At 35.9% G+C, this 72,089-nt stretch overlaps 4 gene segments (V, D, J or C); all 4 read right to left on the minus strand.

Annotated features, from left to right (window-relative positions):
• Positions 1–20,018: 20,018 nt before the first annotated feature.
• Positions 20,019–20,485, minus strand: LOC137004528 (immunoglobulin heavy variable 3-74-like). The segment is given in 2 exon segments: positions 20,019–20,350; positions 20,443–20,485. Coding segments are annotated over 2 exon segments (375 nt in total).
• Positions 20,486–24,346: 3,861 nt separating this feature from the next.
• LOC137004538 (immunoglobulin heavy variable 1-46-like) lies at positions 24,347–24,866 on the minus strand. The segment is given in 2 exon segments: positions 24,347–24,678; positions 24,761–24,866. Coding segments are annotated over 2 exon segments (387 nt in total).
• Positions 24,867–29,382: 4,516 nt separating this feature from the next.
• Positions 29,383–31,465, minus strand: LOC137004546 (immunoglobulin heavy variable 3-74-like). The segment is given in 3 exon segments: positions 29,383–29,656; positions 31,249–31,339; positions 31,423–31,465. Coding segments are annotated over 3 exon segments (408 nt in total).
• A 28,943-nt stretch (positions 31,466–60,408) lies between these two features.
• Positions 60,409–60,957, minus strand: LOC137004551 (immunoglobulin heavy variable 3-74-like). The segment is given in 2 exon segments: positions 60,409–60,740; positions 60,823–60,957. Coding segments are annotated over 2 exon segments (387 nt in total).
• Between the last annotated feature and the right edge of the window lie 11,132 nt (positions 60,958–72,089).

Below are 72,089 nucleotides of genomic sequence, written 5' to 3' on the forward strand. Positions count from 1 at the left end.
AGTACAGGTCAGTTTATGTTCGTTCCCAGGTTTGAGGACGACTGACTCAGACTCAGTCAGTGTCTGACTTTTGCACACTGTTAAAATAAAAGAAATGATAATTTATGAGACACTTGAGTTTTAGCAATGAAGTCAAAAATAGACATGACTTGACAGCAAAGAGATTAAAATTAATAAAATATAAATGCACTGAAGTACTTAAAGGGATAGTTTACCCAAAAATGAAAATTTGATGTTTATCTGCTTACCCCCAGCGCATCCAAGATGTAGGTGACTTTGTTTCTTCAGTAGAACACAAATGATGATTTTTAACTCCAACCGCTGCCGTCTGTCAGTCAAATAATGCGAGTGAATGGGAACTTCTACTATAAGAGTAAATAAATAAAAATAAATAAATAAATCTTCCATAGACAAATCCAAATTAAACCCTGCGGCTCGTGACGACACATTGATGTCCTGAGACACGAAACAATCGGTTTGTGCGAGAAACCGAACAGTATTTATATCATTTTTTAACTCTAATACACCACTATGTCCAACTGCATTCAGCACTCGTTAGTAAGGTCTGATCGCGCTCTGACAGCGGCAGTGATGTCTTGAATTTTCATTTTTGGGTCAACTATCCCTTTAAAATAAATCTTACTTACTGTCCATAGAGATGAGTATGCTTATGAAACAAGTAATTCTGAGGACCATTTTTGCAGCAGTTTTTGTTAAAAATCTCAATGTCAAAACACTGAAAAGGAGACAAATATGAAGAGTTTATAAGGCAGAAAGTACATTTTAATTTGCATAGCCCATCCTCCAGCAGATTTTATATCAATAAAAGGAAGATCAGACCAAAGGAAAAATCAACCCTATATCTGAATTCATCTCTGGATTCATCATCTGGATTTGTTCTTTGTTCATTGTAGATGATATTTGCCACTACAGTGTACTAATTGACTTAGAGATATATTCACTTGAAAGATATAAAGATTAGTGTTTATCTTACTGTGGAAATGTATAGTTGGCCAACATTTTAAAATAGATTTGGCATGATTGAATATTGTTGAGTCTGAGTCAAACAACAGCCTATTATTTTCAGATTCATTTAGCAGATGCTTATGTACAGTACACTCACTTCAGGTTATGAATCTCACTCAATGATCATTCCTCCAAACTTTGAATCTATTATCTTTTTGACCTTCATTATTACCAGCCCAGACCTTTATACTCTCATTTGGGATGTTGTTTATACAGAAGTATTCAAATGTTTTCTAAACAAGTAATGTGTTGAATTGTGGGGAAATTTGTAGTAATTGCTTCAGTGATTTCATGCATGGATATAGTTTTTGTTCAGCCCTGCAGTCTTTTGTGTAACTGTGACTCTCTTGCACAGTAATAAACAGCTGTGTCTTCAGTCTTCAGGCTTTTCACCTCTAAATACAGCATGTTTTTGCTGGTGTCTTTTGTGATTGAGAACTGGCCTTGTAGAGACTGAGCATAATATATAATTGAGCCATATATACGCCCAATCCACTCCAGTCCTCTCCCTGGTTTCTGATGGATCCAGTGCATCCAGTAGCTGCTCACTGAGAATCCAGACACACTGCAGGACAGAGTTACTGATTCTCCTGGTCTTTTCACCACAGAATCTGAGGAGGTCAAAGACTGACCACTAACAGCTGAAAAAGAAAAAATATGTTAGATTTAGAAAAATGAAATGTCAACAATAATCTGGAGTGAAATAATTCTCACATGAAATAATCATCAGGAGAACTCCATAAAGTAGCATTTCCATTATCACCATAAAACTGTCAAATGAAGAGAATAAGAAGATATTTATCTACACTGCAGCAGAACATAAACACTGACTGAGGATTCAGTTTATAACACAGTCCTGTGAGTGTCTGAGTGACTCTGATCCTCCCTACTGAATCATTTGCATATATAGAGGTTCGCAGGTGTAAGGATTTTTAATCTAGTTGTGTTTTAATTTGAATATTTGTTTAGTAGGCCTGGGGCACGTTCAAGCTCACACCGGTGCGCAACGTTTTGCTACGTTTTCCTGGTTGAACGACACGTTTCCTGGAAACGGTGTGCAACTGGTTTGAGATGCGTTTTCTCTTGTTTGGTGGGCGTGTCAGAAATGTCATCCCAATCAGCGGCAACCTGTATATAAACCACGCGGTATTAAAGAGACAGCTCGCACACTGGGTATTAATGTAACATAAAAATACTTTACTTATATATTTTGCTGTTGTATTGTGAAGTTACACTTTAATAAACTTTTCTATACTCCTCTGATTATATAATGGTAAATATTACAATATCAAAGCACAACAACAGTGATCAGCAATAATGATAAGCCTATTAAACAATAAAATAATATAGATCATAACAGTCTTGGAGGTAAGAAGTGGATTATCCTTCACCTGAAATGTTTGTCTTTTCATCCTGAAATGCAAGGCAAGTGCTGTATCAAAATAATTAGAAGATTCCACAAATCCCTTCACTCGATTGGGATGTTCTCTTTTATTCTGGACGGCAAGGACAGTGGCTGTAACATCGAGGGTACTTTGCAATATTAAACATGTATTTATCGACTTAATCAGGCTCTGAAAATTCTTCAAAAAGAACACAAAGATTGGCCTTCTCAGTTGCCATAGTTGCAACGCTTGCGTCATCACAACAGGGTGTTCAACGCGCCACCGTTTCCGTTTAAAAAACGTTTTGCAACGTTTTGTCGGGGCTGAACGCAGCCCTGTTCACTTACAGTTGTGGCAGGAGTCACGTCATCTTATTGGTTGGTTGGAGTGTCGTTGGTAAACCAATTGAGTGATAATAGCTGCACTATTTAAGGGTAGGTATGTTTTCTGACTTGGGGTGCTTCTCTCTTTCTCTCCCTGGCATTTCCGTTTCCGTTCCATTTTCCATTCAGGTATGTAGAGTTTTTGTTGGTGGTGTAGTGATGCGCATTGCGAGGCTAATCTGCGCTATTTATAGTTTAATTTAGAGCGGAGCTGGTGGCATTTGGCACTGCGGCAAGTTGTGGCAGAGTTCACTTGCAGGTATGATTTGATACAACTTAAATGGTCGCAAGTTAAGTATTATTTATTGCGAGTTGCTTTTAGTAATAGCAGCAAGGGCAGGTGCGTGTGTGTGCGTGAAGGCTGATCGCTGGACTGAGCTGCGGCACCGGTAGTGAGTAACCATACAGCTGTGCGTCCAGTATTCAACCTCAATTGGAAAGGGGAACATTGAGTCCAGTTCTCGGCTAGTGATTTCATGTGACGCAGCTGCTGTTTTGCTTACGGATATATTTTGGTTTCGATCGTGTCATTGACTGTCATCTGGACTGTATATTGCTTTGCTGCCTTGCACGTCGCTGGGGCTGTTTAAAGCGAGCTTCGGATGTGCGTCTGCAAGGCTGCCTATCAGTTAAGCTTTTGGATTTAATTTCTTGTGTAATTTGATTCTTGATTTTATTTTCTTTTTTTTCTTTTTTTTTTTTTTTTTTTTGATGCCTTGCTCCAGTGCCATTCTGATGTTGGCTATTCGTTTATAGGCCTATGTGGTCTCTGGAGGCCTGAGCATTAGAACTGTTGCAGTAATTTTATTTTGTGTTTGGTTTATTTTTCATTTTAATTGTTATTTGTCTTAGTAGTTGGTGGTTTTTCTTTAATGCTCTTTTCTTTCTCTCCAGGGCCAGTTAAGTTGTCTGTGTGGAACTGGGGAGGCTAGCTGCTCCATTCTGTGGTGTTTCAGTGTGCTGTGTGCTGATACAATTTCTCTTTGGTTGGTGTGTGTGGTGTTTGCCTGGCGTGAATTGTGGTGGGTTTTGGATGACCTCTTGAGTTGCAGCCGGCCTGCCTGGTTCCCACAAATCCTGGCCCTGGATATTTCTGTTAATGTGTGTGTTTGCGAGAGTTTTAATTAATGTGATTTTATAATCTTTATTTTGTATTGTTACTCACGTCTCCCTTAATTCCTTGCCTTCAGTTGGTGAAACTTACCTGTGTGTTTTGAATTGGGAGTTATTTCCTTGGCCTCCCACCAGGGTGGCATAGTCGGAAAAAATCTAAACCGTGACTAACCTCTTTCTCCATTCGGTATTGTCACACAGTCATTCATTATTGAGCTGATGTCACACAGATTCTCAAAACAGCAGGTCAGATCTCTCGAACACAAAATCACCAGTCTGATCATAGTCAGAGGATGCAGGGGGAACTAATGCCTTTGGCTGCAACCGCTTGCTCACAACAAAGTCACATTCATACAACCTGCTAAGTCATTGATAGACAGAAATCAAAAGGTCTCAGATGAAGTGTCTGCTGCTCCTTTTATTTATGAGCCTTCAGTTTGACTTATTCTGCACATTAATGTGCTGTAAAACCAGATTCAACTTAATCAACTGAAATAACAATTTCAGAAACACAGTATAAATCAAATATAACATTTTATTTGCCAGGAACTGTAAGAATGCATCATGCTAATTCCATAAACAAGAAGCCAATAATGATAAATGACATCAATTGCCCAGGTGAAAAGGAAATGGAGCACAGCGTTAGTTCAATCAGGCCACGTAGGCGTAGTGCTGCGAACCGCTGATGCTGTCAAATCGCTCCAATCCCTACCATTCTCCTATTAGACATGGGACATATACATATTTACTGCTTGGTAAGTATGCTCAAACTGCTCGCAACCCTCCCTCCCTCCCTCCCCATTATAAGCATGAGCATATTACTGTGCACCTTCTGGTTGTCGTCTTTTGTTTCAGATCACTAAGGCTTTCAAGTCCTGGCTGGCATGGACCTCTCTGCTGAGAGACACTCATCCTCATAACCAAGCTACAGTATAGACATCCCACTGCCACATCTACACAATTACCAGTGTTTGCTTTTAAAGACATTACGAAGTGTCTTAATTGTCTATGTATTTCCAAGCTGATGGTTCCGGGGGTTAATGTTAAAGCTTTTGTATGTTCAATTAATTTTAGAGCATGAACCCCCATAAGGAACCATACCACCAAAGATAAATTGTTTTAATAAACTCAAGTAATTTGCCAAAGTGATCTTCTCTGAAATATATTTAAATTGTGCTTTTTTGGACACACTTAAAGGTGGGGTATCCATTTTTTCAACTACACTGTTTGGAAAGTTAGTTGGGCTGATACCAACAAACCAATCAGCATTACGGTGTGTATGACGGTCATGGAGACAGAATGAGCAAGAGGGAGATTTGGAAATGAAAAGAAAAAAAAAATGCAGAAAGAGAGATGAAGAGACACAATACAAAAGAGCTCAAAAGAATATCACTGGAATGAAGGTTTATGATTGTACTTTTATATTTTTTTAAATACCTGCATGTAATTAGATCTGTAATTTAATTTCTATTATTACATTTATAATTACACTGTTGACCCATCCCTTAAACTTTACCCCTACCCTACAACTACCCATACAACCAAAGCTTTTCCTAACCTTACCCGTATCCCACTTCAATAGCAGAAAAAGAGTTTTGCAACTCAATACGAACATTGTACATTGTACTTATGTTTTGATGTAAGTACATAGTAGTTAAGGCCACCTAATATAAAGTGGGACCAAGACGACTATAAATTTGTTTTTATAAGTTGGTCATTTATAAACTTGATAGTCTTTAAAGTTTGTTAACATGCAAGGTATACAACACTCTTGTATAAACTTAAAATAAATAAAAATAAATAAATAAAAGCCTCGTGTTATTCATTGCTGCACACGAATGCGGTAAGCTTTGTGTTTTACATCATCTGACGCGTGCACATGTTTACAACACAGCAAACTCTGCAACAAAAGCCAGCAAACTTGGGTTTGATTTGGGTATATGCTAAATCCTACCTATTGTGCAATAACTAAAATAATGTTTATGTATCATATTTTCTGGCCAGTTTACTTTAGTTTTTTTTTTTTTTTTTTTTTTTTTTTTTTATAATACACCATACTTTAACCCAAACTGAATAATTAACCCTTTGATGCACAAGCTATGAAAACCCCTTCTAATGCGCAACATGGGTCAAAAATGACCCATTCATTTCCTATGTAATTTCAATCATGGTTGAGTGTTTCTTTGCTGAATCTTTGAAATAAATGTATTTTATCATTCATTTATTCCAGGTATTCTTTAAATATCATGTTTTTGATTGTCAAAAATCATTACGTTCATTTTTTCTTTCTAACTTTATAAACAAACACAGTTTTTGTATGTCTACATCAATTTTACACACATGGGTCAAAAATGACCCATATTAGAAACCTTTGCAAATTTTCGCAAGTAGGAACATATTTACTGCAGACAACTATTCATCCGCCACACATTTCACGTCTCAACATGGCTGTTTTTGTATATTTGATGGATGGAAGTCATATTATATTTCATAGGCTATATATTATATTTCATAATCTTTATTTTTTTTTCTCATAAACCAATGCTACTGGTCACCTTTTACATCTATCAGTGTTCCTAAAAAGTAACAGTTTTGAACAAGGTTTCTGTCCAACAGTGAAAATATATAATAAGTGTATTTGAATTTGAATATTTGAATATTCTTGTGCTTTTGATTTTCTTTATCTAGAGTGTTAGCGGATGGTCCTCAACAGAACTGAGGTGGATGATGATATTGCTGTAAAAAAAGCTGAAAGTTTACTTTGCGAACAGTCGAACACAATTTAAATGTGTATGTGCAGGTTGCACATACACAGTTACAGAAATCTGGTGGAAATTATAAAAAGTTACAAAAATCTGTATGCTGACCCTCACGTACGCATAAAAAGTGAAGTATACTTTGGCCTTTAGAATGGTAATGACACAAAAAAAAATTCATTCAAAAAGAAAGGAAAAATTTAAATAAGGATTTGTTTAATGAGTAATACCTGGAATAATGAATGATGAAATTAATTTATTGTCAGGGGCGGACTTTACCATCAGGCAAAGGTCGGCAATTGCCTTGGGCCCCGAGCTAACTAGGGGCCACCAAAATGCCCCATTAACTTGCATAAAGATTTTTTTTTTTTTTTTTTACTTCGTGCAAAATATATATTTCTAAAACTCCATTTGCGAAAAATGGCATCAAATCATTAGTGTCACAGACAGGAGCCCCCACCCCCACCCCCCCACCCCCCCTCACTACATTGGACTATTCCATTATTTCACTTACTGCGCATCTGCGAAAGTGAAAAGGCTGTAATGCGCCAAAAAACTGACGAAGAAGTGATTGACAGTGATAGACAGAGTGTACAGAGAGAGTATTGACAGTAAAAATGAAGCGAAGCTACCCAAGCGGTGCTGAAAAAAGGAAGAAACAGGAGGAAAGCAAAAAGTTTTTAGCAAAATTGCCGAAGTTAACAAACTTTTTTGTGATGCCCGGCCCCGCTGACAATGACAACAACGCTAACACCATCACGACTGTCAGCATTGCTGCTAGCGTGGAGGAGCTACCCGTTGCCGCCGGCGCCGACAGTGCTAGCCCAGGCTGCTCAAGCGATATTGCTGCTAACATTACATGCACGGCAATTTTACAGGATGAGGAGGATCCTTCAACTGCAGCTGCTGGTAACAAAACTTCCGCGTTCACTTTCAGTGACAGTGATAATAATGATGACTAACGTTACGTCTATGACGAAAAAGACGACAATTCCATTTCCAATGAACAACTAATGAGTACTAGCAGTCATTCTGACCAATGTGTTACACTTAAACTTGAAGATGACCCAGCACTCTGGCCAAAACATCTCACTGACAAAGAGCGCTGCTCAATAGTGCAGAGAGGCCCAGTTCAGAGCAAGGATAGAATTTATCCTAAAAATCAAGAGGGCAGAAGATTTACAAACAGCAATTATTACCTGCAAATGAAGAATGGAGAAAAAATAAAGAGGTCCTGGCTCGTGTACAGTGAAAAAATGACTGTGTTTTGTGCTTTTGTTGCCGCTTGTTTGGTAACCGAGAGAAGGCCACTCAGCTAAGAGCAGATGGGTTTAATTACTGGAAAAATCTTTCTGCACACTTGTAAAATGTAAAAAAAATTAAACATTTTAAAAGGTAAGTTATTTTTACTAAAATGATGATTTAAATATAATTCATAATTGATCACTTATTGTCTTGTGTTTCTTCTCACTTTAGTAACACAAGACAGAAGTCCAAAAACAACATGTAGATCATCCATATAGAAGATACTATCAGAACAACCAAGGTAAATGACAACCAATGACAGCTCTTCCCTGTGTAAATAGACAATACATATTACTGTACAGAGAAAATTTTATGTAAATACAATTTTACAGAGGATACATCTGTTAAACAGAATGTTGTTCTGTGTTTTTTATTTTTCTTCTTTTTTTCTTACAGATACAACTCCAGATGTCTATACATCATTGCTGTGTGAAGACTGCTGAAGAGAAGTAACAAGTAGGGCTTTTTTTTTTTTTTTTTTTTTAAATAAGGATTGACAAAAGGAGGGAAACAAGAGATGTAGAGGGCCCCATGTCTGTGTTTGCCTTGGGCCCCAAAATGTCTAAATCCGCCCCTGTTTATTGTAATATATCGATATAGAAAATAATTCATTCGGGTCACTTTAGACCCATGTTGTATATGTCCAAAACTGTTACTTTTCAGGAACACTGACAGATTTAAAGGGTGACCAATTGCATTGATTTATGACCAAAAAAAAAAAAAAATATGAAATATATAGCCTAATATATTAAATATAATAAGACTTGCATCCATCAAATATACAAAAGTAGCCTAAGATGTGAAATGTGTGGCAGACGAACAGTTGTCTGCAGTAAATATGTTCCTACTTGCAAAAATGTGCAAATCTTAAAGATTTCTATATGGGTCATTTTTGACCCATGTGTGTAAAATTGATGTAGAAACTGTGTTTGTTTATAAAGTAAGAAAGAAAAAATGAACATAATGATTTTTGACAATCAAAAACAAGATATTTAAGGAATACCTGGAATAAATGAATGATAAAATACATTTTTTTTTATAGATTTAGCAAAGAAACACTCAACCATGATTGAAATTACATAGGAAATGAATACGGGTCATTTTTGACCCATGTTGCGCATTAGAAGGGTAGTGATACAAAAATGATTTTTATTCAAAAAGTAAGAAAAAAAAATTAAAATGAGGATTTGTGATGATCAAAAAGAAGTTAATTGAGGAATACCTGGAATACTGAATGATGAAATTAATTTCTTGCAAAGATATATAAAATAAAAACTCAGCCGGGTCATTTTTGACCCATGTTATGCATCAAAGGGTTTTAAAAACAATTTTAAATGAGTAAATCTTCTATAAATATTTTTTAATATTAATTATCTTTCCTGACATACTCCAATTCTTGTTAAAACACAGACATGCTTATTCTGTGCATTTTGAGCACTTTTTGTGTGAAATAATATTTATTTTGTCCATTAAAGGTGTACTTTCACTTTAATTGAGCGTTAGCAGCACAGCAAAAATAGACCCAGCACCGAAACGATCGCGGCTCTATATATATGAAAATCTATGGTCACTCCTTTTAAATGGTCATGAGTAAGTTGAGTTGATTCCATATACAAACTAGGAGGTATTAGAAAAGTTATGGGAAAAATATGATCGTGATGGTCCTATGACCATGAGTATAATACTTCATAATCATGATAACGAGAGCAATATGATTCATAGTCCAATGGCTGGTCTTTTCTCAGTTATTGTCAAGCTGCTTCAACAGATGGAGTCACTGTGTCTGTCGAGCACAGTAATAAACAGCAGTGTCCTCTTCTCTCAGACTCTTGGCTTCAAGATACTGTGTACTTTGAGACACGTCCTCACTCAGTGTGAAGTGATTTTCCATTGTATCTGCGTAATCAACACTACCAGAGTTAACTCTCCCAATCCACTCCAGAGCTTTCCCTGGCTTCTGCCTGATCCAGTGCATGTAGTAGCTCGTCATTGTAAAACCAGATATTTTACAGGAGATCTTCACTGTTTCTCCAGGTCTCTTTATCACAGCAGGAGACTGATCTAATCTGATTTCATCACCACTGATACCTGTGGAAAAAAAGACATAAATCAATGAAGAGCTTGTATTAATTAAAGTTCTGTTTGACAGAAAAAAATGTCAAAATTACCTTGAGATACAATCACCATACAGATGAAATGCCAAATATTCATGTTCATGTTATGAAAGGAGGAACCTGATGCAACAGTCAAAACCGATGTATGGAGATAAACAGATTGGAACTTTTTTTTAAAGGGAACTAGGAGAAGTAGGTTTGCATAGACTGCCCTCTAAAGATACATTTACATTTTCTGTGCCCTTATTAACCTCTGTAACCATGTCTGTCTCTTTGACTTTCAGGCTATTGTTTTCTACTTCTCATTTTCTTGCTCAGATGGACTAGTTACCAATTAAGTTTATATATTTTTAGGTAATCCAAATTTTTATTCAAATCCAGATCCTGCAAAATATACACATGTGCAGATACACCTGTATTTTACTGTTGTCTCTGGAGATGGTGAATCATCCTTCAACAGTTTTAGAGTAATATTTGTCACTGCCACTTAAAGCAGAAACATATGAGATCCACTCGAGCCCTTTCCCTTCAGCCTGTAGTATTCATAGTATTCATCACACAGACTGTATTAATATTCAGGCATGAAAACGGGTCAGGGGTGAAAAAGGTGAGAAGGATATTACCCCTAGGGTGGTCTGGGGGCATGCTCCCCCAGAAGAAAAAATTAAATATTCCATATTTTAAAGCATCAATCTGATTCATTTTGAAATGCTTTTTTTTTTTGCCAACCTGGGCAGAGCTGGAGAAACACAACTTCAGCCTTGAGTCAAAAATTATTATGGCCTCCTTACTAAGTATTATAAAGGGGGAATCGAGCGGGAATCTTTATTGGTGTCGATTTTCAGTCTCTTTTTAATGATAGGCTTTACGCATCTGTCAATCATCCCCTATTTGGGGGAAGAACCTAGCCCTATGATTGGTCGAACTCTTCTTCTTTTGCTGTTGCTTGATTTGAGGACTGCGCGTGTACAGAGGCGTCACCAGGTTTTTGCGTAGTTTAGAGTGACAATCTCGCGCTCCCTTCTGGCACGTGCACCTGTTCGCAGTTCACTGAATATGAATGTTTATGTGCGGAGCACATGATAGTCGGACCTACTAATGTAGTTTTCACCTTGTGGAAAAGCTAAAAGACGTTTATATATTTTGTATTATGTTTCATACTGTTTATTTTTGTAACTGTTTATGAATTTTGTAAGAGTATACGTTACTGTATTCATGTTTTATTCGCTGATGGTGAAAAGAATGAGAAATGTTGAGAGATTTTTTATTTTTTTTGTGTATGGTTATAAGTTAATATATTTGCAACAGAAAGGACATTATATATATTATTGTGACCAACCTGTTTGTGAATATGAGTTATGTGTGCTTAAGATGAAAATTATACGAGTAAACGCCATCACTGAGAAAACATCACTCATCATCTCTTGTGATTATTCTCCGTTTATTCTCAGGCGTAACATCTTATCCATGAAATTTCTGCATTACCAACTTAAATCTCAGAGAAAGAGTACAGGTCAGTTTGTCAGACTAAAAAAAATAAAATGTAATGTAATATAAGTTTTCCTGTAAAGTAGAAATTTATCATAAATAAATATTGATTTCTCTTTCTTATGTAAATCTCATTTGTTTAAAAGACTTCCGGAAAACACGCGGATCTCAACCGACTGTTACGTAACAGTCGGGGTGTACGCCCCCAATATTTGCATAATGCCAGCCCATGTTTGACGCATTAGACAAGGAAAGGCAGAATTAACGTCTGGATCTGTGCACAGACTAGGTAAGCAAGCAAGAACAATAGTGAAAAATGGCAGATGGAGCGATAATAACTGACATGATCCATGATATCATGATATTTTTAGTGATATTTGTGAATTGTCTATCTAAATGTTTCGTTAGCATGTTGCTAATGTACTGTTAAATGAGGTTGAAGTTACCATCGTTTCTTACTGTATTCACGGAGACAAGAGCCGTCGCTATTTTCATTTTTAAACACTTGCAGTCTGTATAATTCATAAACACAACTTCATTCTTTATAAGTCAAGTCACCTTTATTTATATAGTGCTTTTTACAATGCAGATTGTGTCAAAGCGCTATAAATCTCTCCAACAGTGTAGCATTAGCCGTTAGCCACGGAGCACAGCCTCAAACTCATTCAGAATCAAATGTAAACATTAAAATAAATACTCACATGATTCAATGTATGCATACAGCATGCATGATGAACATCTTGTAAAGATCCATTTGAGGGTTATATTAGCTGTGTGAACTTTGTAAATGTGCTGTAATATAATCGAGAGCTCGTGTGGCAGGAAGCACGCGAATTAAAGGGGCGGCGCGCTGAAAAAATCAGTGCATAGTTAATGATGCCCCAAAATAGGCAGTTAAAAAAATTAATTTAAAAAAATCTATGGAGTATTTTGAGCTGAAACTTCACAGACACATTCAGGTGACACCTTAGACTTATATTACATCTTGTGAAAAAACATTCTTGGGCACCTTTAATAAAACACATTTATTAAGGACTAGGACTATTAAGGACTTACTTTAGGACTATAGCTGCAAACTCTTCAGTTGAATTCAATAAATTCATTTATTTCTACATTTCAGTCAGGACCACTTAAGTCAAAAATTACAAGAGACAAAATTTATTCAATTTTTTATTGGCATATTTTGCTAAGTTACAATTTGGCGGTATGGCTCTGTTCTAAATTCCCCGTCCTTTCATGAGCTCCATGAAAGCCAAGACCGGGAACAGCAGCAGCTTCTGGGGACAACCTCCCATTTTTTAACTGGGAGAGCAGCAGAAAATCCCCCTATTGGGAACAGAGCATGCATCAATGACAACAGAATGACACTGATTAAGTAATACACAAGTTTAAGGAGGAGCTGGGGAGGAGGTGGGTTGCAAGCAGCGTGCAGTGGAAGCAGCCAAGCAGGCAGAGAGACGGAAGCTGCGTTTAAGTAATTTAATTTTAAAGTTGGAATTTGAGAATCAGCTGATAGCGGAGCTTGACTATGAGGCCTGCCTGAACTAACGCTGATGCTTAATTTATTTAATGGACAATTATCCCGTTCATGGCCACCTTTATACACATTGATTTTTGAAGCTGTGTATGAGGAAATGTTGCAGGAAATGTAACCATTAAACAATGAATATTTTGAATCTTGAAGATGTTTGCAGTACAGTTGCTTCAGTGATTTCATGCATGAATAGTTTTTGTTCAGCCCTGCAGTCTTTTGTGTAACTGTGACTCTCTTGCACAGTAATAAACAGCTGTGTCTTCAGTCTTCAGGCTTTTCACCTCTAAATACAGCATGTTTTTGCTGGTGTCTTTTGTGATTGAGAACTGGCCTTGTAGAGACTGAGCATAATATGTAGTTGTGCCAGTATCTATACTCCCAATCCACTCCAGTCCTCTCCCTGGTTTCTGACGGATCCAGGCCATCCACGAGCTGCTCATTGAGATTCCAGACACACTGCAGGACAGAGTTACTGATTCTCCTGGTCTTTTCACCACAGAATCTGAGGAGGTCAAAGACTGACCACTAACAGCTGAAAAACAGAGAAAATTAACGTTAGTTTAGTTAGAACAGTGCACCTTTAACTGAGAAGAATTTGAGAGTTTCTCACATGAAATAATCAACAGCAGAACTCCATACAGTAGCATTTCCATTATCACCCCAAAACTGTAAAATTATATTAATAATATTCAGTTGCACTGCAGCTGCAGGACACAAACACTGACTGAGAATTTGGTTTTATAGCAAGTACTTTTAGAGTTTGTTACACTGACCCTCCCTAAATCATGTCATTTGCATACAGAGACAAAACTGTGGTAAAACTGAACTGAGAAAATAGATTCAAATATTCTTGACTGAATTCTGATTGATTTGATACAATATTTTTATTTAATTTTCTTTGAATCTGATTCATTTTTAGGAAGCTTGCTGACATACGGGTCAAAGATGAGACGTCACCATTTTGGTGTCCACATCTAATTAAATTTACAAAAGTCATTTTATGTACATAAAAAATATATTTTATATTTCAAATAACTTTTGAGAAAATAAAATGTCAACATATGGGGGAAATAATGTTCCAAAGTGTAAATTTGTCATTCAGCTGTATGTCCAGACTTTGATTTTACCATTACATCTTTAAATAAATATATAAAATACCAATTTAAAAATATATGTCTGTGTTCTCTGCATTTTCAAATAAGTGTTGTCTGTCACATATTAAAATGACTGTCTTATTGTTTTTTTTTTTTTTTAAGTATTTAAATAACCAGGGGATTTAGTTTGTCACAGGTCATTCAGTGTAACAGGATCAAGAAGCCATTCTGAAATCAAATAAAAAACAGATCGTCATTCAACAGTCTGTGACATCATTAAGACCATGTGGTGCTGCAGAAAAGTGAGTTTATTCCTCTTAAATATTTGATAATTCCACCTTTTCATGGTGTGGGAGCCTAAGGTACAAAAACACATTCAAAACTCATTCAGTGAAACGGCAAAAGACACTTATATTGTTAGATTTAAAAAAATAAATAAATAAATAAATAAAAGGTTTTGTGAATAACTGTGATTAACTTTACTGGTCAAGCTCACTGTTTGATATGGGTGGCCAGTTGATGGCCTGCAATATAATCTGAAGTAGAAGTTTCGTCATTCACGGTAATGTTTTCGTCATTCAGTGTAACACAAAGTCTCTGTTGCAACACAGTATCATCCATTACACTAAATGACAGTATCACTGTATAAATATAACAATTTTAGCATCTTATTTTACAGATAAATGAGGAATGTTTAGCACTGACAAAATTACGTAAAACTGAATAAATATTAATATTTTAGAGCATTTTTGTATTGTTTCGTTCATCAGCTGGAAAAAAATGCTCAGATTCTAACAATATTGTTTCTCTGTGCCGTTATCGTTAGTTGTGGTGTATCATTATAGTTATCATACTTGGTTTGAACAGGCCTTTAGCAAAGAAAAGAGAAAGATATTGCGGTTGTTAGAATAATATCTTATCAATATTTCTGAACAGAGAGTTCCCCTTCACTACGGTATGTCACCAGTTCAACAGAGACCTGATTATTCACCCAAAATACTCATCCTGATAACATCATTATGTTGGCACACAAAGTATTCATAAACATAGCTGCATGCTGCAATTTTTGGGGCGAAACCAAATGACAAGCTAAGCATGGCAGGAGCATCAGAATAGTTGAATAAAATGCTTTTTATTTCTCAACGTCTGATTCTGCTGCGATTTAATATTAAATTATTAAAAATTAAAGGAATATTATTAAAACTAATTTAATGATACAGACTTAATACTAAAAAACATTGCAATTATGGGAACAATATTATCTCATGTTAAATTTTATTTTAAATGATTTTCACTTCCTTACAAAAACTTTGTTGACAAATGTGTACAACTTAGTGGTTTAAAGGATAGTGGCAAAGTATAATGATTTAAAATTTACAATTAAGTATTTGATTGCTGCACTGTGAAGCTTAAATATAGTCTTTTAATATGTCATCACATCATTATTGTTTAAAAATGCCTAACATGATTTTTTTGATGTATAAATATTGTTGCTTTGACCCATACATTTATCATATGTCTATAATAAAACATTTCAAATTGCATTAAATCTTCAAATCAAACCAACACCAGACAGAACAATCTACTCTTTTATTTTTCAGCAATGTTTTATATTTAATTTAATTATTACTAATTCTGGCCAAAGTGACTAAATCAGGCTGTTATATTGGTGTGGGTGTAGTAAAAGTTTTTTTATTATGGGTGTTTTAAGCTTAGCTGTTCATAGGTCTGTTAGGGCCTTTTTTCCCATTCAAAGAAAGTCAATGCATACAATGTTGTTTTGGTTAATCACATCTGCTGTTCCAGAAACTAGGATAGCATCACAATTATTTAGAAATAAAATGAATGAAAGCAATTTATTGAATGAGTTATCTTGAACTCTAAAGTCTAATTGTTAACAGAAGGCAAAAAATTACAAATTTTAATTGCAATCAAGATTGAACTCACTTACATTGATATACCATATGTGAATTTTAGATGAAAACTATAATGTATAATTTCTATGTGGATCTTAGATGAAAACTAATATTTCAATCTATATCTATGGAATAAAAATAAATAAATTATGTCAATGTAGAGCAGTCTATCGAATGGTAAAAGCATTCAATTTTGCTTTAAAATAGCAAAATGTCAAAATTATTATGTAACATGGTGTAGCCTATATAAACTTCAAGACAAGGAAGAATCCTTGAAAGTAGACTTCAATCACAATAACCAGGAGAACAGGAGAAAACCACATTAACACAAACAAGAACCGACAGAGACTGATGGAGAACTGAACTGAACACTGTAAACTGAACAAAGGAGGACATGACAAATGAAAAAAACAAGAGTCCAAAATAAACAGACATGTGACAAAAATTACTACATTAATGAACTGTTTATTGAATTACTAAGTTATTGGACGTTTGATTATTGTTGAGCTGAATTTGTGTTTATATACAGTTGAATTGGAGATTGAATTTGAAGAGTAAACATGAAGAGTATTTGGTAGAAATGTGAAGAGGTGTTACTGATATGATGCTGCAGAAGAGTTTCTATATTGTGCAATGCTCTACCATTTGAGCCACACGAAACCCGAAATATGACACAGATAAATGGGTACAATGCATTAAATTGAAAGTGTTCTGTTGTCGAGAGGGGCGCAACTTTAGTAAAAAAAGTTGCGCCATTAAACACTTTCCCATTAGATCTATGCAAATCCCATAGGTGACTTATTTTGATCTCAAAAAGGTGAGTTGTCACTGAAAGGTAAGGAGTTTGCATCTATGATTCATACACACAGAAATGTAAAATATTGACATATTTATAGCACTAAAACATAAAAATACTTGCGTATTAACAGCAATAAAACGTAAATCATTTACGTATCCAAGTGTGAATTGCCATGTATTAATATTAAAATCATGACATTAATGTTTTAAATATGTTGTATTCAATTGTCATATCAAAACGTTTTAGTCGCATTTATTAAATGTAGTTTCAGCACCTTTCTAAACGCACAAAATATGTGCGTTTTGTGTCTTTGAAAGTTACATATTAATACCTACATATAAACAATGAGACTAGACATATTATACGCTGCAGCTACATTGGAGAAGCGGTTTGGAAAATGGATGTATGAATGATTCCGCATGTCTGTGATCACATGAAGAAACAGATGAAACTGAGACAAACTAAATCCAGGAGAACTGTGACCGTGTCTCTAAGATGCTTGAAGAAACCATGCTGGAACTAAGACAAAATGTCTACATAATTAAAACAGCATTGGTTTTAAATATTCATATTTAGAAAGTTTCTTGCAGATTTAAACTTACATGAAACCAGTGCAAATAGAATAATATAACATAGTAACTACTATTAACTAACAAGAAACTCTGATTAATGAATTAGTAATAGTGCTCAGTTGAAGGTGGTATTTCACTATTAGCTAATCAGTAACTACTGTTTTTTATCATACCTCCCAAAGAACTATGCATAGTTATAACATAGTTCATGAACTACTATAAATTGGTTCATAATTCAAATGTATGATGCATAATGTATAATTAATTCTGAAGTGAAGATCATGGTAACCCACTAGTAATGACTGAAGTATTACCAAATCCTTCAGAAGGAATTGCTACTTATTTGGATCATTCTAAAGTGAGAAACATGATATAAAGAAACAGAAATAAAGAATCATTTTAATAGCAGCATGTTTTTTTTTTTTTTTTTTAATTTTTTTATTGTATTTAAATGTATTTACATTCAAACATTTAAGATCTTATCACTTATATCACTTTATATCATCTTCCCCTTTATCAGCTCAACCATGTCCACCTCATGATGAGTTTTTGAACAGCTGTCTGTATTAGTGTTTCCACAGTGTCTCTCTTGCACAGTAATACACTGCAGTGTCTTCAGTCTTCAGCTGATTCATGTGCAGATAGAAATTAGAGCTGTCCTTAGATGCTGTGAACCTGCCCTGCACTGACTGAGCTGAGCTCTTAGCAGAATCTGAATAATAATAAATAATCCATTCAAGTCCTTTTCCAGGAGCCTGACGGATCCAATACATGTTAGTGCTTCTAAGAGTGAATCCACTGCAGGCACAGGTCAGTTTGTGGGAACCACCTGGAGTCACAACTACTGACTGTTCAGACTGTGTGAGCACAACCTGAGAGTCAATACCTGTGGATAAACATGAAATGTACAAATAATCAGGATCATGTATTTACAGTAAGAAAATTTTTATTTTGTCCTAATATACTTACCAGACACTGCAGCCAGCAACAGCAAGAGATATGAAGTGAACATGATTTATGTCAAGGCTGAACTGGTGATGAGTCCTCCACTCAACAGTGTAGTTGTTTAAATATGGAACGGACATCAGATCATTTGCATTAAAATCCTGAATTAGCAAAACTAGATCTTGAGGCCATTGAGGTTCATTTAAAGGACAATAGTTCCACATCTTAATACGGATATAATATTGTCCTTCTGCGACACAAATAAATGTGAGTATTTTTCAAAGTACAACCTCCTCTGAGTTCCATTAAAAACAGATGTGACGTTGTGTTGATGTGAAAGTGAATAAAGAACTGTAGCAAAGTTGTAGAGCTTCAGTGTGCTGTAGTTGAATGCATACAGGTAAACACAGATCAGCCCTTTTCCACCACTGGGTCATTGTTCTCACATTTAGTGGCACAAATAGTGGATCAGACTCCTGATTCTGTTGCTTTTATATGAAAATAAATATGATGAACCAGACACTTGTATAGCCTACTGACTCAGACTCAGTCAGTGACAGCAACAGACTGAAAAATGAACAGTTCAGCATTAACATTTACAACTGTAAGGCAAGGCGAGGCAAGGCAAGTTTATTTAAATAGCACATTTCATACACAATGGTAATTCATAGTGATTTACATGAAAAGGAAATAAATACATAAGAATAAAAATGGAATGAAGTGGAAACAAATATATGAACCCTAACTGCCTGAATCACTAAGTTTGGGGTTTCTCTATCTGATGTGGAAGAGACAGAGTCAAGTCAGGTTCACGGTGTCATTGAATCTGACCTTATCCAGTATTTTACACTCCCTGTAGGGGTATCTCTAGACCGATACGCCACTATCGTGTCCCTGTATTGGAGTGTGTTCGATGCGCTGCCTGCCGTTAGCGGCTTCTTATCAAAACCATATGATTATAAATATCATAAAACTAGGATAATTAATGTACCTCCCTGGCCTCCTGCCAATTACACGGTACTCTTCACTCAAGTCTGAGTGAAGCTCTGCCGCTCTCCTTTCCCTATTTCTTTCAATCAGTCAGCCCTAACAAAATAAAACGACTTAATAAAATGGAATTTATAGGAAATAATAAAAAACAGGATGCATAAAGGATTGAATGCATTAAAAGCAGTTAAAAATTAAAAAGAATTAAAAGAGTACATATAAAATAAAGTGCCTTCAGTTTTGTGTCTGTAGATGAATAGTGTGTGGGGCTTTTAAAAGAGACAAGAAGTTGTGCATGAATTCAACATTTTGTTCTCAAAGCATATATCCTTACATTTTTGTGAAAAGAAAACATATGAGAGATTTCCAGATTGTTTTATTTAGTTTACACCAGTTACTAAAACAAGAAAAACAAGATCACTTTGTCTGCATGAATTTAATATGCTTCTAATGTTTGTTGTTCATTAAGAAAGACCTCCATTAAGAAGTATGTTACGGATTTAAAACAATATTTTAATAAAGTAAAAATCATTGAAGTAGTTTGTTGAATTTTAGGGAAAATTGCTCTTGGACCATCAGAGATCACATGAATAGTTTTTGTTCAGCCCTGCAGTATTTTGTGTAACTGTGAGTCTCTTGCACAGTAATAAACAGCTGTGTCTTCAGTCTTCAGGCTTTTCACCTCTAAATACAGCATGTTTTTGCTGGTGTCTTTGGTGATGGAGAACTGGCCCTGTAGAGACTGAGCAAAAATAGTGCCAGTGCCAGTGTCAATACGGCCGATCCACTCCAGTCCTCTCCCTGGTTTCTGACGGATCCAGTGCATATAGTAGCTGCTCATTGAGAATCCAGACACACTGCAGGACAGAGTCACTGATTCTCCTGGTCTTTTCACCACAGAATCTGAGGAGGTCAAAGACTGACCACTAACACCTGAAATATAGAGAAAAAATAATGTCAGATGGATTACAGTAATAGAACAGTGAGATCACAGTAATAATTCAGAACAAATGGAAGTTTCTTACGTAAAATAATCATCAGCAGAACAACATACTGTAGCATTTCCATTGTCTCAACTGCCAGTAAACAACAAGTTACACAGAAAAAAAGTGTACACAGCAGCTGATTTAGATGGTTAGTCATTGGACGGTTTATAAAACAATCCTCTGGGAGTGAGGGTGATCCGCCCTCCAGAATAGTTTGCATATTAAGATATTTTTTTGAGGTTTTAGAGTAGTCAGAGCCATACGTGGACAGAGCTTCGAAATACAGCGTAACAGCACTGAGGGTGATAAAAAATACAACATAAAAAAATTGTTTAGAACTGTAAAATTATGTTGTGCCCTTTAATCATAAATTGTTGTTATATTACAAGAAACAAAGTTGAAATACAGATCAACAGATAACAACCACTTTGCAGAGTGCTTATGTGTTCACGCTTGAGCTTGAAGTAAGAGTATTTTTTTTTAAATCACACATATGAAATATCTTCATATTAGATATTAACAATTTAACTGAGTTGTCTTGAGCAAACAATATCAAATGATGTTGCTGATTTTTTTAGGGTTTATGATTTCCCAGCATGCTTAATGGCATTTTGCTTTGGTGACTTTATTCATTTTTATAGCTGTTTTTGACTGCAGTGTCTTCGAATTTCAGACTGCACATCTGAAGATACAACTGCTTCTTGCTATTATCTCTTGAGGTCTTAAATTTGTGCAGAATGGGAGAAGAGGAGGTATTTTTTTGTGGGCTGTGAGAAAATAATTACATGCCACCGGTTCAAATATAAAGAGAAAGACGGACCCTCTGTACTACTGCACATAGATCACTGGAATATTCTAATAATATTTTGGGACTGTAAAGTCCTGTTTCATTTTTATACTTGCATTACTTGAAATATACTTCATCAACATGCTCCTTCATCATCTCATCAGATTATGCATTATATTTGGATGTTCTTCTAGTTTGCATATTTTTAAGAAGATGTTTCCTATTGTAACAAAACTTACAAAATATAGGAAAGTGGCCAATGAAGCTGAAGATAATCTACAAAGAGAGCAACTCTTTAATTCCCAGGGATGTAAATGTTCTTGTCATGTCTGTCAGCACTTCTGTTTTTGTTCAGCCCTGCAGTCTTTTGTGTAACTGTGACTCTTTTGCACAGTAATAAACAGATGTGTCTTCAGTCTTCAGGCTCTTTATCTCCAAGTACACCATGTTTTTGCTGGTGTCTTTTGTGATGGAGAACTGGCCTTGTAGAGACTGAGCAAAAATAGTTCCAGTGCCACCGTCAATACGGCCGATCCACTCCAGTCCTCTCCCTGGTTTCTGACGGATCCAGTGCAGCCAGCTAAGGGAGAGTCCAGAAACCACACAAGATAGTGTGACTGATTCTCCTGGTTTCTTTACTTCAGAGCCAGAAGAGGTCAGTGATTGACCATGTGCATCTGGAACTAAGACAAAATGTTCACAGAATTAAAACAGCATTGGTTTTAAATATTCATATTTAGAAAGTTGCTTAATGAGATCGGTAAGCAGATTTAAACTTACATGAAACCAGTACAAATAGAATAATATAACTCAGATTCATCTTCCTCTAAGACCAATGCAGTTCCATGCAAAAACTGTGTTTCTGGTGTGTGAAGAAGCTTTTAAAACTGAAGCATTTATTGAACAGAGAACAGACGATGTTTCAGACTTCATTTGATTAAGGGAGGGTCTTAAAAACTAAACAAAATCTGCTGCACTGCCCTCACTGTTAATCAGTGATGACCCTGTTTTACAGATGAAGATGGGAAAAACTTTATGTGTGTATATATATATATATATATATATATATATATACCCTTTCTTTTTTTTATTTTTCTGATCCATATGTGGTTATGATTGGTTTGGAGTAACAAAGAACAATAAGATGGGTATATAAGACAGCCACACTGGGTGAAGGTGTTCTTCTCTAGAACTCTGTATCTGCATTGAACAACCTTCTTGCAAGAATAAAATCAATGAAGACATTTTCTGAGTGTTTGTTTCATTACATTCCCACCACTAAAGGAATAAAGAATTTTTCTACGACAATACATAAAAGACATTTTGGTAACACTATTTTCAGGATATACTGTTTTTAACCACTTGTAGCACCAACATGGCTGATACCCTCCATGTTTTGTCCTGAGGTCGATGGCTTTTAAACCTTGTGCTACTATTATATTATATTTTTGCAATGAGCGTCTTTAACAGTTAATAAACCTCACAGGATGAAGCTGCCTGTATCAACAGTACAAACAAATGTACAAAACATGATTACTCACGAGGTTGAGATGAAACATTGAACACCACATGAAATGCAGACATGAAGTCTGTTATGTCGTAAGAGGGAGGGGAAGTTTAATTTGCATGTTGAATATGGCATGAAATGTGTAAAAAGTAAAAAGTGTAAAAAATGTAAGACTCAGTCTCAATGATTTAGTGACTAGAAATAATAGCTTAAATTGTAGTAGATTTATTTTTTATTCTGTCACTATAGTTTATTTTCATATGACATGAGAGTTTTCAACCTTTTCTCTTCGCTGAGTTTGGGATTTATGCCAGTATTTTTGGAAAGGTTTGAATTTTTTTTTTTTTTTTTTTTTTTTTTTTTTTTTAACCTTGCATACCTTTTAAACTTATATTAGATTTTAGCACTTATAGCTGCCAACTGAGATACCAGACACACTGCAGGAGAGAATAACGGATTCTCCAGGGTTTTTCACTACAGAATTCAAGACTGACCAATAACAGCTGAAATACATGGAAAATTAATGTGATAATAATGAAACATAATTGATGAAATAGAACAATGAGATGACTGTTTATAATTCAGAAGAATTAAAAGTTTCTCTATGGAGCAACATTTCCATTAAGAAGCTATTTAGCTGCACAGCATCTGAACACAAGTACTGACTCAATTCAATGTATAGCACAGTCCCTTGGGTATTTGAATTACATATAAATTATCCTCCCTACAAAATTATTTGGTTTGTTAACATTACAAAATAACCATTTTGTCTGATTATAGTAATGTATTATTGTAAATGTTAGAACATAGACTAATTTGTAACGTTTCTGGTTATTGTTCTGGGAATCATAAAAGCAACAGCGGTATCATTCAGCACCATGGGCAGATGAGCAAGTGAAGTACAGATGATGGTTTGGGTCAGTGGCGTGCAGTGGGGTTCTGAAATGAAAAGACAAAGTCTTCACTGTTTTTGATTTTAATGTTATTTATTTTAATGTAAATTGCAGTTACACTTAATGTTGAAACATTTTTCAGGTAAAGAAACATTACTTACAATATCATGGAAAAAAAATGTGTTTATAATTCTCTTTATTAAAAGAAAGTATATTTCTCATCAAGTTAGTGTATTTAAGCATTGTAGTATACTTACCAAAATAACTAAAAGAATGCAGTAATAAATTTCATATGTCATGACTGGTGTTCAGCTATTTCTTTTTAGTAGTCAACTTATTGTCAGATCAGCAGTCATCAAAGCTCAGTAAACACTGCAGGTGTCATGATGGCCACAATGGTTATTTTTGAGCATCGCAACAGCAATTAAAGCAAGAGTACTATATATTACAGTAAGCTGGATGAAAGAAAAATAATTAAAGTTAGAAACAAATAAATACAAATCTGAGTGAAGATCAAAAATTGCAATATCTATCACCAGTAAACTCTGTCCTTTCAATGGTCATGCAAATGGTGAGTGGATTTCAGATACAAACAAGAAAGTATCTGAATTTAAGAACCAGAAAGAATTAAAATCATGATGATCTTATTATAACAATGACTACTAATATTTAAAAATAATAATGACTAAATAATTACTAGTCATAACCTAATAACTTCTTTCTGTGGTTATTGTAGGGCCTCTTCAACAGATGGAGTCACTGTGTCTGTCGAGCACAGTAATAAACAGCAGTGTCCTCTTCTCTCAGACTCTTGGCTTCAAGATACTGTGTACTTTGAGACACGTCCTCACTCATGGTGAAGTGATTTTTCACAGAGTCTGCGTAGATAAGATAATCAGAGCTAGAACTTTCACCAGTGTTTACTCTCCCAATCCACTCCAGAGCTTTCCCTGGCTTCTGCCTGATCCAGTGCATGTAGGAGCTTGTCATCGTAAAACCAGATATTTTACAGGAGATCTTCACTGTTTCTCCAGGTCTCTTTATCACAGCAGGAGACTGATCTAATCGGATTTCATCACCACTGATACCTGTGGAATAAAAGACATAAATCATATTAACAGTGAGCTTCTATAGTGCTGTTTTCTAGAATAACACAAATGTCAAATTTACCTTGCTGAGAAACAATCACCACAAATATGAAATACCAGATGCTCATTGACACCATTGTTAAAACGTTTGCTAAATATAAATTCTGTTTCTATTCCTTCACTGCACAGTGAACAGTGATCTGGATTTGTGTGTTATATAGAGGTAAATCATCACATTTGCATAGTCTGCTTTCTCAGGCCTTGTACATGATTATTATTAATGAGAGGAGGAGGAGTTACTAAGTGCAGAATTGTTTATTGTGACTCCAATTTAGCTGTTTTCTTCATGGAATTTAAATAATGTCAGTATGCTAATTGTTTAGCATAATTTATAATTACTGTTCTGTCTTCAGAAACGGGTCCTGTTTAATTTAAGTAAGTGACTCCCTCTTGTGGAGCTCTGCTGCTATAGTAGACTATATTATATCATATATTAGCATTGTGATACATTTCTACAATACACTTTTATACACATTTTTTTTTTTGTATTCATATAAATTACATTAATATGTAAATTATATTAATTGTTTAACCAAAAAAATAACAACAAATATTATTTGTGTTCACAAAATAATAATCTAAGATGATAAAATGTTCAGGCCACTTTACTTTATCTTTGTGTTGATGTCTGATCCTTATGTAATCTGGATTACGTAACCAGATTACAAAAAAATAATACTTGTAATAAGATTCTATTACATTCTATTACATATTACAAGTCTACTGCTTATATATGTTCAGAAGGTCTTCCAGGTTTGTGGAATTGCACAGACAGTCCTGCCACTAGTCATGTGAATATCACTGAAAACTGAGACCCACACAGCATTTTATCACTAGATTTACAGAAATCATTTCACTTTTAAAAAGTGTTTTGTCAACATTGCAGCATTACTGATGAACACATTATAAGGATAGTTAACCCAAAAATGAAAAAAAACAAAAACAAAACATGATTTGCTCTTAAAATTACAATACTTAAAAATTATCATTTTAGACTTATAATCCATAACCGGTGATTTGTTTTGCTCTATCCTCTGCACCTCCGCGTCCATCATTAAGTTGTACTTCAGGTCAAAGGAAACTCTTCTGCCGCATTCTGCATATGGTCATCTGCTGGAAGCTAGTTATTTGAAGTTTTCAATATGGATATTTTTCTTACATCGATTCGCTTCAGAAGGCCTTTATTAACCCCCTGGAGTCATATGGATTACTGTTTTTATGGATGGATGCATTATTTTTGGCTTACAAACATTGTCAACCTTAGAGGATTAAGGATATATATATATATATATATATATATATATATATATATATATATATGTATATATATATATATATATGTATATATTTTTTAAATATATTTCTGATTGACACCTAGGGGCTTGATGGTGAGTAAATCATGGGATGACAAATTAAGATATTTTTAGTGAAATCCATTTCTTTCTTTTTTTTATCCCTACAATACACAGTACACAATACAGCACAACAACGCTCACTATACAGAGGATCGCTTTCAGAAAACCATGGTTACAGTCGCAACTCGAAACTATTTTTTAGCCTAAAATCTCATAAATGAGTATAAATGTTCTTGTTGGCATTAGTTAAGACATACATGAATCAATGGAATTATTTTTCTACCGTATTGTTTTGAACTAACACAATTATACTAAAATTGCTCCGATAATATTTGTGATTTGTAAGAAAAGTAATTAATGTACAAAAATGTAAATTGTTACACTGTAAAGCTTTGGTGGATTAAATAAGACAAATGTCTGTTTGTTGCATTCAGATTTTGTGCAGTACTGTAGTTGTATTTGTCACTGTGGTTTTCTTGCACAATAATATACAGCAGTGTCTTCATTCTTCATATTATTCATCTGCAGATACATCTGTTTCTTGCTGTTGTCTCTGGAGATGGTGAACCGTCCCTGAACAGACTGAGAGTAGGATATAGTACTGCTAGATGAGATGTATGCCAGCCACTCCAGACCTCCTCCTGCTTGCCTGTCTGATCCAAGACAAGTATGGGTCACTGCTAAATCCAGAGGCTGTACAGGTAAGTCTGTGAGATCCTCCAGGTTTAATGACCGCTGACTCAGACTCAGACAGTGTCTGACACCAACAGACTGAAAAATGAACAGTTCAACATTAACATTTACAACAGTACACATGAATAAGTCTGATTGTCAACAGGTTTTCAAAAGCCCTTCTTACATTCTGTGAGAGCAAACATGAAGATAAAACCCAGTTTAGACACAATATCCATTGCCATGTTATAAAAAGAGGAACCTGATGCAGGAAAGTCAAGTTTTGTGTCTGTAGATGAATAGAGTGGGGGCTTTTAAAAGAGACAAGAAGTAGGTTTGCATAGACTGCCCTCTAAAGGTACATTTACATTTTCTGTGTCCTTATTAAAGGTGGGGTATCCATTTTTTCACACTGTTTGGAAGTTAGTCGGGCTGATATCAACAACAAACATCTATCCAATTAGCATTAGGGGTGTATGACGGTTGAGGAGAGAGAACAAGCAAGCTCAAAAGAATGTCACTGGAATGAAGGTTTATGACTGGGCAAGCGCTTTAGGACCCGCATTAATATTAGAAAAGCTTTCTAGCGCTGGAGAGAGCTAAGTGGGAAGGCCTGAAATCAGGCTGCTTTGAACCTGCTTTTCATTAGTTTGTTCATCAACTGCACTTTATTTTTCGTGAAGCATTTTGTTGCACGTCAGTTGTGATATACAGACATCCACTCTCGCATTGTGTGTGTAACAGTGGCCAGATAGTGAGACTTTTGCAGTTAAACTACAGCACACTGACGACTGTTAGAGAATGAGGTGTTTGACATCATTGTCAGTGCACTCACATCGCATGCCACCAATGATCAGACTGGGGTTCAAGATCTACTCGGAGCAGGGTGGTTAGCATTGGAATGTGATTTTGGAGGTGGAGCAATGAAGAGAGGGGTGGGTTTGTTTAGGTTTATTTAGTGTTTAACAACGTAGTTGAATAAATGGATTCCCCACACTCAAAAAAAAAAAAAAAAAAAAAAAGATTCTTGATGCTGTTCACTTTATTTAAACAATTTATTTTGATTCAACACCATTGTATCAGGTTTCTGGTTTAAATGTGATTGATTCATGTTAAATGGACTTGAAACGATTACTCTTTGACTTAACTTGATTTTTTTTCATATTAAAATAACATGTTTCAATCAGAATCATGAAAACTTTACACATTTCAGAAAAACGTACAATAATAAAGGAAAAAATAGATTTTTTTATTTAATCATAATTAAGTGTATTTGGTGTGAACACTGATCTTAGAGTGAATAGAGTGATGAGTGAATACATGAGTTTTACACATGTTTTAAAGTTGACATTTATTAAGGAGGGATGGATTGTTGTTGTTTTTTTCAGTTACCTATGTGAATTATTTTTGAATCACTTGTGGCACAAACAGTTTCTCTAAAGCACATAAGTTTATGTACAGCTCAGCAGCCTCTTGTGTTACTGTGTTTTTCGGGCACAGTAATAAACAGCAGTGTCCTCAGCCTGTAGATTTGTCATGTGCAGATACACCTGCATTTTACTGTTGTCTCTGGAGATGGTGAATCGTCCTTCAACAGTTTTAGAGTAATATTTGCCACTGCCACTTGGAGCAGAAATATGTGAAATCCACTCGAGCCCTTTCCCTTCAGCCTGTCTGATCCATGATATATCTGCATTATCAACTTCAATCCCAGAGAAAGTACAGGTCAGTTTATGTTCGTTCCCAGGTTTAAGGACGACTGACTCAGACTCAGTCAGTGTCTGACTTTTGCACACTGTTAAAATAAAAGATATATATAAATAAATAGACATGACTTGACAGCAAAGAGATCAAAATTAATAAAAAAATCAAAAACAATATATATATATATATATATATATATATATATATATATATACACACACACACACACACACACACACACACTGAAGTACTTAAAATAAATCTTACTTACTGTCCATAGAGACGAGTATGCTTATGAAACAAGTAATTCTGAGGACCATTTTTGCAGCAGTTTTTGTTAAAAATCTCAATTACAAAACACTGAAAATATGAAGAGTTTATAAGGCAGAAAGTACATTTTAATTTGCATAGCCCATCCTCCAGCAGATTTTATAGAAAAGAAAAAAGAAAAAAAAAAAAGAAAAAAAAAAAGAAGAAAAAAATCAACCCTATATCTGGATTCATCTTGCTCATTTGCTCATTGTAGATGATTTTTGCCAATGCAGTGTATTAATTTACTTGAAAGATATAAAGATTAGTGTTTATTTTACTGTGGAAATGTATAGTAGGCCAACATTTTAAAATAGATTTGGCATGATTGAATATTGTTGAGTCTGAGTCAAACAACAGCCTATTATTTTCAGATTCATTTAGCAGATGCTTATGTACAGTACACTCACTTCAGGTTATGAATCTCACTCAATGATCATTCCTCCAAACTCTGAATCTATTATCTTTTTGACCTTCATTATTACCAGACCAGACCTTCATACTCTCATTTGGGAAGTTGTTTATACAGAAGTATTAAAATGTTTTAAACAAAATTTCTAAACATCCGATGTGTTGAATTGTGGGGAAATTTGAAGTATTTTCTTCAGTGATCTTGTGCATGGATAGTTTTTGTTCGGCCCTCCAGTCTTTTGTGTAACTGTGACTCTCTTGCACAGTAATAAACAGCTGTGTCTTCAGTCTTCAGGCTTTTCACCTCTAAATACAGCATGTTTTTGCTGGTGTCTTTTGTGATTGAGAACTGGCCTTGTAGAGACTGAGCAAAACCAGTGCCAGTGCCATCGTCAATATGACCGATCCACTCCAGTCCTCTTCCTGGTTTCTGACGGATCCAGTGCATCCAGTAGCTGCTGTAGCAACTGTGGACGAACCAGACAAATGAATCATTCAGATGATTCTTTCAAAACATAATTCTAATTCAGAATTGAGGTTCCGGCTCCGGTCCGTCTGCAGATAAAGCCAGGCTGATTACTTTTACGACACATGCTTCCTGATAGCAGAAGAAGCGACATACCAAAGGGTCTCCAAAGAAGACAAAGTTGTTTTGATCATCAGAGGAAAGAAACAGAGAGACAATGCAGACCCTTTTGTTTCCTTACTTCACATGAAAGCCAAAGAGACTGTTGAACAAATAAAACTGCATCAAAATTGTCCCAACAATTTTAATGGACTTATCAAACATCTTTTAACTACATACATTTTGCATTATGTGTCCACAAGTACTACCTGTAAACAGTTAGGCTTTAGAACACTCAAAATTCATGTAAATGTGTTAACTCTTGACTGAATGACTGAAAGTATGCCTTATTTGGACTTAATTTGATTCTTTCCCCCTTTCCTATATCCTGACTTGAATGAAATCTGTTTAAAATGTATTGTATTCCATTTAATAGCAATTATGTTAAAAAGGCACTCTGCTAAAGCAGAGACAGACCGGGATGTAACACTTATATTTTATTGGGGGCAGAGGAAGGCCCTCTTGAAACAGGACAATGTCTGATTGGCCAAGACTCCTCAGAGGTGTGACAAACAACTAAGTTTAAACGATCATATCGCAAGATAGTGAACTAGGAGTTGGTTAGTTCTGGTAAGAGAAGTCAAGACAAATACCAAGAACAATGGAGTAACAAGAAGAACAGACCAGCCGCTCATTCAAGCCATCCAACCTTCACTCACTTTTCTTTTCTTTACTTAATTTTCCTTTACCGCTGAAAGTCTCGTGTTCTAAGTTTCGCCGCAAAGTTCAACCAATGAATTTTGCTGCTTCAACCTCAGCGACAAAGAGACTTCCCTTTAATCTTTCAGCAAGCTCAAACGTGATTGGGTTCTACCGAACACAACACGGACCTTGAATACCCTGCGACAACTCATCGACTTGGAAAACTCTTCTCTACACGCCAACGAGGGATATTCACATTCAAAGTCAACGCAAGCAAGTACCTCCAGATTAAAACTGAACTGGTGCATTTAATGATTCATGGTTCGTTCAGGTCAGATCTTCTGAAAAGCATAACTTTGCTAGGAATTCATCATATCACACTCTCTCTCTCTCTCTCTCTCTCTCTCTCTTTCAAGACTCTTTCTCTCTCATTTCCTTCTTACTGCTACGCGTATGAATGAATGTATGTATGTATGTATGTATGTATGTGTTCGTGGTAGATTAGCTTGTGTTAGAATAAATAAAATCCCTTTTGGATTTTAAAAGAAAGTGTCTTGTATTATGTGCTTTATTATTTAATGTCTTAAACTGTGATCAAGCTACCTGCTTTAATCAGGGTTTTCACGAGTGTTGGATATTTATATCCGTTACAAGAGCTTATTACGGCTTGAGCAAATGAACGCTGGACGAATCAGTTGCTCGGTCGTAATCTAAACACCTCTTTATAATTCCCTATAAATATTCCATTTGAGCTAATTTTATTTCCTAGGGTGTTTTCCCTACACTGCTCACTGAGATCCAGACACACTGCAAGACAGAGTGACTGATTCTCCTGGTCTTTTCACCACAGAATCTGAGGAGGTCAAAGATTGACTGCTAATAGCTGAAAAACAGAGAAAATTAATGTTAGATGAATTAGCAAAAATAAATAACAATAATAATCCACTATGGATCAGATTTTCTCACATGCACTAATCATCAGTAGGAGTCCACACAGCAGCATCTCCATTACAACAACAACAGCTCAAACTAAAAGGCAGTAAAACAGTTATAGGTTACACTGCAGCTGTTTTAGTCACTGGACACATGCACTGACTGAAAGTTCAGCTTATAACACAATCTTTCAGGAGTCTGGAAGACTGACATCTTTGCAGGTTTGTAGACTTACATTGTAGTTTAATGCAGTAATTTGAACTTTATTACAGTAGTAGTACAGTAGAACTTTGTTCTGTAATTTATTCATGGTGTGTTATTTGGTATTGTGTCAATGTTTCTGGCCTTAACTACTATGTACTTACATTTAAATTAATGATACAATGCACTTATTGTGTACATACAGGTTTTTTTGTTTTTGTTTTTTGTTTTTACATTGTACTTATATTTGGAAAGCACCTGCATGCAATTACATCTGTAATTAATTTCTTTTATTACATTTATATTTACACTGTTGACCCATCCCTTACCCCTACCCTTAAAACTACCCATACTACCAATGCTTTTCCTAACCTTACCCATATCCCACCTCAATAGCAGCAAAAGTGTTTTGCCACTCAATATGAACCAAATAAGTACATTGTACTTATTTTTGATGTAAGTACATAGTAATTAAGGCCACTTAATATAAAGTGGGACCTAAACTTTTGAGGTTTAATATTTAAATTATTTCAAAAACCATATCTTAAGTTTTGTTTTTGTTTTTTTGTTTTTAACATATAAAAAATAAATAAATGGCCCGAGGGCCGGCAGTTTGAGACCACTGGTTTAAAAGGTCCACACACTGCATTTAAATTAACTATCATTTTGATTGGTAACGACAGTCATACATCATTTCATGACTACAGACGTAACACAACACTGTCATTATTTTTAGGCCAGCTAGAGGGTGCATGACTTTAACCCTTTGATGCATAACATGGGTCAAAAATGACCCGGCTGAGTTTTTATTTTCTATATCTTTGCAAGAAATTAATTTCATCATTCAGTATTCCAGGTATTCCTCAATTCACTTCTTTTTGATCATCACAAATCCTCATTTTAATTTTTTTTCTTACTTTTTGAATAAAAATCATTTTTGTATCACTACCCTTCTAATGCGCAACATGGGTCAAAAATAATCCGTATTCATTTCCTATGTAATTTCAATCATGGTTGAGTGTTTCTTTGCTGAATCTTTGAAAGAAATGTATTTTATCATTCATTTATTCCAGGTATTCCTTAAATATCTTGTTTTTGATTGTCAAAAATCATTATGTTCATTTTTTCTTTCTTACTTTATAAACAAACACAGTTTTTGTCTGTCTTCATCAATTTTACACACATGGGTAAAAAATGACCAGTATTCATTTCCTATGTAATTTCAGTCATGACTGAGTGTTTCTTCGCTGAATCTTTGAAAGAAATGTATTTTGTCATTTATTTATTCCAGGTATTCATTAAATATCTTGTTTTTGATTTTCTACAAATAATTGTTTATTTTTTCTTTCTTACTTTATAAACAAACACAGTTTCTACATCAATTTTACACACATGGGTCAAAAATGACCCATATAGAAATCTTTAATATTTGCAAATTTTTGCAAGTAGAAACATATATACTGCAGACAACTATTCATCTGCCACACATTTCACATCTTAACGAGGCTACTTTTGTAAATTTGATGGATGCAAGTCTTATTATATTTAATATATTAGGCTATATATTTCATTATTTTTTTATTTTTTGTCATAAATCAATGCAATTGGTCACCCTTTAAATCTGTCAGTGTTCCTGAAAAGTAACAGTTTTGAACATATACAACATGGGTCTAAAGTGACCTGAATGAGTTATTTTCTATATTGCATATATTACAATAAATTAATTTCATCATTCATTATTCCAGGTATTACACAATAAACAAATCCTTATTTAAATTTTTCCTTTCTTTTTGAATGAAATTTTTTTTGTGTCATTATCTTTCTAAAGGCCAAAGTATACTTCATGTTTTATGCGTACGTGAGGGTCAGCATACAGATTTTTGTAACTTTTTATAATTTCCACCAGATTTCTGTAACTGTGTATGTGCAACCTGCACATACACATTTAAATTGCGTTTGTGCGCAAAGTAAACTTTCAGCTTTTTTTTTACAGCGATATCATCGTCCACCTCAGTTCTGTTGAGGACCAGCCGCTAACACTCTAGATAAAGAAAATCAAAAGCACAAGAATATTTTCAAATACACTTATTATATATTTTCACTGTTGGACAGAAACCTTGTTCAAAACTGTTACTTTTCAGGAACACTGATAGATGTAAAAGGTGACCAGTAGCATTGGTTTATGACAAAAAATAAAGATTATGAAATATAATATATAGCCTATGAAATATAATATGTCTTTCATCCATCAAATATACAAAAGCAGCCATGTTGAGACGTGAAATGTGTGGCGGATGAATAGTTGTCTGCAATAAATATGTTCCTACTTGCGAAAATTTGTTTCTAATGTGGGTCATTTTTGACCCATGTGTGTAAAATTGATGTAGAAATACAAAAGCTATGATTTGTGAAAATCAAAAACAAGATATTTAAGGAATACCTGGAATAAATAAATGACAAATTACATTTCTTTCAAAGATTCAGCGAAGAAACACTCAGTCATGATTGAAATAACACAGGAAATGAATACGGGTCATTTTTGACCCATGTGTGTAAAATTGATGTAGACATACAAAAACTGTGTTTGTTTATAAAGTAAGAAAGAAAAAATGAACATAATGATTTTTGACAATCAAAAACAAGATATTTAAGAAATTTTGCATAGACTGCCCTCTAAAGGTACATTTAAATTTTATGTGTCCTTACCAAAGTTTACCAATTAATTAACCTGGCTCATTTGTAAGTGTGAACTCGTGAAATGAGTGATAATATAATGGTGGATATGTAATCACGAATAAGACAGAGAATGTTTCAGTCTAAAATTCTCATAAATGTGTGTAAATGTTCTTTTAATTTGTGGTTTAACAGTAGAGCCATACAAATATGAAAATATTTCTACAGTATATTTATTCATTGTCACAATCATGTATTATCTTCAAAAGTGTATATCTGCATGTTACAGCCATGATTATAGCGATCTCTGGAAGCCTCTGTTAGTTCCTGGAATGTCATATGGTATGCCTGTTCTTCACTGAGTCATTTGTGGACTAAATGTGCACAGAGCGCCCTCCGGCTGCAAGTATGAATTGAAAACACAGTATCCAGCGCTCATAGTGATGACAATAAAATTGAATAAATATTACTCCTCTGTATAGAAAATTGTCATAAACATATGAGAATCCATCAATATTTCTCCAAATGTGCATGTTTTTAAGCTAAAAGGTAACAACTTTTTCATATTCATAACTCCTGACACATAGGCTATTAACAAATTACGGTCACTATAAGAGTAAAACAGAGGTCAAAATGTGAAGCTTGGGTCTTAGATCTTTTTAATGATGTATGGTTTGTCAACTCCACATTAACATTTAGGCTATATAATATAACAAATATAACAGCCAATATATAATATGCCATAGAGGTAACATGAATGTTCAGATGCTTTGCATCACAGAAATACATTATATTTTAAAGTATATTAAAATAGAAAACGTCTCGGGTTACATCTGTAACCCAGGTTTCCCTGAATAGGGAACAAAACGCTGCGTCAAGACATGGTGGGAAAGCCCCTGCATGATTGCGTTGTGAAACACATGTGTAAACTATCCACTAGCGTGACGGAACATCATAAATAATAAAGCACACTCAGAACAAAGAACGCTAGCTTCTGATTGGATGAAGCAAGGCGCTCTCAGGCATGCTGGGAGTATGGCAGGGCAACGCAGCGTCTCGTTCCCTATTCAGGGAACTAGGGTTACAGACGTAAGCTGAAACGTTCCCTTTCATGGGAACTCACACTGCGTCAGAACACAGTGGGAACACCATATCCACGTAGAAGGTGACATTCTCGTGACCTTGCGCAACGTTCCCTAAAAGTTTTCTAAATGTTACGAAAATTCAGAACCTTTACACAACATTCGGGACATTCCTAAAACATCCTCTTTTGGAAATGAAAGTGCTGCAGTTTAAGGGTCCTTATATAGCTTTAGGATGACGTTCCATTTTGGTTATTTTATGGTAAAAAAAAAGAAACTTACAAAGAGGACATATGGGACATTAACAGAACGTTCCCACGCGGTCCACTGTTGTTCATTTAATAACGTACCCGATATGAGTTTAGGGGGGACATTTGGGAAGTTATCAGAATGTCCTATAGTAATAGTCCCCTAAACATTCCCAGAACATCCTGAATGTTCCCTGAAGGTCCACAAAATAACGTTCCCCAACCCTTAAAAGAACTCCACATCATGACCGTCTCTGAACGTTCTGGGAATGTCAAAGGTGACAGGTTATTCCGCTAGAAATTTTACTTTCCCAGAACATTCTCAGAACGTCCCCACTGTGTTAAGGATGTTGTCCTGTTCCCTGTACGTTCAGAGACGGTCACAATGTGGAGTTCTTTTAAGGTTTGGGGGATGTTATTTGGTGGGCCTTCAGGGAACATTCAGGACATTCTGGGAATGTTTAGGGGACTATTACTATAGGATGTTCTGTTAACTTCCCAAATGTCCTCTTTGTAACGTTCTCCCGCAACCATAAAATAACCAAAATAGAATGTCCCCCCTAAACTAATTTCGGAAACGTTATTTGTAACATTCATATGTGACCATTGTAGCAAATTAACTCAAAGGGGAACTATTAATAATTATTCATAACTCATTATGATTATTAATTCTGAACATGTAAATCCGTTAATCGGATTAACCGGATGTAGCTACATTAAGATTATTATTACAATTAACTAACCTGTTCGTCCAGTGATAACTCAGTGTTGATTGTTTATTAATTCTAAGAAGTGTTAATTCCCAGGTTATGGAAAAATAACATTTTTATTGTACCGTACTACTCGGAGCAGGCAGTCGGGATCTAAATCACTTAAGAGGCAATTTATTAGCAGACGGAGTCAGAAACAAACATATATTGTGCACAATCTTTATTAACTAACTCACAAACACATAACTAAACTAACAAACACATAACATACAACAAAGGTCACACACACATACTTACTGTAGGTAAGAATGAGTAATGATAGGGTTGAACCGGAAGAGGTACTGTTACTAGAGCTATAGGAAAAAGTCAAAGTCAATCTGGAAAGGAATCATCAGTTTCTTCAGCAATAGCAAAGGTAAGTCTTACAAATTAATACTAAATCGCTGTTTAGTGTTAAAATGTACGATACTTGCAAGATGCCTGTAGGCTGAGGAGCGTCAGATCGCCAGGTTGAGGAGAGATCTTGAGGATTTCGTCTGAAGTTGTTGCCAGTCTTTTCTATGTTGGATGTTGAGTACATGGCTAGTTTGTAGGCCGAGGCCTACAGGCCTTGCAGGCCTGGCCTAGAGAGGCCGGCCGCAAGGAGATCCATTCAGTCGTCAAGAAGCAAGGAAAAGAGGGGGAGCGGCATTGTTCTCTAGCTTTTAAACTCTGGTCAAAGTACAACCTCTTAAGGTTGATGTAGCCAATGAAGGTGTTGTATTTCCGGGTGACAACACACCCCCTTGTCTGGGCTTTTATGACTGTTACGAAATTTTAAAGTTCTAGGGTTAGAACGTAACATTTAGATATTATATTGCTATAATGGAGTGGGCAGCAGAAAAGACCAGACACAAAAAAGCAGGTGCAGCTAATTATTTTATTGGTATGTCAAGCTGAAGCCACTAATCAGTATTGAGTGCGCTATGATACAATGTATTTGTAGAGAAATATGAATAAATAAAATTACAATTAACTAATGGGGAAAAGGAACTAGGGTGGTGCCAAATCAAAAAAAAAGAATATAACAGAATAATTCATAAACTAAGTTCCCAAAATCCTCTAAACTGGCTAACCAAAGAAAAATGTGAAAAGAAAAAATGAGATCTTCGGCGCATCAGACGCCATAACTATACCTACCCTAAAATAAAAACAAAAATACAGGAAGGGCACTCACCGCTTACCTGAAGTATCTAACACTTGATAACTGCGGGCAATATGTATGTCGCGTGACCTGCTTACCTGTTTACTGTTTCCCCAAAAGGTAATCAGTTACTCTTAACTCTCAACATTTTAACATAAGACAAAGTCAAGTGTTAGATTCACACGCCGAGACATACAAAGTATGACAGGCTCTAACTAAAACACCCGACACACACACAAACTGCACTGCTGAACAGGACACGCCGGGAGACTTTTAACCTCCGGGACGGCACTTGATTGGCTGCAGAGATGACACCGTAATGAAGATTGACAGTCACCTACTCCAATCAGCGTGGACCTGCGAACAAGACAGCACAAGCCAGAGAACAGAAGGCAGAAACAGAAAAGAAACATCCAAAAAACACACAGCACGTAACAATGTCCAAGCAGATTAACAAGCTGAGTCTTTGAATAAGAGCTATTAAAGATTCTTGTAATACTTATGTGTTGCGCAGGTATGGACATACCGCATACACAAGCATTTAAATCTTACCGATACAAACGCATAGACACTAAAAATGGCATGATTGAAGTTACCTTAAATGTATCATAAAACATACACATACATACGTGAATACAATGATTGTAATACAGCAATGGTATAATGGATAATATTTCATTTCCTGGGATTGTGCATGTTCATTTATAGAACAGTCTGTCTATACATTAATGCAAGAGAGTCTGTGTTATGTGTGGATTATGCAGGAAAGATGCACGTTTTTGTGTGTCTCTTCTCTGCTCTCCATGCGGCATTTATTGGTGCAATAAAACTTGTAACTGAGAACTTCTCGGGGGATGGAAGCCAGACCCCAGAGTGAGCTTTCAAACTATTGGTTAACTAACAAATAACAAATGTCTGATTTGTCTCAGTCATTACACCATAAAATTAACAAAATTTGAATTTCCCCTAAAATCATATAAGGAACCTTGAACTGCAGCACTTTTTTTATTACCAAAAGAGGAAGTTTTTGTCCCAAATGTTCTGTAAAGGTTCAGAATTTCTGTCACTTTTAGAGAACGTTTAGGCAAAGTTGCGCAAGGACATGAGAATGTTGCCTTCTACGTGGGTGTTTTATAGAAAATAATAAAGTTTGAAGTCACCGTTATGGAGGTGAGCACTTGTTTTAGATGGGCTCTTGATTCTTGAAAATTAAGTTTTCCGTGGCTGCTTTAGCTGTGTTTCCAAAACATGCTTGTTATAGCAAAAAATGCAAAAGAAAGTCTGATCAGAAGAATTTGTTTAGTTGTTTAGTGATCATGATTCACTGGTCCTCTCCAGAGACTAAACTCTGAGTGCATTAACTGTTAGTTTTGCATTAATTAATGGTTAGGTTTTTTACAGCTTTTATAATTTTTTAATTATAACCCTAACCCATTATACACAGTTTTAAGCAGTGTCTTTTAGAAAAAATATTTTTTTGTGATTTAGTAGCTTGTTTTGTGATGCTCAGAACTGATCTATTCATCTGAAAATTTTGCCACCATTGTTGAGGTTCATATGCAAAATCTTGATGTCTGTGTGAGTCTACATGATGCTGTTTGAGTAATTTCTGCACAATGATAAAATCTTTCAAAAAAAATCAAAGCATGAGCAGGATGTTATGCGTTATCATAGGACTACAACAAGATGAAAGAAATACAGCACTCTCTGAATAAAGCAATTTTATGACTATTAAATCATCAACAATGAGCAACCAAATCATCAGATTTGATCAGATTTTTTTCTCACAATTTTTTTAACAAATGTGCTTTAGAAACACACTGTTACAGCAACTGGACAAAAATTAAAGTTAAAATGTCAAGCCAAACTAAAGCAAGCGCTTACCTCCATAACGGTGACATTTATAAATTTTGACAAAACACCTCAGTAAGAAGATTTGTATGAAAGAAATAAAGTCAGAGTGCTTTGTAATAAGTGAAGATGCTGAGATCTAGAGAGCTCTGTTATTGTTTAATGTTCTGTTTCTGTTATCTGAGTTTTGTGAGGTTACCATTGTGCTGAAGAGTAGAGCCTGTGCTTCAGTCAGTGATGATCCAGAAACACTGATGTTCTGCTGCTTTTTTTTTAAAGGCTGCAGTAACTGTGTAGTTCCTGATGCAGTGATACAATATTAGCTCATGTATGTGTTGTTGTCAGCTAATGACTTACTGTACAAGTTTTGCATTTTAAAGTAAAGGTTTTATATAACAATCCATTAAATACTTGTAAAGAGCTTCATTTTTTTTCGTACAACACTTAAAAGACACTTTTGTTAGTCAATTTAGCTCAAATTTTCAATTAAATATTTTGACAAGGGCAGCAGGGATGTTCCGAGAACATTTCCAAATAAAATATGGTTCCCAAAACGCTCAGAGAATGTCCTGAATGTTCCCTAAAGGTCAGCCAAATAACGTCCCCAAACCTTAAAAGAACTCCACATCTGAACATTCTGGGAACTTAATTAGACAACGTCCTTATCACACAGTGAGGACGTTCTGAGAATGTTCTGGAAACGTAAAATAAAACGTAAAATAATATCAGATGCCTGAGTGTATCAGGACGAGAGAACAGAAAACCCCAGAGTGGAGCCAAGATCTAGGTTGTAAAACCTAATGAAAGTGTGAGGTGAAGACCACCCTGCTGCATTGTAAATATCCTGTAGGGAGACTCCAGAAACCAAAGCTTTAGAAGCAGCCATACTCATGGTTGAATGAGCTCGGACAGCCAAAGGTGAAGGCTGTCCAGAGGACTCATAAGCAAGTGAGATGGCCTCAACCACCCACCTGCTCATTCTCTGCTTAGATGCAGGACACCCTCTTCTGGGTGACCCATAACACACAAACAGTTGATCTATCTTACGCCACATGGCAGTTCTGTGGACATAAGCATCTAACGCCCGAACTGGGCAAAGCAGATTAAGTTTTTCCTGATCTGGATTAGAGAAGGATGGAGGACAGAAGGGCTGCAGCATAATAGGACCTGCAACATTAGTAGGAACCTTGGGCACGTAATCCGGTCTCGGGTGAAGAAAAGCTTAAACCATGCCTGGAGCAAATTCTAGACATGATGGAGAAACTGAAAGAGCCTGTAAGTCTCCAATTCTCTTAAGAGACGAAATGGCCAGCAAAAAGATTTTTGCTGGAACCTCTTCCAAGGGTCAAAAGGATCCAGGGTTAGACCCTCTAGCACTATGGCTAGATCCTAAGCCGGTGTTCTAGTGTGCTGAGCAGGCCTCAGCCTCAGTGTACCACGGAGAAATCGTGTGACCAAGGGATTCTTCCAAACCGAACCACCTCGGTGGAGAGACCTGAATCTATGAGGTGAGCCCCCTCAGGGGCCATGCCCACAGCTTCCACAACTCTGGATGAGGGTGCAATATCGCGCCTCCTGACTGTGACAGGAGGTCTTGTCTGACTGGAATCTCCATGGGGGACAGTCTAGAAGACACTAGGTCCAAAAACCAAATTCTGGTCGGCCAGAATAGGCCTATGAGCAGCAGCCAAACCCCATCCCAGCGAACCCTCTCCAGAACTCCTGGGTGCAGAGCGATCGGGGGAAATGCATACAGACGCCGCCTCAGCCACGTTTGTACCATAGCATCCAGCCCCAGTGGAGCTGGATGAGTGAGGGAGAACCATAACTGACAATGAGTCGTCTCCCGAGATGCAAATAGGTCTACTTCTGCACGACCAAAGTTTTGGCAAAGGAGCTCCATTACCTCGGGGTGGAGTCTCCATTCCCCAGGCCTCAACAGGATGTCTGCTCCCTGATTCTGGGACCCAGGAAGGGTCCACAGGAGGATCCGATGGGCCAACTTACATAGGTGACGTGAACTCAGACCCCCCGATGGTTGATATAGGAGACCACCAATGTGTTGTCCATATGGACCAACACGTGATGGCCCCTCAGGTCTGGGAGGAAGTGATTGAGAGCTCGAAACACTGCCATCATTTCCAGCCAATTTGTGCCAGGAAAGTAGATGGTCCTCCCACAGACCCCAGGCTGAGTGACCACTCATGATTGCTCCCCAACCCATGAGGGAAGCGTCCGTCGTTAGCATTACGCGTTAGCTACCAACACGGGCCCTTGACCTTGATCATTCAAAAAAAATGTTCCCCTCAGGGAGAACCACCCCAGCCAGCACAGCTAGGTGGGGCCCAGATGGGTGTCACCTGGGCTGTAGAAATACAAAACCTGTGTTTGTTTATGAAAAAAAGAAAGAAAAAATAAACACAATGATTTGTTAAAATCAAAAACAAGATATTTAAGGAATACCTGGAATAAATAAATGGCAAAATACATTTCTTTCAAAGATTCAGCGAAGAAACACTTAGTCATGACTGAAATTACATAGGAAATGAATACGGGTCATTTTTGACCCATGTGTGTAAAATTGATGTAGAAACTGTGTTTGTTTATAAAGTAAGAAAGAAAAATAAACATAATTATTTGTAGAAAATCAAAAACAAGATATTTAAGTAATACCTGAAATAAATAAATGATAAAATAAATTTCTTTCAAAGATTCAGCGAAGAAACACTCAGTCATGACTGAAATTACATAGGAAATGAATAAGGGTCATTTTTGACCCATGTGTGTAAAATTGATGTAGACAGACAAAAACTGTGTTTGTTTATAAAGTAAGAAAGAAAAAATGAACATAATGATTTTTGTCAATCAAAAACAAGATATTTAAGGAATACCTGGAATAAATTAATGATAAAATACATTTCTTTTAAAGATTCAGCAAAGAAACACTCAACCATGATTGAAATTACATAGGAAATGAATACGGGTCATTTTTGACCCATGTTGCGCATTAGAAGGGTAGTGATACAAAAATGATTTTTATTAAAAAAGTAAGAAAGAAAAAATTAAAATGAGGATTTGTGATGATCAAAAACAAGTTAATTGAGGAATACCTGGAATACTGAATGATTAAAATAATTTCTTGCAAAGATATAGAAAATAAAAACTCAGCCGGGTCATTTTTGACCCATGTTGTGCATCAAAGGGTTAAGAGATTTAATGTCTGTTGTCTGCAGTTGATTTCATCGAAGGCTGTGGCTGAAGTTGTAGCTCTTGTTGTTCCTCTGTGATTCTGCTCATTATCACCTTATTATCTCATTAACTCCAGCATTTTTCTGTGTTACATTTAACAGCCTGTAGTGTGCACAATGAGCAGTGTTCATTTCATCTGGGCTAACCCATGTGGGGCCTCCATGGAAACTGTGGACAAAACTGGCTGGGCCCCAGTTAGACAGCCCAGGCGACACCCATCTGGGCCCCACCAGCTGTGCTGGCTGGGTGGTCATCTGGCACAGTAATACACAGCTGTGTCCTCAGTCTATAGATTTTCTCCATTAAAGGGTAAGTTCACCCAAAAATGAACTTTCTGTCTTTCTGTAGTTTCTGTCAAACTTCTTTCATCTTTGGAACGCAAATTTAGATATCTTTGATGCAATCCAAGAATTATTATTATTATTTTTTTTTATCCCCACAATATAGTACACAATACAGCACAACAATGCTCACTATCCAGAGGATCCCTTTCAGGAAAGTATGGTTACAGACATAACCCAAGACGATTTTTTTAGCCTAAAATTTCATAAATGAGTATGAATCAGTGAATCATGAAGCAGTTTTTTCATTAATTAAGACATACATGTACGTATGAAATTATTTTTCTACACTATTGTATTTTAAACTAACAACTAACACAATTTTACTGTAATTGTTCAGATAATATTTGTGATTTGTGAGAAAAGTAATTAATGTAAAAAAAAAAAAAAGTAAATTGTTACATTTTAAAGCTATGGTGGATTATATATAAATAAACACAGACAAATGTCTGTTTGTTGCATTCAGATTTTGTGCAGTACTGTAGTTGTATTTGTCACTGTGGCTCTCTTGCACAATAATATACAGCAGTGTCTTCATTCTTCATATTATTCATCTGCAGATACATCTGCTGTTGTTCTTGCTGTTGTCTCTGGAGATGGTGAACCGTCCCTGAACAGACTGAGAGTAGGATATATAACTACTGCTAGGTGAGATGTATGCCAGCCACTCCAGACCTCCTCCTGCTGCCTGTCTGATCCAAGACAAGCTCTGGTCACTGCTAAATCCAGAGGCTGTACAGGTAAGTCTGTGAGATCCTCCAGGTTTAATGACCGCTGACTCAGACTCAGTCAGTGTCTGACACCAACAGACTGAAAAATGAACAGTTCAACATTAACATTTACAACAGTACACATGAATAAGTCTGATTGTCAACAGGTTTTCAAAAGCCCTTCTTACATTCTGTGAGAGCAAACATGAAGATAAAACCCAGTTTAGACACAATATCCATTGCCATGTTATGAAAAGAGGAACCTGATGCAGGAAAGTCAAGTTTTGTGTCTGTAGATGAATAGAGTGGGGGCTTTTAAAAGAGACAAGAAGTAGATTTGCATAGACTGCCCTCTAAAGGTACTTTTACATTTTCTTTGTCCTTATCAGGGTGCGAACTACTGGGGGAGCTCAGCTCCCCTTAGCCTAATAAGACATGGGCTTCCCTGAAAATGTGATTTGTGAAATTTTTGGGGGTCTCAAAAAATATTGACAATGTGTTATTTTGACGTGCAATTTCAGTTTTGTGTAATGTGATCATCGTGGATTATTATGTGTAAAATTACAAAAATATCATTCATTCATGCATGACGGCGATTTAAACCTAATTCACTTCAATAAAGATAATTATACATGCTATTCTTGTCATGAGCATCAAGGTGTGGGGGCGCTGCAGTGCAAATTCCACTGTTATGTTAACTCGAACAGCAAAGGAAGCTGACCCCAGGCTGTTAACTCGAACAGCTGACCCTCATTTCTTACTGTATTCACGGAGACAAGAGCCGTCGCTATTTTCATTATTAAACACTTGCAGTCTGTATAATTCATAACCACAACTTCATTCTTTATAAATCTCTCCAACAGTGTGTAATGTTAGCTTTAGCTCCGTTAGCTGCAGCCTAGCTACTATGAAACTCATTCAGAATCAAATGTAAACATCCAAATAAAAACCATACTTATATGATCTGATATGCTGCATTTTGAGGTACGCGCAAGCACATGAATATATATATTCTTTCTTTCTTTCTTTCTTTCTTTATTTCTTTCTTTATTTATTTATTTCTTTATTTCTTTCTTTTTAAAATAAGCTCAATGGTGAAGCATGTATTAGAGGTAATGAAGTTTAAAGGTTATTAGAAAAAGAATCCAGTCCATTATTAATATCAAAGAATGTATAGACCGAACAGATCAACTTCATATACTAAGACACACTTTGGGAAACAGACTAGTCAGTATAGCTTTACTGAGTTGAGCAAATATGATTCAAAATAAGGAATCATTTTACTATCAACAGGTTTTTGTATTTAATGTATGTTCATTCAAAACACTGACTGGCCTATGTCACTTCAAGAGGCTCTTCCCCTTTTTCAGCTTGTGTAAATAAACTATGTCCACTACATTTCTCATGATGAGTTTTTGAACAGCTGTCTGTATTAGTGTTTCCACAGTGTCTCTCTTGCACAGTAATACACTGCAGTGTCTTCAGTCTTCAGCTGATTCATGTGCAGATAGAAATTAGAGCTGTCCTTAGATGCTGTGAACCTGCCCTGCACTGATTGAGCTGAGCCTTTGTCAGAGTCTGTATAATAGTGCAAGATCCATTCAAGTCCTTTTCCAGGTGCCTGACGGATCCAATGCATCCTATAGTCACTAAGAGTGAATCCACTGCAGGCACAGGTCAGTTTGTGGGAACCACCTGGAGTCACAACTACTGACTGTTCAGACTGTGTGAGCACAACCTGAGAGTCAATACCTACAAAGAGAGAGAGAGAGAGGAAAAAAGCTTTACACACAATCACAATAGTGATAAAATGGGAATGGGTTTTACAGTTTAACACATTAAAACTGCCTAAATAAAACCCCCTTAACTCCTTCAGAAATGTAAAATATGAAAACACTCACTGTGTGCAGTTGCCAACAGCAGAAAGAGCTTTAGGGAGAACATTGTTTCTCCTCTTCAGATTGAACACTCATTTGCTAGTTGTTTAAATAGGAAATATGGCAGTTGGGTTTGCATTGATATATTTACTCATGCATGTGGAGTAACAGAGTAGGTGTGTTCAAACAAAACTGGTTCATCACAATCACCAGTTACTAATTTAATGAGAAAGGGTGCCCCCTTCTGAATTATTTTAAATGGTACCATTTAGTAGATGATTTTATTGTATAGACACTTAAAGATAACTGATTTACAAAGGCTAAAACATCACCTGACCTATTCAGTATTTTGACATACAAAATTTGGTATTTTGTCATATGATATTATATACTGCAAAAATTAACTCAGAAAAGTCTAATATTATGTCAACAAATAAACCTTTTTATTGAAAATGTCTTCATTAAGAGAGGTTTTTGTGCAGGTCCTGTGGCAGTTTGTGGCACAGTGTATGGCGAGCACAATAATACACAGCTGTGTCTTCAGTGTTGAAGTTTTGTCCTGTTAAAATGACTGCGTTGCTGGAGGATTCAGATGAGAAACTGATCTTATTTTTCAGTGAATCTATGACACCATTGCTACTGGAAGTGTGGAACCAGCCAATCCATTCCATCGGTTTTCCACTTGAATGTCTGATCCAGTTTGTGTAGCCACCGCCTGAAGCTGAATATCCAGTGATCTTACAGGCGATGGTAAATGTTTCTCCTGGTTTTACTACCATGACAGGAGGCTGATTCAGCTCAATGCAGAAAAGACCTACAATCATTAAAGCATTTTTAGTAATTCAAATTGAACTTGATTTATTAGTTTTTTGTGTTGAGCTGAAGATACTCACAGGGTGCAGTTGCCAAAACCAGCAGTATGGAAATGCAGTCCATGATTCTGGTTGTATTTTCACTGCACTGTGGCTCTGTAAAACACTAAGAGCCTTTATTATGTCTGTGTGCTCCTGTTTACATGAGAGAAGGGTGGAGATTTGCATTGACGTAAAAATCTATATAATAATACAGACTGACCCTTCATCTCCATTCCTCATCCAAATCATGTAATAGCTGTCATGTAATGCACAAAAGTCTACAAACCTGTTAAAACAGCTGTTTTTTTTTGTTTGTTTTTGTTTTTTTGTGATGTACAAAATGAAACAAAGATCAATCATATTACAAATTTTGCACCTTTAATGTAAAAGGTACAGCCTATGCAATGCCACCGAAAACCAACGTGACACATTTCATAAAATAAGCAAATAAATAAATCGAAATAACTAAATTTATAAGTGTACACACACCTAAACTAATATTTAGTTAAAGCACCCTTTGATTTTACTACAGCAGACAGGGATAGGACTTTATCAGCTTGAATATTTTTCTTCTCTTCTTTGCAAAAACATTCCAGATGTGTTAAATTGTGAGGGCATCTCCTGTGCAAAGCGTCAACAGGTCCTCTCCAAAGATTTTCTATAGGATTCAGGTCTGGAAAACATTCACCTTTCTTTGCTGAAGCTATTCTTTAGTTGAACTAGATGTGTGTTTTCAATCACTGTCATGCAGAAAGGTGAAATTCTCTTCTTTTTTTAGCCTTTTTTTTTAGCTATTCATGATTCACTCCAGCACCTTCACTAAAGCTCCAGTTCAAGAAAGTCAGCCCTAAAGCATGACGCTGCCACCTCCGCTTTACCAGAATGGTGTTCTTTTGCTGATGTGCTATGTTGTCTGTGCACCAAACCTTTTACAATTTTGACCAGTTTTGACATCCAGAGCCATATGTATTTGTTTTGGTGCCCAAGATGTGCTCTCTCTCTCTCTCTCTCTCTCTTCCTTTAAACTGCAACACTTGCTATATTGCTCGTGGCTTGACAATGAACAGTGACAGTTTCCTTATCTTCAACTCCAGACTTCTATCAAAGTCCCTTTAAGTCATTTCACTCGGCGACCATCTTTGGGCATGCAAGTGCAACTCCTATCTCTTTGAATGGGGAAACATCAAATTCTTTTCCAAAAAAGCTTTCGATTAAATTTCATATTTGAAATCACCAATGAAATCTGACAACAACAGTCTCATATTTTTTTTTTCCAAATGCTTGAATCATGATGCGTCTGACTGTTTCTATCAAAACCGGTGCTTCTAACCAAAGCCACTGGAAGCCACTGGAACGCTCCGCCCTCGGACACCAGAGGCTGTTTTTGAATGGAAGTCAATGGATGAGAGGCTTTACTATGCTGATTAAACAGCTTTTGTGGGGAAATAACTAATCATTTAATTAATCGACAGCCTGTTTACCAATCTTCAGAATGTTTTACACTAAACAATACTTTGGTTAGGAACTATATGTAGATTTTAGCTTGATTAAATGTATTTTTTAAGAGAAGGCACAGGGAATGTTGCGACTGACGTCACTGCCATAACACGATAGGCTGAGAGGTGTGACTTCTACACCGTCACACGTGATTAAGTTAGCTGTTACGCTTTCTCCAATGGTAAGAGATACAGACCCTCTTATCTCCCCATTATGTACAATCTCTGCTTCTAACGGCCGCTGCAGTGACGAGATGACTTTACCAGTGATTGGCTCTTATTTTGAAGGTGGGACTTATTCCGCCATATTGCGTATTACACTTTCAAACAAATTCAAAACAATACGTGACACGTCTTGTGTTATTCTATAGTCTTTGCTTATATGCTGCGTTAAAGTTAAAGTTGCAAACAACTTTTCTCCAGTGTTGTGACGTATTTCCAAGTGAAACTGAATATTGAATAGAGGGCAGGGTTTTACTTTAGCGCTCCTCCTCTCCATCTCTTGCTCATAGCAGACGAACAGTTGGAGGGGAGTGGTTTAATCGATTTCAACCCAAGCCGTCAAACTGATGTCATCGGAGAAGGGGCACCGTTGCAGAGGGGAGGAGCATTTTCAGATTTTGATTAAATATTACGAAGCCAAACAATTTTTGTGTGGATTGACTTTCACGGATGAATTGTTCACCACAAAACTAGCAATTTGAGCTAACAAAATAAAAAGGTAAATTTTGATTTCATGTGTACTTTAATGCTGCGTTGGCATTCTGTAACTTAACCTCACTGTGTTTTATCTGCTCAGGTGGATTTTTTCCCTTTGTTTCAACTCTCTACTGTTGGGACTTAAAAAGGGGGAATTGAGTGTGAACTTCTATGATTACATATTTGTAGTTCCCATTCAGTCAGTCACGTTCGACGTTACGTCGATACTGACGTAATGGGGTCTCGCTAGGGAGCCCAATCACCTCCAAGGATACAAAACAAGCCAATGGGAATTGGCCTGTGAGATTTACATGCCGGGCCCCTCCCCCGGCATCCGGGTATAAATAGGGCCGGCATACTCACCTTCATTCATACTTTTGCTTCGGAGCCGATCGGCTGATCATCTTCACCTCCTAAAAAGAGTGAAATTTCTCAAAAGAGCAAAAAACAGCAATTCTAATTGCTATAAGGACACGGTCCTGCAAACAGCAATTTTAATTGCTATCTCTGTTTTTGTTCTGGTGGCCTGCTCGAGTCTCTCCAGCTGGTGGGAAGGCACATTCAGCGGTGGGGGTGATGACGCGCCGCCCACAGGACGGTGCTACGCCCATCCCTGGGTGCTTCGGCTGGTGAGGTATACTGAAAGAGCAAGCACGGGCGATCAGCGTCTTTTTCAAGATGTCTTTTCGTTCGTGTGTTTCTGGATGCGGTTGTTTTCTGACTTCTTCTGACGGCCACGATCACTGCCTCACGTGTCTGGGTAGACCACACGCTGAGTCGGCGCTCGTGGATGGTACATGCCCTCACTGCGAGGGCATGTCCATGTTGGTGTTGAGATCGCGCCTCTCCTTCTTTGATACGGAGGTGAGAGGCCCCTCTGTCACTACCCTACCGTCAGCGGCTGTAGCGGCCGCTGGCCAGGCTAATGCTCTGGGAGATCTGAGGATCACAGTGGGAGCCACTTGGTCGGGTCCTTCCCCACGAACCTCATCAACACCATGTGCCGTGCAGATGCCGCCTGCTGTCGCGGGGCCCTCTTCGGGGGTGCCCCACGTCACTTTTGGCGCTCCAGAAGAGGATCGGATGTCGATCGCTGCATCGGGGAGTGGGTTGAACGGTTCAGAGTCCAACGATGACTCCGAGCTTCCGCCCTCTGGGATGGCTGCTCAGTCGGAGGCGGACTCTGAGCTAACAGCCATGCTTGCCCGGGCCGCCGTGGGCATCGGGCTCGAGTGGAACCCTCTGAAAACAGTACCAGGGATGCATCCAGATCACTGAGTCTAGCCTGTGGTTGATGGTGACAATCTATGGTGGAAAGATCAGTTGTTCTTGGAAATTCACCAGCACCTCGTTGATGGTTCATTTTTTTACATGTCTAATTTCTAAACTAATTTCCTGTTTAGAATTTCCTGTTTTAGTATATTGTTGTTGTTTCCTCTCTTTCTGGATTAGTATAACAGATATTAGTGTGTCAGTTGTGGGCACAAGGAGTGTCAAGAGCTGGTTGTGGTTCCACATGTATCTGCCTTCAGAATTTGCAGCTAATCAGGATGTATTTAAAGGATTCTGCATTACAGGTGCACTTGGTGCATTATGGTGCATATTATGTTTAATATTTGAATTATTTTAATAATTTCTTCCAGGGTTTTTTGTTGTTGTTTTGTTATAATAAGCTCCATCTTGACAATGTATTGTTATTAGTAGGTAACGACGTTTTGTGGTAGAAGGATTATTAGGGGGAAAAAGACACCAGTCATTATATAAGAAAATATATGCTTTAGACTGAACAGATCTGTGGGAAACAGACTAGTCAGTTTAGATTTACTGTGTTGAGCAAATATGATTCAAAATAAGGAATCATTTTAATAATAGGTTTTTATATTTAATGTATGTACATTCAAAACACTGTAGACTGTCCTTATGTCACTTCAGAGGCTCTTCCCTTTTTCAGCTTGTGTAACTCAACCATGCCCACCTGAGTTTTTGATCAGCTGTCTGTATTAGTGTTTCCACAGTGTCTCTCTTGCACAGTAATACACTGCAGTGTCTTCAGTCTTCAGCTGATTCATGTGCAGATAGAAATTAGAGCTGTCCTTAGATGCTGTGAACCTGCCCTGCACTGACTGAGCTGAGCTCTTAGCAGAATCTGAATAATAATAAATAATCCATTCAAGTCCTTTTCCAGGTGCCTGACGGATCCAATGCATTTCAGTGCTTCTAAGAGTGAATCCACTGCAGGCACAGGTCAGTTTGTGGGAACCACCTGGAGTCACAACTACTGACTGTTCAGACTGTGTGAGCACAACCTGAGAGTCAATACCTGTGGATAAACATGAAATGTACAAATAATCAGGATCATGTATTTATTTACACTAAGAAAAGTGTATATTTTGTCCTATAAATATATTTACCAGACACTGCAGCCAGCAACAGCAAGAGATATGAAGTGAACATGATTTATGTCAAGGCTGAACTGGTGATGAGTCCTCCACTCAACAGTGTAGTTGTTTAAATATGGAACGAACATCAGATCATTTGCATTGAAATCCTGAATTAGCAAAAACTGTAAAGTGTCTGGATCTTGAGTCCATTGAGGTTCATTTCAGAGACAATAGTACCATGTCTTGATGTAACAGTTTTTATTTTTTTGTTACAGTTGGCAGGTGCGTGTAACTTCTGAGTTTCTTCAAACAGATCAACAGTGATGTGTTCTGGTGATAGTGGGTACAGGACTGTGTTTTAGTAATGACAGAATCCTACTACTACAGCTGTGTCTTAGACTCTGCAGTGTTATTTTAACACAGACTCTAGAGACCCTATTAGTTTAATGTTGAAAACATCAAGCAACAGAATAACAAGCTTTATTGAAATGTTCATAATATTTATTGAAATGGCAGTTTTTGTGCACAGCGCTGCAGTCATTTCAGTCACTGTGTCTCTCGGGCACAATAATACACAGCAGTGTCTTCATTCTTCAGGCTGTTCATCTGCAGATACACCTGCTTCCTACTGTTGTCTCTGGAGATGGTGAATCGTCCTTGGACAGACTGGGAGTAATACATTTCCTTGCCATCATATTTGATCCATGCCAGCCATTCCAGCTCTTTTCCAGACTTCTGTCTGATCCAAGCCATCCATTATTATCAAAGTCCAAACCAGAGGCAGTACATGTCAGTTTATGGGATTCTCCAGGTTTGATGACTACAGCTTCAGACTCAGTCAGTGTCTGACACCAACAATCTGCAAAATAAAACATGATAAATATGTGTAAATTCAGATAAAACAAACCATTATATTCTGAGCAGTAAAAACTTGAATCATACATTGAGAAGCCAGTAACAGTACTGTAAATCCCAAAACTTTACGCTCCATATTGTTGTACTGAATTATTGAGCTGCACACTGATGGAGAACTGATTATGAAGGTTCAAGAGGAAGATGAATTTGCATAATCCACTTAAATATTCAGTCAGGGGTGTATTGTATTTAAATATGGGCATCATATTACTGAATCAGATATATGCATTTTATAGATCTACACAAGGCATAAAAAGTAATGAACTCAAATCTTTGTATATTGAACTCTAATATTTATTTATTTAGTTGTTTGATGTGTATCTGATGTGTATTTTTTTATATATATATAATTTATAATTATAAGTACATGACTTTACTTAATAATTATTTAATCATGCATGTTCAGTGTTTGTGCACATGTTTTTTTGCACGAGCTTTAAACTGGAATTCATCACAGTGCCCGTATACCGAACACAATAATACACAGCCGTGTCCTCAAATTGCAGATTTTTTTCTTTTAATATATACTGTGCTTGTAGATGTGTCTCTGGAGATGGTGAACTTATTTTTCAGTGAATCCTTGTAGTCTGTTCTACCACCAGCATGGATCATGCCAATGAACTCAAGGATCTTCCCCTGAGCTTGTCTAATCCAGGAAGGTGCCTTGGAGCCATCACTGAGATCATAACCTGATACTTTACAGGAAATGGTCAAAGATTCTCCATGTTTTACTGAAAGTGAGCTTGGTTGGCTGTGTTCAACAGTCCTGCACACATCTGCAAATTAAGCACAAAAACATGTTAATTTTGAAAAGGAACTTTTGGTTATGATTGTATCAATGGTGAACAGTTTAATTCTGCTCAAAAAACCTTGAAGAATTGGACTCACAAGGCATGACAGACATCATTAGGAGTACAGACGGATAAAACATGATTTTATGAGTGGTTCTTCTTCTCTGCATCGTGGGAACACAAGAAATATACAGAGCCAAGGATGAGCTGGGTATAAATACTGGAGAATTTGCATATTGGTACATGTGTACATACCACCTGTGTATAGGGTGAATATTAAATTGAACATTTTGTCATCATTTACTCACTCTCATGTTGCCCCGTATGACTTACTGTCTTCTGTGGAACAGAAAGGCTGCTTTTTCCATTAAAAGAAAATAAAAAGACTATGTCTCCAAAATGACAAAATAAATAGCATTAAATGTATCATTAATGTAGTAATTACGGGGGAAAAAAATCATATAGGTTTGGAAAGAGACTGCATTTTATTGTTCAGTGAAGTATGACACAATGTTTTGCTTTTTGGTTATATTTTTGGTGAATTATTTATTTAATGTGAAGCGATCTGATTTTAATGTGTCTTATGGGGGTTATTAGTGTTCATCTGTTGAGAGCTCCATCAGACGAATTACAGACAACTGCTGAAATAGAGACTGCTGTTTTTAGCCTGACTTCAAAACTTGTTTTAGGATAAGAAAGAGTGATACAAGATACATTACTTTATCAGTGTATGCCTTTGTTCTGTAATTTATGTTGTTTTTGGAAATTCACCAGCACCTCGTTGATGGTTCATTTTTTTAGATGTCTAATTTCTAAACAAATTTCCAGTTTAGAGTGAATATTTGTTTTTAGTATATTGTTGTTGTTTCCTCTCTTTCTGGATTAGTATAACAGATATTAGTGTGTCAGTTGTGGGCATAAGGAGTGTCAAGAGCTGGTTGTGGTTCCACATGTATCTGCCTTCTGGATCTGCAGCTAATCAGGATGTATTTAAAGGATGCTGCATTACAGGTGCACTTGTTGCATCATGGTGCATGTTAAGTTTAATATTTGAATTATTTTAATAATTTCTTCCAGGGTTTTTTGTTGTTGTTTTGTTATAATAAGCTCCATCTTGACAATGTATTGTTATTAGTAGGTAACGACGTTTTGTGGTAGAAGGATTATTAGGGGGAAAAAGACACCAGTCATTATATAAGAAAATATATGCTTTAGACTGAACAGATCTGTGGGAAACAGACTAGTCAGTTTAGATTTACTGTGTTGAGCAAATTTGATTCAAAATAAGGAATCATTTTAATAATAGGTTTTTATATTTAATGTATGTACATTCAAAACACTGTAGACTGTCCTTATGTCACTTCAGAGGCTCTTCCCTTTTTCAGCTTGTGTAACTCAACCATGCCCACCTGAGTTTTTGATCAGCTGTCTGTATTAGTGTTTCCACAGTGTCTCTCTTGCACAGTAATACACTGCAGTGTCTTCAGTCTTCAGCTGATTCATGTGCAGATAGAAATTAGAGCTGTCCTTAGATGCTGTGAACCTGCCCTGCACTGACTGAGCTGAGCTCTTAGAAGAATCTGAATAATAATAAATAATCCATTCAAGTCCTTTTCCAGGTGCCTGACGGATCCAATACATCCTATAGCCACTAAGAGTGAATCCACTGCAGGCACAGGTCAGTTTGTGGGAACCACCTGGAGTCACAACTACTGACTGTTCAGACTGTGTGAGCACAACCTGAGAGTCAATACCTGTGGATAAACATGAAATGTTGTATTAGAATCATATCACTCATCATATTACATTTTAGTGATCATTAGGATCTCTCTCTAAAAAAAAAAAGAATATATTTTGTCCTATAAATATATTTACCAGACACTGCGGCCAGCAACAGCAAGAGATATGAAGTGAACATGATTTATGTCAAGGCTGAACTGGTGATGAGTCCTCCACTCAACAGTGTAGTTGTTTAAATATGGAACGGACATCAGATCATTTGCATTGAAACCCTGAATTAGCAAAAACTGTAAAGTGTCTGGATCTTGAGTCCATTGAGGTTCATTTAAAGGACAATAGTTCCACATCTTAATACGGATATAATATTGTCCTTCTGCGACACAAATAAATGTGATTATTTTTCAAAGTACAACCTCCTCTGAGTTCCATTAAAAACAGATGTGACGTTGTGTTGATGTGAAAGTGAATAAAGAACTGTAGCAAAGTTGTAGAGCTTCAGTGTGCTGTAGTTGAATGCATACAGGTAAACACAGATCAGCCCTTTTCCACCACTGGGTCATTGTTCTCACGTTTAGTGGCACAAATAGTGGATCAGACTCCTGATTCTGTTGCTTTTATATGAAAATAAATATGATGAACCAGACACTTGTATAGCCTACTGACTCAGACTCAGTCAGTGACAGCAACAGACTGAAAAATGAACAGTTCAGCATTAACATTTACAACTGTAAGGCAAGGCGAGGCAAGGCAAGTTTATTTAAATAGCACATTTCATACACAATGGTAATTCATAGTGATTTACATGAAAAGGAAATAAATACATAAGAATAAAAATGGAATGAAGTGGAAACAAATATATGAACCCTAACTGCCTGAATCACTAAGTTTGGGGTTTCTCTATCTGATGTGGAAGAGACAGAGTCAGGTCAGGTTCACGGTGTCATTGAATCTGACCTTATCCAGTATTTTACACTCCCTGTAGGGGTATCTCTAGACAGATACGCCACTATCGTGTCCCTGTATTGGAGTGTGTTCGATGCGCTGCCTGCCGTTAGCGGCTTCTTATCAAAACCATATGATTATAAATATCATAAAACTAGGATAATTAATGTACCTCCCTGGCCTCCTGCCAATTACACGGTACTCTTCACTCAAGTCTGAGTGAAGCTCTGCCGCTCTCCTTTCCCTATTTCTTTCAATCAGTCAGCCCTAACAAAATAAAACGACTTAATAAAATGGAATTTATAGGAAATAATAAAAAACAGGATGCATAAAGGATTGAATGCATTAAAAGCAGTTAAAAATTAAAAAGAATTAAAAGAGTACATATAAAATAAAGTGCCTTCAGTTTTGTGTCTGTAGATGAATAGAGTGTGGGGCTTTTAAAAGAGACAAGAAGTTGTGCATGAATTCAACATTTTGTTCTCAAAGCATATATCCTTACATTTTTGTGAAAAGAAAAGATTCTATATGAGAGATTTCCAGATTTTTTTATTTAGTTTACACCAGTTACTAAAACAAGAAAAACAAGATCACTTTGTCTGCATGAATTTAATATGCTTCTAATGTTTGTTGTTCATTAAGAAAGACCTCCATTAAGAAGTATGTTACGGATTTAAAACAATATTTTAATAAAGTAAAAATCATTGAAGTAGTTTGTTGAATTTTAGGGAAAATTGCTCTTGGACCATCAGAGATCACATGAATAGTTTTTGTTCAGCCCTGCAGTCTTTTGTGTAACTGTGACTCTCTTGCACAGTAATAAACAGCTGTGTCTTCAGTCTTCAGGCTTTTCACCTCTAAATACAGCATGTTTTTGCTGGTGTCTTTTGTGATGGAGAACTGGCCCTGTAGACTGAGCAAAAATAGTGCCAGTGCCAGTGTCAATACGGCCGATCCACTCCAGTCCTCTCCCTGGTTTCTGACGGATCCAGTGCATCCACCAGCTGCTCATTGAGAATCCAGACACACTGCAGGACAGAGTCACTGATTCTCCTGGTCTTTTCACCACAGAATCTGAGGAGGTCAAAGACTGACCGCTAACACCTGAAATATAGAGAAAAAATAATGTCAGATGGATTACAGTAATAGAACAGTGAGATGACAGTAATAATTCAGAACAAATGGAAGTTTCTTACGTAAAATAATCATCAGCAGAACAACATACTGTAGCATTTCCATTGTCTCAACTGCCAGTAAACAACAAGTTACACAGAAAAAAAGTGTACACAGCAGCTGATTTAGATGGTTAGTCATTGGACGGTTTATAAAACAATCCTCTGGGAGTGAGGGAGATCCGCCCTCCAGAATAGTTTGCATATTAAGATATTTTTTTGAGGTTTTAGAGTAGTCAGAGCCATACGTGGACAGAGCTTCGAAATACAGCGTAACAGCACTGAGGGTGATAAAAAATACAACATAAAAAAATTGTTTAGAACTGTAAAATTATGTTGTGCCCTTTAATCATAAATTGTTGTTATATTACAAGAAACAAAGTTGAAATACAGATCAACAGATAACAACCACTTTGCAGAGTGCTTATGTGTTCACGCTTGAGCTTGAAGTAAGAGTATTTTTTTTTAAATCACACATATGAAATATCTTCATATTAGATATTAACAATTTAACTGAGTTGTCTTGAGCAAACAATATCAAATGATGTTGCTGATTTTTTTAGGGTTTATGATTTCCCAGCATGCTTAATGGCATTTTGCTTTGGTGACTTTATTCATTTTTATAGCTGTTTTTGACTGCAGTGTCTTCGAATTTCAGACTGCACATCTGAAGATACAACTGCTTCTTGCTATTATCTCTTGAGGTCTTAAATTTGTGCAGAATGGGAGAAGAGGAGGTATTTTTGTGGGCTGTGAGAAAATAATTACATGCCACCGGTTCAAATATAAAGAGAAAGACGGACCCTCTGTACTACTGCACATAGATCACTGGAATATTCTAATAATATTTTGGGACTGTAAAGTCCTGTTTCATTTTTATACTTGCATTACTTGAAATATACTTCATCAACATGCTCCTTCATCATCTCATCAGATTATGCATTATATTTGGATGTTCTTCTAGTTTGCATATTTTTAAGAACATGTTTCCTATTGTAACAAAACTTACAAAATATAGGAACGTGGCCAATGAAGCTGAAGATAATCTACAAAGAGAGCAACTCTTTAATTCCCAGGGATGTAAATGTTCTTGTCATGTCTGTCAGCACTTCTGTTTTTGTTCAGCCCTGCAGTCTTTTGTGTAACTGTGACTCTCTTGCACAGTAATAAACAGCTGTGTCTTCAGTCTTCAGGCTCTTTATCTCCAAGTACACCATGTTTTTGCTGGTGTCTTTTTTGATGGAGAACTGGCCTTGTAGAGACTGAGCAAAAATAGTGCCAGTGCCACTGTCAATTCGGCCGATCCACTCCAGTCCTCTCCCTGGTTTCTGACGGATCCAGTGCAGCCAGCTAAGGGAGAGTCCAGAAACCACACAAGATAGTGTGACTGATTCTCCTGGTTTCTTTACTTCAGAGCCAGAAGAGGTCAGTGATTGACCATGTGCATCTGGAACTAAGACAAAATGTTCACAGAATTAAAACAGCATTGGTTTTAAATATTCATATTTAGAAAGTTGCTTAATGAGATCGGTAAGCAGATTTAAACTTACATGAAACCAGTACAAATAGAATAATATAACTCAGATTCATCTTCCTCTAAGACCAATGCAGTTCCATGAAAAAAAAATATGTTTCTGGTGTGTGAAGAAGCTTTTAAAACTGAAGCATTTATTGGACAGAGAACAGACGATGTTTCAGACTTCATTTGATTAAGGGAGGGTCTTAAAAACTAAACAAAATCTGCTGCACTGCCCTCACTGTTAATCAGTGATGACCCTGTTTTACAGATGAAGATGGGAAAAACTTTATGTGTGTATATATATATATATATATATATATATATACCCTTTCTTTTTTTTATTTTTCTGATCCATATGTGGTTATGATTGGTTTGGAGTAACAAAGAACAATAAGATGGGTATATAAGACAGCCACACTGGGTGAAGGTGTTCTTCTCTAGAACTCTGTATCTGCATTGAACAACCTTCTTGCAAGAATAAAATCAATGAAGACATTTTCTGAGTGTTTGTTTCATTAAATTCTCACCACTAAAGGAATAAAGAATTTTTCTACGACAATACATAAAAGACATTTTGGTAACACTATTTTCAGGATATACTGTTTTTAACCACTTGTTGCACCAACATGGCTGATACCCTCCATGTTTTGTCCTGAGGTCGATGGCTTTTAAACCTTGTGCTACTATTATATTATATTTTTGCAATGAGCGTCTTTAACAGTTAATAAACCTCACAGGATGAAGCTGCCTGTATCAACAGTACAAACAAATGTACAAAACATGATTACTCACAAGGTTGAGCTGAAATATTGAACACCACATGAAATGCAGACATGAAGTCTGTTATGTCGTAAGAGGGAGGGGAAGTTTAATTTGCATGTTGAATATGGCATGAAATGTGTAAAAAGTAAAAAGTGTAAAAAATGTAAGACTCAGTCTCAATGATTTAGTGACTAGAAATAATAGCTTAAATTGTAGTAGATTTATTTTTTATTCTGTCACTATAGTTTATTTTCATATGACATGAGAGTTTTCAACCTTTTCTCTTCGCTGAGTTTGGGATTTATGCCAGTTTGGAAAGGTTTGAATTTTTTTTTTTTTTTAACCTTGCATACCTTTTAAACTTATATTAGATTTTAGCACTTATAGCTGCCAACTGAGATACCAGACACACTGCAGGAGAGAATAACGGATTCTCCAGGGTTTTTCACTACAGAATTCAAGACTGACCAATAACAGCTGAAATACATGGAAAATTAATGTGATAATAATGAAACATAATTGATGAAATAGAACAATGAGATGACTGTTTATAATTCAGAAGAATTAAAAGTTTCTCTATGGAGCAACATTTCCATTAAGAAGCTATTTAGCTGCACAGCATCTGAACACAAGTACTGACTCAATTCAATGTATAGCACAGTCCCTTGGGTATTTGAATTACATATAAATTATCCTCCCTACAAAATTATTTGGTTTGTTAACATTACAAAATAACCATTTTGTCTGATTATAGTAATGTATTATTGTAAATGTTAGAACATAGACTAATTTGTAACGTTTCTGGTTATTGTTCTGGGAATCATAAAAGCAACAGCGGTATCATTCAGCACCATGGGCAGATGAGCAAGTGAAGTACAGATGATGGTTTGGGTCAGTGGCGTGCAGTGGGGTTCTGAAATGAAAAGACAAAGTCTTCACTGTTTTTGATTTTAATGTTATTTATTTTAATGTAAATTGCAGTTACACTTAATGTTGAAACATTTTTCAGGTAAAGAAACATTACTTACAATATCATGGAAAAAAAATGTGTTTATAATTCTCTTTATTAAAAGAAAGTATATTTCTCATCAAGTTAGTGTATTTAAGCATTGTAGTATACTTACCAAAATAACTAAAAGAATGCAGTAATAAATTTCATATGTCATGACTGGTGTTCAGCTATTTCTTTTTAGTAGTCAACTTATTGTCAGATCAGCAGTCATCAAAGCTCAGTAAACACTGCAGGTGTCATGATGGCCACAATGGTTATTTTTGAGCATCGCAACAGCAATTAAAGCAAGAGTACTATATATTACAGTAAGCTGGATGAAAGAAAAATAATTAAAGTTAGAAACAAATAAATACAAATCTGAGTGAAGATCAAAAATTGCAATATCTATCAACAGTAAACTCTGTCCTTTCAATGGTCATGCAAATGGTGAGTGGATTTCAGATACAAACAAGAAAGTATCTGAATTTAAGAACCAGAAAGAATTAAAATCATGATGATCTTATTATAACAATGACTACTAATATTTAAAAATAATAATTACTAAATAATTACTAGTCATAACCTAATAACTTCTTTCTGTGGTTATTGTAGGGCCTCTTCAACAGATGGAGTCACTGTGACTCTCGAGCACAGTAATAAACAGCAGTGTCCTCTTCTCTCAGACTCTTGGCTTCAAGATACTGTGTACTTTGAGACACGTCCTCACTCAGTGTGAAGTGGTTTTTCACAGAGTCTGCGTAGATAAGATAATCAGATTTTGAACTACTGCCAGAGTTTACTCTCCCAATCCACTCCAGAGCTTTCCCTGGCTTCTGCCTGATCCAGTGCATGTAGGAGCTTGTCATCGTAAAACCAGATATTTTACAGGAGATCTTCACTGTTTCTCCAGGTCTCTTTATCACAGCAGGAGACTGATCTAATCGGATTTCATCACCACTGATACCTGTGGAATAAAAGACATAAATCATATTAACAGTGAGCTTCTATAGTGCTGTTTTCTAGAATAACACAAATGTCAAATTTACCTTGTTGAGATACAATCACCACAAATATGAAATACCAGATGCTCATTGATACCATTGTCAAAACGTTTGCTAAATATAAATTCTGTTTCTATTCCTTCACTGCACAGTGAACAGTGATCTGGATTTGTGTGTTATATAGAGGTAAATCATCACATTTGCATAGTCTGCTTTCTCAGGCCTTGTACATGATTATTATTAATGAGAGGAGGAGGAGTTACTAAGTGCAGAATTGTTTATTGTGACTCCAATTTAGCTGTTTTCTTCATGTAATTTAAATTATGTCAGTATGCTAATTGTTTAGCATAATTTATAATAATTGTTCAGTCTTCAGAAATGGGTCATGTTTAATTTAAGTAAGTGACTCCCTCTTGTGGAGCTCTGCTGCTATAGTAGACTATATTATATAATATATTAGTATTGATACATTTCTACAATACACTTTTATACACATTTTTTTTTTATTCATATAAATTACATTAATATGTAAATTATATTCATTGTTTAACCAAACAAATAACAATAAATATTATTTGTGTTCACAGACTCAAAATAATAATCTAAAATGATAAAATGTTCAGGCCACTTTACGTGTGTGCGCGTGTGTGTGTGTGTGTGCGCGCGCGTGTGTGTGTGTGTGTGTTTGTGTGTGTGTGTGTGTGTGTGTGTGTGTGTGTGTGTGTGTGGTAATGTGTCTGAATATGATCATGAGTGTGAAGAAGGCATTGATTGTGTTGATCTTTGTGTTGATGATCTCAGAGCTGGGTAGTAACTGATTACATGTAATCTGGATTACGAAATCAGATTACAAAAAAATAATACTTGTAATAAGATTCTATTACATTATAAATACTCAATCAGACTAAAGTTACTTTTTTATTGATTACATGATTACATTATTCCCATTATTCCCAGTAAATTATTTATAATTCATTGATTCTCCCCACTATTTTTTTTTTTTTTTTTTTCAAAAAAAAAGTCTACTGCTTATATATGTTCAGAAGGTCTTCCAAGTTTGTGGAATTGCACAGACAGTCCTGCCACTAGTCATGTGAATATCACTGAAAACCGAGACCCACACAGCATTTTATCACTAGATTTACAGAAATCATTTCACTTTTAAAAAGTGTTTTGTCAACATTGCAGCATTGCATATTTAATCCACTCCTGACGAACACATTATAAGGATAGTTCACCCAAAAATGGAGTAGCATCTGCCTGCGCAACCGGACGCTGCATTTTCAGGACCGCATTTCTAGGACCGCATTTCTAGGACCCTAGATGTTTAGATACAACGCCACCTACCGAATTACAGGACCAGTGACCACATGTTTTTTCTCGAAGATGGACGATATTCAGTGTGAGTATCAAATGTGAATCAATTTTTATTTGTTTAACATTAACCCTCTGGAGTCTGAGGCTGATTTGGGGCCTGGAGAACTTTTGACATGCCCTGACATTTGTGCTTTTTTCAGTTGTTCATAAACATATTAATGGAAAAAGTGTCATTACACTGTATTCAGCACAAACTAGGCTACAATAATATGTGAGGAACATGTATGTACATGTTTGTGTTTTTGAAGGAATAACATTTATGCGTGGTTGTTGAAAAAACAAAAAACTTAAGTCACTGAAATAAGGCCAAAAAAAGTATAATAAATCTGTGTTCATAAGACTTTAGGGTATTGGAGGTTGTAGACTAGAGTTTTTGCTTCAAAATTATGTAAAAATTATGCTGCCTACTCCTTCATATTTAACAATATATTGATTTAGTTTTTGTAAGACACTTTTTGCCAAGAAACACAGTATGCAAGGAGGCGTGAATCACCACTGAAAATGGGCCATTCTCACCTGAGAAGACAAAAGAATTGGATAGTAATGAGCTGAAATGACTTGCATATTAATGAGGCATTTCAGTCAGGTAGGCTGTGAAAAAAAACCTTCTGTGATGTCTCAAGCTCATTATGATATATGAAACATACAGAAAAATATTATTACAATATAAAGTAATGGTTTTATATTATACTTTAAAATATAATGTATTTCTGTGATGCAAAGAGTCTGAATATAGGCTTTTAGTTTAAAAGCATGCACATTTGGAGAAATATTGGATTCTCATATGCTTATGTCAATTTTCTATACAGAGGAGTTATTTTTATTTAATATTCACTGTCATTACTATGAGCGCTGGTGTTTTCAATTCATCCTTGAAGTCGGAGGGCGCTCTGTGCATTTTAGTCCACAAATTCATCTAAAAGAAGAAGAGGCTATTCCATGAATGGAGTTTCCAATACATACAGCAGCAGGAGGGCGCTAAAGAAACAAAAACTCATCTAAACTTCATCTGTAGAAGACAAGTAAACAGGAAGTAACTGCATGTCTTCTAGAGATCGCTAACCATGACTTTTACATCCAGATAAACACTTTTCAAGACAATAAATACACGATTGAGATAATAAATGCATGTATTGACTGAATTAGCGTCTGAATAGCGCTGGCTCCGTGGGCGTGGCCGCATTAGCAGATAATGAGCTGAATCACGGATTTCTGACATGGCTCTCTTTTCATACAGATTACATAAACAAAGAAGGTTTGTTTTCGATTTGACTTACATGATTTAAAACCTGACATCTTAACGTTTTTTTAGACATAAGTGTAATTTTTTTGTCATTAGTATTCACTAAGTTACAGTTCATTTTCTGAGAACTATCAGATTGGAGTTCGTTCAGAGGGAGAGGAGAAATCACGCATCATGTTAGTTTTCTTTATTTTACAAAAAGCACAAAATTCTGTTTTTACTCTGAGTGTACACAAATGAAAGAAGATATTCCACAGATTAAAATGGTGTATAACTCTTAATTGTATGTGCAACATTGACGGAGTATTTTGAGTCTCTTTCACACTGATAAGAAAAAAACCACGGTGGTATCGCCGGCGATACCGTCAGACCTCAGAGTGTTAAAAACAATTGTGATGCATTTAATTGTGAAGTGAAGCAATCGTAAGTTGCTAAATAGTCTTGAATACACTTTATAGCCATCATATATTAGCTTCTAATGCTGTAAAACAAATTTGTTAGCATATTCGTTTAACAAAACTGTAGCACTATTGGCAAGCTTGTGTTGACTTAGTGATATGGTATGATTATTAATCCTAGCCAGTAATAACCCGTAGCACTTCGTTGTAAAATCTTGTTAGTCACTCAATGTTTTTCCATTAAGTAAGTTAAAATAATGAATAGTTAATGCTTTAACTGTCACGTGCGTGCTCACTGTCAGCCTGCCCATGTCAAAAAATACTATTGTAAATACTATAGTGTTTTTGAACAAATTAATTTCCCAGAGTAAATTGTAGCATAGGCCTACTGTATAAATTATAGTATTTATAACACTTTGTTAATGAATGCTATACAGCATACCGTAGTATTAACTATAGTGAACTGATAAACTGTAATAAATACTGTATTAGAAGCTAGTTATTTGAAGTTTTCAATGTGGATATTTTTCTTACATCGATTCGCTTCAGAAGGCCTTTATTAACCCCCTGGAGTCGTATGGATTACTGTTTTATGGATGGATGCATTATTTTTGGCTTCAAAACGTGTCCCCCCATTTACAAACATTATCAACCTTAGAGGACTAAGGATATTTTTAAATATATTTCTGATTGACACCTCTAAAGGTACATTTACATTTTCTGTGTCCTTATTAACCTCCATGTCTGCCTTTCAATGTATTGTTTCTTACTTTTTATTTACTATCTCAGACTTGTAGAAGATAATTACATAGCAACATTAAGTGGATACATTTTAATTGATCCAAATCCTTATCCAATCCCATAGTCATGAAAACTTTACACATTCCAGAAAAACATACAATATAAGGCAACGTTTTTTTCTTCTTCTTTTTTTAAAAAGTGTTTTTGGTGTGAACACTGATCATAGAGATGAGATGAGTGAATACATGCGGGTTTTTTTTTTATTTATTTATTTTTTTTATATGCTTTACAGTTGACATTTATTAATGAGGGATGGATTGTTTTTTTCAGTTACCTATGTGAATTATTTTTGAATCACATGTGGCACAAACAGTTTCTCTTTATGTACAGCTCAGCAGCCTCTTGTGTTACTGTGTTTTTCGGGCACAGTAATAAACAGCAGTGTCCTCAGCCTGTAGATTTGTCATGTGCAGATACACCTGCATTTTACTGTTGTCTCTAGAGATGGTGAATCGTCCTTCAACAGTTTCAGAGTAATATTTGTCACTGCCACTTGGAGCAGAAATATGTGAGATCCACTCGAGCCCTTTCCCTTCAGCCTGTCTGATCCATGCAATACGTGCAGTATCAACTTCAATCCCAGAGAAAGTACAGGTCAGTTTATGTTCGTTCCCAGGTTTGAGGACGACTGACTCAGACTCAGTCAGTGTCTGACTTTTGCACACTGTTAAAACAAAAGAAATTATCATTTATGAGACACTTGAGTTTTAAAAATAAAGTCAAAAATAGACATGACTTGACAGCAAAGAAATGAACTTGCAGCAGTTTTTGTTAAAAATCTCAATGACAAAACACTGAAAAGGAGACAAATATAAAGAGTTTATAAGGCAGTAAGTACATTTTAATTTGCATAGCCCATCCTCCAGCAGATTTTATATCAATAAAAGGAAGGTCAGACCAAAGGAAAAAAAATCAACCAAATATCTGGATTCATCTTGCTCATTGTAGATGATATTTACCACTACAGTGTATTTATTCACTTGAAAGATATAAAGATTAGTGTTTATCTTACTGTGAAAATGTATAGTAGGCCAACATTTTAAAATAGATTTGGCATGATTGACTATTGTTGAGACTATTGTTTTATTACTTGAAGTAGTCATTGTGTTGTTGCTGAGCATTGACAGAGCAAGTGGCTTTGCATATGAGTATTTTCAGCAGGGCAGTGAGGCCATGTTTTTATTCACAAGTTTAAAAGTTTTCATTGGTTAATGCAAGAGCACTTTTGGTCCTGAAGTTATAAAGACAGTGATGGTATCACATTAGAAATTAAAAGTTTAATGAATAAAAATAACAAAAATTAGAACTAGAACTAGAATTAGAACTAAGGCCGGTTTCATACCGCAAGCGTCAGCGGCACGTGAGCCTGAACTGCAGCTGCAGAGACACACGAGAATTCACACTGGAAGTGTTTGTACAGCATCACAGCAGTGGCTTCAAGCTGCATATACTGTAAAGTGAGCATTTCAAGATGGTCCCACTTTATATTAAGTGGCCTTATGTACTTACATTTAAATTAATCATTTGATATAATGCACTTATTGTGTACATACATGTTTTTACATTGTACTTATTATTTTAAAAACACCTGCATGCAATTACATCTGTAATAATTTCTGTTATAACATTTATAATTACACTGTTGACCTATCCGTTACACTTTACCCTACCCTAAAACTACCCATTCTACCAAAGCTTTCCTTAACCTTACCCATACCCCACCTCAATAGCGGCAAAAGTGTTTTGCAACTCAATACAAACCCAATAAGTACATTGTACTTATTTTTTGATGTAAGTACATAGTAGTTAAGGCCACCTGATATAAAGTGGGACCAAGACGACATTTATAAACATTTATAAACATTTATAAACTTGATAGTCTTTAAAGTTTGTTAACATGCAAGGTGTACAACACTCTCGTATAAACTTAAAATAAATAAAAATAAATAAATAAAAGCCTTGTGTTATTCATTGCTGCAAAATGCTGAGGTTAGCTTTGTGTTTTACATACTCTGACGCGTGCACATGTTTACAACGCAGCAAACTCTGCGAAAAAAGCCAGCAAACTTGGGTTTGATTTGGGTATACTAGATCCTAGCTGTCTGTGCAATAACTAAAATAATGTTTATGTATCATAATTTCTGGCCAGTTTACTTTAGGTTTTTTTTTTTTTTAAATAATACACCATACTTTAACCCAAACTGCATAATTAAAAACAAATTTTAAATGAGTAAATCTTCTATAAATATTTTTTTAATATTAATTTTCTTTCCTGACATACTCCAATTCTTGTTAAAACACAGACATGCTTATTCTGTGCATTTTGAGCACTTTTTGTGTGAAATCATATTTATTTTGTCCATTAAAGGTGAAAAATCTATGAAAATCTATGGTCACTCCTTTGAATGGTCATGAGTAAGATGAGTTGATTCCAGATACAAACTAGGTATCAGAAAAATTATGGGAAAAATATGATCATGATGGTCCTATAACCATGAGTATAATACTTCATAATCATGATAACGAGAGCAATATGATTCATAGTCCAATGGATGTTTTTTTTCTCATTTGATCTCAGTTATTGTAAAGCTGCTTCAACAGATGGAGTCACTGCGTAATCAACACTACCAGAGTTAACTCTCCCAATCCACTCCAGAGCTTTTCCTGGCTTCTGTCTGATCCAGTGCATGTAGTAGCTCGTCATTGTAAAACCAGATATTTTACAGGAGATCTTCACTGTTTCTCTAGGTCTCTTCATCACAGCAGGAGACTGATCTAATCGGATTTCATCACCACTGATACCTGTGGAAAAAAAGACATAAATCAATGAAGAGCTTGTATTAATTAAAGTTCTGTTTGACAGAAAAAAATGTCAAAATTACCTTGAGATACAATCACCATACAGATGAAATGCCAAATATTCATGTTCATGTTATGAAAGGAGGAACCTGCTGCAACAGTCAAAACCGATGTATGGAGATAAACAGATTGGGGCTTTTAAAGGGAACTAGGAGAAGTAGGTTTGCATAGACTGCCCTCTAAAGGTACATTTACATTTTCTGTGCCCTTATTAACCTCTGTAACCATGTCTGTCTCTTTGACTTTCAGGCTATTGTTTTGTATTTCTTATTTTCTTGCTCAGAGGGGCTAGTTACCAATTAAGTTGAAATATTTTTAGGTAATCCAAATTTTTATTCAAATCCAAATCCTGCAAAATATACACAGTTGTCATGTGCAGATACACCTGTATTTTACTGTTGTCTCTGGAGATGGTGAATCGTCCTTCAACAGTTTTAGAGTAATATTTGTCACTGCCACTTAAAGCAGAAACATATGAGATCCACTCGAGCCCTTTCCCTTCAGCCTGTCTTTGTAATGGGTAGTATTCATAGTATTCATCACACAGACCGTATTAATATTGAGAGTTAATACGGTCATAGTTCTGTTCAATATACAAAGTATTTTTAATTAAACTTTATTAATTGTTTTATTTTGTAATGTTTATAATAGAGCAGTTAGACTGAGAGTTTAGAGTAGATCCGTTAATTAGTGATGGGGATTCGACTCCAAAAGATTCCTCGACTAGCCCCAGTGTCGGGGTCGACTCCAGCACAGGAATCGACTCTCGGTGTCGACTCTGTTGCTGTGTCCAGAATCGCTCAGTGGGTTACTGATGCTTGAATCCATACATAATGCATGGCAGTTAAGTAATGTCTGTGGTAAGCAAGGAGTGAACAAAATGAAGCAAGGAATTCGGACACTGACGAAACTTTGCTGTCACAGAAACTTTGTCACATACATTTATGTGGCTTACTTTAGAAATAAATAACACAACAGTCGTGACTTTAGTTTGTAATTATACATACCTCCATGTCAGCTTTAGTATTGATGGTATATTACTGCAATAAATAAAGATTTGATTTTTCATAGTTAACCATGTTCATTAAACTAACCAAACTTAAAAATAATAAAAAAAACTCACATTTTAGTATCTTTAAAGGTGCCCTAGAATCAAAAATTGAATTTACCGCATAGTTGAATAACAAGAGTTCAGTACATGGAAATGACATACAGTAAGTGTCAAACACTGTTGTTTCCTCCTTCTTATGTAAATCTCATTTGTTTAAAAGACCTCCGATGAACAGGCGAATCTCAACATAACACCGACTGTTATACGTAATTAATATGTACGCCCCCAATATTTGCATATGCCAGCTCATGTTTAAGGCATTAGACAAGGGCATGCAGTATTAACGTCTGGATCTGTGCACAGCTGAATTATCAGACTAGGTAAGCAAGCAAGGACAATAGTGAAAAATGGCTGAAGGAGCAATAATAACTGACATGATTCATGATTACATGTTATTTTTAGTGATATTTGTAAATTGTCTTTCTAAATGTTTCGTTAGCATGTTGCTAATGTACTGTTAAATGTGGTTAAAGTTACCATCGTTTCTTACTGTATTCACGGAGACAAGAGCTGTCGTTATTTTCATTATTAAACACTTGCAGTCTGTATAATTCACAAACACAACTTCATTCTTTATAAATCTCTCCAACAGTGTGTAATCAGAGCCGGATTAACAAAGGCAAACTAGGCACGTGCCTAGGGCCCGATTGGCGGGATGGGGCCCAGACAGAGGGACAAATAATAATAATAATAATAATAATAAAAATAAAATAAAAATAAAAATAAAATAAAATGTACAAATGTCCTATCTACAATTTATTTCAATATTTATTAATTAACTAAAAATAGTCCGATGGACTCGCCAAAACGAACACTTCCTGTGGGTGTTGCGAAGCAAAATGCTAAATAAAGCTTGCCATAAAAAGCCTGCAAAAGTAATGATTATGAAAGTGACAAAACAGCAAGGAGACATTTTAATTGTTTATTAATAAACTAATGTTTTCTGAATCAGTGTCGGCTGCGAAGATGAAGTTGACATTACTGACTCTCATCATCTCCGTGGACGCGCTTAGAGAGAGAATGCACATTTCATTCGGATGATCATCAGAGAGCCTATTTCTTTTCGTTCTGAATTATTTCGTTTAAAAGTAGTCATTTCAAGCTTTCTATATATTTCTCATGTCTGTGAGGCAAGCAGCCGCTGAGTTTCGGTTCATTTATAAGACGCGCCAGTTCACGCGCCAGTGATCGCGCCGGCACCTCCATGTCATTATTATATTGCCTGCTATATTTGCTTCTTATTTATTAAATCCAGGCAATTGGTTGATGAAACATTGATTAAAATTAAGATACAATTTTTACAAAACGAAATTCACTTTAAAGAAAGGCTTTCTACAAATCAAAACTTAATGAAGTGTTTAAAATCATGTCTGACCCATTCCATGTGTCCCGATATATTGCGCATGATGCATCTACTCATGCTGTTCACTTTTCATAATCAAATAGATTAAATTTAAAAATAACATTATAATAGGCCTATTTAAACATAAATATTAAACTAAATACGTATTTAATGGCTACCAACACGTATATGTCACGGTGCACACAAGAACAAGATGGTAAGATCCAAGTGCAGCGATGTTTATTACAGGAAACTCCAAGCATGTAATCCAGAGCACAGGCAAAGGTTAAACTCCACAAAAACAGTCCAATACAGAAAGCCAGAGAAAACAAAAGTGCACGTAACAAAATACAACAAACCACAACCAAGGACAGACACAACTGAGTATAAGTTTTTAATAACGTGCACTGCATTTGACACACAAGACTATCGCAGCAATATCAAGTTCCCTTTCACTCTTGAACAAACAATAACACACAGAATTATGCCTGTTTTGTCAAGTATCCTCATTAGAGTAGTCTTAAAAGAGTTAAATAATGTCTTAAATGAACTTAAAGAGTTGTGAGAAAATGAGATGCGCGTCACATCAGAGGGAGCTCTTAAAGTGACAGCAGCCTAATAAACCAGTTACTGTGATGTCTGTTATTAATGTTCATCAAAGAACAAAGCCAACAGAGACAATTGCTTTAATAAGGCTTATGTTTAGTTTATAATTTATGCAGTGAAGACTGCATAAGGTGTTTGATAAATTTATTCAATTACTATATATTTCCTACCTGTCTAAAAGGTAGGAAATATATGGATACATTTATTTGGGCCAGGCCACAGATACATTTTTTTAAGCTGTTGCTTTAAGTTGTTTCTACATTAATTTGGAGAGTAATGGTAACATTATTACAATATTAAAGAGGGGAGAAGAGTCAGGGGCCTCCAACATAAATTATGCCTAGGGCCTCCAAATGTCTAGAACTGGCCCTGATCACAGGTAAGTTTTTTTTTGTTTGTTTTTTTTAACACAGTGTCCAATATATTATTTTTTTAAGCATCAACAGCATTTCTGTTAACCCAGCAGTGATTATGTTACCCATTTACTATTTCAGTGAAGTGGAAGAATTTAACAGAGTGATAGAGAAACAATTGAGAAAAGAGGGGAGGACATCCATCCATCTGTGCTTTAAATATTTAAAGGTCAGGAAAAGTCATGTCAATAACATGTTATTTCTATTCAGATTTCTTGCATCTCTCTCTCTTATTTATTTATTTAATTTTCTCAGTTCAGATGGGCTTTATTGACATGAAAGTTTTATTTTCTTGAGAACCTTTGTTCCCACAACATCAAAATAAAAATGTTTCAAAATCTTTGAACAGTATGCAATAACAGTAATATGAACATTAATTGGTATGAAAATTGATATAATTATTTTTGTATCGCATATAATGTGTGTTACTAAGATCTTTTCAATATGAAATTTAAAATAGCAATGCGGTCCCAGCCTCCAGTATTGCAGATGGATCATATTGCAAAAATGCAAAAAAAACAAAACAAAAAAAAACAACATGATTTACTCTTAAAATTATGAAACTTAAAAATTATCGTTTTAGACTTATAATCCATAACCGGTGATTTGTTTTGCTCTATCCTCTGCACCTCCGCGTCCGTCATTACGTTGTACATCAGGTCAAAGGATACTCTTCTGCCGCAAATTGACTTGCGCATTCTGCATATGGTCATCTGCTGGAAGCTAGTTATTTGAAGTTTTCAATGTGGATATTTTTCTTACATCGATTCGCTTCAGAAGGCCTTTATTAACCCCCTGGAGTCATATGGATTACTGTTTTTATGGATGGATGCATTATTTGTGGCTTCAAAACGTGTCCCCCCATTTACAAACATTATCAAGCTTAGAGGACTAAGGATATTTTTAAATATATTTCTGATTGACACCTAGGGGCTTGATGGTGAGTAAATCATGGGATGACAAATTAAGATATTTTTAGTGAAATCCATTTTTTTTTTTTTATCCCTACAATGCACAGTATACAATACAGAACAACAACACTCACTATACAGAGGATCCCTTTCAGAAAACCATGGTTACAGTTGCAACCCGAATCTATTTTTTAGCCTAAAATCTCATAAGTTAGTATAAATGTTCTTGTTGGCATTAGTTAAGAAATACA

This window comes from Chanodichthys erythropterus, chromosome 3 (genome assembly GCF_024489055.1).
Source record: "Chanodichthys erythropterus isolate Z2021 chromosome 3, ASM2448905v1, whole genome shotgun sequence".
Classification (NCBI taxonomy): domain Eukaryota; kingdom Metazoa; phylum Chordata; class Actinopteri; order Cypriniformes; family Xenocyprididae; genus Chanodichthys; species Chanodichthys erythropterus.